This window comes from Emys orbicularis, chromosome 2 (assembly GCF_028017835.1).
Source record: "Emys orbicularis isolate rEmyOrb1 chromosome 2, rEmyOrb1.hap1, whole genome shotgun sequence".
Lineage (NCBI taxonomy): Eukaryota > Metazoa > Chordata > Testudines > Emydidae > Emys > Emys orbicularis.
In genome coordinates, this window is record NC_088684.1 from 181,017,509 (window position 1) to 181,088,444 (window position 70,936).

General features: G+C 53.1%; 1 protein-coding gene across 1 annotated transcript; it reads right to left on the reverse strand.

The window, feature by feature from the left end:
* Positions 1 to 20,449: 20,449 nt before the first annotated feature.
* Positions 20,450 to 39,148, reverse strand: LOC135873756 (zinc finger protein 154-like). The gene is made up of 6 exons (XM_065398386.1): positions 38,939 to 39,148; positions 38,084 to 38,151; positions 24,899 to 24,974; positions 23,868 to 23,994; positions 21,295 to 21,410; positions 20,450 to 21,262 (listed from the first exon to the last, which is right to left on the reverse strand). Exons 1-6 carry the CDS (start codon positions 39,146 to 39,148, stop codon positions 20,450 to 20,452), a joined length of 1,410 nt encoding a protein of 469 aa, XP_065254458.1.
* Between the last annotated feature and the right edge of the window lie 31,788 nt (positions 39,149 to 70,936).

Consider the following 70,936-nt stretch of genomic DNA (forward strand, 5'->3'; position numbering starts at 1 on the left):
GCTCCAACCCTCCCACCCCGGGGCTGGGGGCGTGGCCAGGAGCCCAGGACTCTCCCCCACATGGGGCAGCCTAGCACAGGATGGGAAGCCCCGGCTGTGGCCTCCAATCACAGCCCCAGTTGCTCTCTGCACGGTCCAATCAGCGGCCAAGGAACGCACATTTAAACACCCTCCCTGGGCGGGAAACGGCTCAACTACAAAGGGGGAGACGGGGTGTTTTTTCACCAGTCAGAAGCTGGGGAGGTGTGATAGGCATGTGGGAGCGCCAATCAGACACCAGCGAGGAGCTGAGTGTGTCTGTGGGCGGACTGGCTGCACGGGAGGGGAATCTCCAGCCGGGCCCTTCCCGCTGCTCCCCGTGAGCCTCCCCCAGGGCAGAGCCCCCGGCCAGGCCCCGCCCTTCCGGCCCCACACCTGCCCCAGGGCGGCCCCGCTTGGGGGGAAGGGGAGAGACCCCCCCCAGGGAGCGGTGCCCCGGGCTGCGGGGGGCGGGGCTAGACACGGCATGTGGGGGCGGGGCCAGCGCCCGGGGGCGGGGCTAGAAAGGGCCTGGGGGAGGGGTGGAACAGGTCGCCTGCAAGAGCCCGGCCCCGCCCCTCCCTAATGTGAAGCTTCCACTTCCGCCCCAATCGGGCGTCATTTCCGCCCCGCTTCCGGGGCTAGGGGCTCGGTGGGTCTCGCCCCGTCACACCCCGAGCCTGGGGCTGGAATAGCAGGTGGGGAACAGCCTGTGGGGCAGGACTGGGGGCCAGAGCTGGGGGGGGGTGAAGGTCCCAGGGCTGGAATAGCAGGTGGGGAGCAGCCTGTGGGGCAGGACTTAGTAGACATCAGGAAACTCACACAGGCGAGAGGCCATATAAATGTTTGGATGGTGGGAAAAGCTTGAGTCGAAGATCACAGCTTATTACAGATCAGAGACTGCACACCGGAGAGAGGCCAGAGAAATGCCTTGAGTGTGGGAAAGGTTCCCCTGAGCGATCAGCCCTTACTGCCCAGGAGAGACCCACACGGGAAAGAAACCCTGTACAGGCCTCGACTGTGGGAAAAGCTTCAGTGACCACTCAACACTTACTAGACATCGGAGAATCCACAGCGGTCAACATCAGCCAATCCCACAGGGAAGAAACCTCTTAGATTTCATTAGCTCGTGTGTAAAACGCTAATATTAGAGCTTGGACATCAGAGACTCCCCCACACCAGAGGGAAATTCTCTCAATGCCCTGATGAGGGCGGCCATAGTAAGAACTCCGTTTCCTCATTCCCACGCTCAGGTGAGTGGCATTTGGCTCCCAGGGATCCAGCTGTCCAGCGCTGGGGGGAGGACACAGCAGCACCCGAGCATCAGCTGGTCAGTGACTCTCTCACTCTGCCTGGTCTAAGCAAACCCCAGAGAGAGGAGAGGACCCCCAATCAGCACCTCCTGCTGGCTGCAGCCCTGGCTGCTGAGCTGATGGGCCAAAGTGGGGAGAAGGAAGAGACAGAAACTCTCCAGACACTCCCTGTCCCTGGCCGAAGTCCTCACCCGCCCTTCCCAGACCGGATCCCCCTTCCATGGAGATTAAGAGAGGGAAACTTGGGCCAGGCCCCACCTTCCCTCTAGACACCTGTCCCCACCCCCCATTTTCCATCAGCCCCTGGGCTGGGCTCCCCCACTGACCTGGAGCTGTTCCCTGGATGGGGAGTGTCCAGGAAAGCTGGTAACTTCACCCCTCCGCAAATCCCTCAGGGCTGGGATCTGCTAGATCCGATATTGAGGGAGCAGGAGGGGGGTTTGTGGAGGAAACGGGGGATGGAATGGTTGGGGCTGGTGGAGTTGGGACGCAGAGCGAGCTGGGGGCTGGGGCTATCGAGTGTTTGGGGATCATGCGATAAGAGGCGAGGGAGAGCACGGGGAGGCGGGGGGGGGGGGGAGAGGTGCTGCCGCTGATCATTCATTCCCTCTCTACCTTCTCCCTGCCCCCTCTGCATTCAGAAAGCACCAAGGAGAGGGGCTGATTTCCCCAGGGCCTTTTATGGGAGGCCCAGAGATCCCACCTCTGCCTCCACAGCATCATCCTCGGAGGTTCCCTCTGTGGTAGGAAATGTGGTCGGGATGAGCCAGCACATCCCTGTGACGCTCCACCAGATTTCCTAGTGTAAACTGACCCTGAGCATCTCATGTGTTCTCATTCCCCCGTTAGCAGAGTGAATGCTAGTCCCTGAATTCCCCCTTTGGGGCCGGATTGTCTCATTCCCAGAGATTGTCACGTTGCTCCAGGCTGTGAGGAAAAGCATTTATTGTTTGTACACTTTCTACCTTATGGACCAGAATTAACTAAATGATAAAACAGTGGGACAGTAAAATGTGGTGCTTTCCCTCCAGTGCTATTGGAGGGTGATGGGGTGAGTCCGAGGGATTCCCTCCTTCCCCCTTCACCATCACCCTCCATCCCTGACACAGCAACCTCTGTCCAGCAATGGAGAGTTTTATCCTCTCCTCATCCTGCCCCTCCACCTCCCAAAGGGTCACTTGCCACAGGGGTTTTTCTCTCTTTGGGACGGCCGCTTAGTCGCACACTCCCATATTAGTCTAGTTTGACAGGAGGTAGCTCAGATTTGTTGAGGACTTCATGAGACCAATGATCATTTGCCGGAAGAGTCTTTTCTTTAATTTTTTTTTAAAAATTGTCTAACCCTTTGTCATGAGATTTGTGGTTTTTGAACAATGACTGTGATCGATCTCTCAGCACAGACACCGCGGGTGCGAGCTGGAGTCACGCTCCAAGGGGCAGAGACTGAGACAGGGAATGAAGTTACTGCCTGATACAGTCAGGAGTGGGGAAGTGGGGGACAGAGCTGGGAAACTGCTGGGTTTGCTCTGCAGAGCCAGAACGAGCCGAGGCTCAGAGCTGTGAACTCCCTGCGTCAGAGCCGGAGAGACTAGAAGCCGACGCTGAACTCTAAAGGGCCATGAATGACACCCCAAGAAGAATGACGCAGGGAGGGGGCAGCGTCTCCCGATTGCTGAGATGACAAGGAGGGGCACAGGCAGGAGGGTGCTGGGATGTCAGCAGTCGGAGCCAGCCTTGAAGCCAGGCCCTCCCACATCACTGAGGCCAGAGGAAAAGGAGGAGCTTAAAGCCCCGCTGGTCGCCCCCTCCTCATCTACCCCCAGTGTCCTCCTGTGTCAGGACAAGAGAGACTCCCTCTGCCCACTCCCCCCACATTCACCCTTCTCAGCTGCGCTCCTTGGATTCCCTGCCGTCAGCGTGTGGCTTTTGTGCCTGGGTCCCAGCGTCGCTCATGGCTTCTCTGCACTTTTCTACCCATTTATAAATGCTGCTGTCGCTGGGGCCTGCAGGAGTGGGGGCAGCAGTGGGCTGGGATGGGGATGGGGAAAGGAGTCTGTCTTTGTTTGGCCATTGAAATAATAAAGTAGAATTGAGTTTCTCCCACTCCCAGTGTCCTTTGATTTGCATTAACTGGCTACCAGCTCCTGAGTTTCACAACACAAACATGGTCTGCAGTGGATGGAAATGCACAGTGAGGTCATAGAATATCAGGGTTGGAAGGGACCTGAGGAGGTATCTAGTCCAACCCCCTGCTCAGAGCAGGACCAACACCAACTAAATCATCCCAGCCAGGGCTTTGTCAAGCCTGACCTTAAAAACCTCTAAGGAAGGAGATTCCACCACCTCCCTAGGGAACCCATTCCAGTGCTTCACCACCCTCCTAGTGAAAAAGTTTTTCCTAATATCCAACCTAAATCTCCCCCACTACAATTTGAGACCATTACATCCTCAACACCCCCTTCTCTTTCTCTCCAGACTATTATTTTAACCATTTGGTGTCCCTTTTAATCTATAGGCTCCCAGCAGTGACAAAACAGCTGTGATGGTACTGCCTGGGGCCTGGAAGTGAGCCATTGTTTTGGACTTGTTCCCCAAATGATTTGTTGGGAGGCTGCTTATGTATAGCTACCACTGAGAACAGTCTAGATCCATCCTCTTTGCAACCCCCTTTCAGGTAGTTGAAAGCAGCTATCAAATCCCCCCTAATTCTTCTCTTCTGCAGACTAAACAATCCCAGTTCCCTCAGCCTCTCCTCATAAGTCATGTGCTCCAGCCCCCTATTCATTTTTGTTGCCCTCCACTGGACTCTTTCCAATTTTTCCACATCCTTCTTGTAGTGTGAGGCCCAAAACTGGACACAGTACTCCAGATGAGGCCTCACCAATGTCGAATAGAGGGGAACGATCACGTCCCTCGATCTGCTGGCAATGCTCCTACTTCTACAGCCCAAAATGCCGTTAGCCTTCCTGGCAACAAGGGCACACTGTCGACTCATATCCAGCTTCTTGTCCACTGTAACCCCTAGGTCCTTTTCTGCAGAACTGCTGCCTAGCCACTCGGTCCTTAGTCTGTAGCAGTGCATGGGATTCTTCTGTCCTAAGTGCAGGACTCTGCACTTGTCCTTGTTGAACCTCATCAGATTACTTTTGGCCCAATCCTCTAACTTGTCTAGGTCCCTCTGTATCCTATCCCTACCCTCCAGCGTATCTACCACTCCTCCCAGTTTAGTGTCATCGGGAAACTTGCTGAGGGTGCAGCCCACGCCATCCTCCAGATCATTAATGAAGATATTGAACAAAACCGGCCCCAGGACCAACCCTTGGGGCACTCTGCTTGATATTGGCTGCCAACTAGACATGGAGCCATTGATCTCTACCCGTTGAGCCCGACGATCTAGACAGCTTTCTATCCACCTTATAGTCCATTCATCCAGCCCATAGTTCTTTAACTTGCTGGCAAGAATACTATGGGAGACCATATCAAAAGCTTTGCTAAAGTCAAGGAATAACACGTCCACTGCTTTCCCCTCATCCACAGAGCCAGTTATCTCGTCATAGAAGGCAATTCAGTTAGTCAGGCAAGCCCTTGGTGAATCCATGCTGACTGTTCTTGATCACTTTTCTTTCCTGTACATGCTTCAGAATTGATTCCTTGAGGACCTGCTCCATGATTTTTCCAGGGACTGAGGTGAGGCTCACTGGCCTGTAGTTCCCCAGATCCTCCTCCTTCCCTTTTTTAAAGATGGGCACTACGTTAGCCTTTTTCCGGTCATCCGGGACCTCCCCTGATCGCCTTGAGTTTTCAAAGATAATGGCCAACGGCTCTGCAATCAAATCAGCCACCAACTCCTTTAGCACCCTCGGATGCAGTGTATCCGGCCCCATGGACTTGTGCTCGTCCAGCTTTTCTAAATACACCTCTACCCCGATATAACACTGTCCTCGGGAGCCAAAAAAAATCTTACTGCGTTATAGGTGAAACCGCGTTATATCGAACTTGCTTTGATCCGCCGGAGCGCGCAGCCCCCACCCCCAGAGCGCTGCTTTACCGCATTACATCCGAATTCCTGTTATATCGGGTTGCGTTATATCGGGGTAGAGGTGTAGTCCTGAACCACCTTTCTCCACAGGGGGCTGGTCATCTCCTCCCCATACCGTGCTGCCCAGTGCAGTAGTCTGGGAGCTGACCTTCTTTGTGAAGAGGTAAAAAAAGCATTGAGTACATTAGCTTTCGCCACATCTTCTGTCGCTTGGTTGCCTTCCCCATTCAGTAAGGGGCCCACACTTTCCCTGACCTTCTTCTTGTTGCTAACATGCCTGTAGAAACCCTTCTTGTTACTCTTAACATCCCTTGCTAGCTGTGACTCCAAGTGTGATTTGGCCTTCCTGATTTCACTCCTGCATGCCTGAGCAATATTTTTATATTCCTCCCTGGTCATTTGTCCAATCTTCCACTTCTTGTAAGCTTCTTTTTTGTGTTTAAGATCAGCAAGGATTTCACTGTTAAGCCAAGCTGGTCGCCTGCCATATTTACTATTTTCTCCACATCGGGATGGTTTGTTCCTGCAACCTCAATAAGGATTCTTTAAAATACAGCCAGCTCTCCTGGACTCCTTTCCCCCTCATGTTATTCTCGCAGGGGATCCTGCCCATCAGTTCCCTGAGGGAGTCAAAAGTCTACTTTTCTGAAGTCCAGGGTCTGTATTCTGCTGCTCTCCTTACTTCCTTGTGTCAGGATCCTGAACTCGACCATCTCATGGTCACTGCCTCCCAGGTTCCCATCCACTTTTGCTTCCCCTACTAATTCTTCCCAGTTTGTGAGCAGCAGGTCAAGAAGAGCTCTGCCCCTATTTGGTTCCTCCAGCACTTGCACCAGGAAATTGTCCCCTACACTTTCCAAAAACTTCCTGGATTGTCTGTGCACTGCTCTATTGCTCTCCCAGCAGATATCGGGGTGATTATAAAACCTAAACCTAATTTCCCCAATATTAATTTCCCCCTGCTGTTACTCACACCTTCTTGTCAACTGTCTGAAATGGGCCACTCCCATTACGACTTCAAAAGTTATTTTTCCTTGCGCCTCAAACTCCTTTATCCTTCTTCCCAGAGCCACGTAGTCTGCAGTGATCCGCTCAAGGTCATTCTTGGCAGTATCATTCTGCTTCTCCACATGGGCACCAAAGGGGTAGCGATCCGAGGGCTTGAGGAGTCTCGGCAGTCTCTCCGTCACATCGTGAATCCTAGCTCCTGGCAAGCAACACACCTCTCGGTTTTCTCGGTCGGGACGGCAGATAGATGACTCAGTCCCCCTTAGGAGGGAGACCCTGGCCACCACCACCCGCCTCCTTCTCTTGGGAGCGGTGGTCGTGGAACCCCCATCCCTAGGACAATGCATCTCATGCCTTCCAATCAGTGGAGTCTCCTTCTGCTCCCTTCCCTCAGATGTATCATCTAGTCCATTATCCGCATTAGTACCTGTGGAGAGAACATGAAAACGGTTGCTCACCTGTATCTGCATTGCTGGTACATGGATGCTCCTCTCTTCTTCTGGAGGTCACATGCTGCCAATTTTCTTCACCGTCCTGTCCCCGCTGTGCAGCCTGCTCTGATTCTTCAGGATGTTGTGCCCGTAGAAGCACATCCTGATGTCTGTCCAGGAAATCTTCATTTGCTCTTATGCAATGCAGGGTTGATACTTGTTTCTCCAGACCTCGAACCTTCTCTTCCAATATGGAGACCAGCTTGCACTTTGTACAGACAAAGGCGCTTCTGTCCTGTGGAAGAAAGACAAACATGACACAACCTGAGCGCTCACCATCCATATCACCTTCCTTCTAAGAGCTTCCTCAGCTGTTGCAGGAACTACTCAGAGAAGCCTGCAAGATGAAAGCCTCAGTGGGCTCTCTTCCTATATCTCTTCCTACACCTGGCAGTTAGTGCTTGGCTTATGCCCTGAAGCAGGAGGGTTGGAACCCTGACCCCCAGGTTATTTATCCTGGCTCTGGGAGAAGAGTGGGGGTTGTTACCTGCTCCTGCAAACCCAGCAGCTTTTCAGTTTGAAACTTTTGTTTCTCCGCTCTCTTAGGACCAAGTCCCAGGACCTGTCTCTTAAGGAGGCCTCTTAACTGCTTCTGCCTCCAAACCCTGTTGTACCCAGTTATCTTTAACTGCCCCCGACTCCAAGCCACAATCCTTCAGCAGCCCTTAAGCTGCTGTAGCAGCACCAAACCTAAAAGCCCACGGACAGTCTCCCACAATGCTCCATTTACATTAAACAAGTGGACTGAAGTGCCTCCTTTCCCTGGAAGGCATCCTGTCCCCACAGGCATCTTCTTCTGCTCCCTGTGTACCAAGGAGGGTGGGCTCCTCAGCCACCCCCCATCCCTCCGGGTCCCCTAATGCTGCCCCCATTTCCTTCTTAATCTCATCCCAGATTGACCCCAGTAACTGCAATGGGCCCTGATTCTTCCATATCCCTTAATCCAAAAAATCCCTTACCCTGGCTTGCCAGAACCCACAACTACCATCACGAGAGTCCGCCATAATAACCCCCTCCAAGCAGCTGTGTGCACTGTTGGGGAGAGGGACTTACAGGCTGCCACCCACCTGTCTGACGCAATGCACGTGAGTCATGACACCAAGATGTTTGAGGATTTATCCCTTCACCCTCCCACTCCCTGGTTCTTCTCACGTAAACAGAGAGCTGCAAAACTAGAAGTCCAAAGATTCAGACAATTTGATGTTTATTGGGCTTAGATTCCAGCAAGCAATGATTCCAGTTTCCTTTTGTCTTTTTCCCCTCAACCTACTTCCTGTTTGCCCCCAATTTATATAGTAATAGTCTCAGCTATACCTTAACCAATCATGTTACGGAAATTTAACTAACCAATCCTAACATATTGTAACATGATTATCTAACCAATTATATCCCACCACCTTCATTGGTTTACACCCAGCAAAATTAATTCTACAGCAGACAGAAACAATCAAAGAACCAGACAGATTCCATACAGATTAACAATGGAGAAGTGGGGACATAAAGACAAAATAACAATTTAACAGGGGGAGGGATAGCTCAGTGGTTTGAGCATTGGCCTGCTAAACCCAGGATTGTGAGTTCAATCCTTGAGGGGGCCACGTAGGGACCTGGGGCAAAATCAGTACTTGGTCCTGCTAGTGAAGGCAGGGGGCTGGACTTGATGACCTTTCAAGGTCCCTTCCAGTTCTAGGAGATGGGATATCTCCATTAATTTAAAACAAGAAGTGGGGGTTTCACAATCACAACTATTGATAGGTGAGTTCTTGCCAGACAGGATGCTGTGAAATTAAATTTTCTTTAACCATCTTAAGATTTGTCTCTTTACCTGGCGGTGATGGGCACTATCGGGACAGAATCGCCTTTCTAACAGCCCAATACCCCCTTATTTCAATGGGAGCAGCTGCGCGGCGCTAAATAGGGTGCGGCCGCGCAGCTTACAGGGAACTGAGATGTGCAGTGGCGCAGAATTCCCTCAGGAGTAAAGTTCGTACTGCTGGCTTTGCTGGCGCCACCACAGTTTCTGTTGGGCAAATGGTGGAACTGCAGCACTTCTTGGTCAGAATGTATTTTCTGTGGGGAAAAAATTGGGTGCCAGACACGAATTCTGCATGAATTCCCCCAGGAGTAGATGGAGGGGTGTCCAGGGGTCAAGACTCACAGGATGGGCCGTGCTCTAGGCTCTGCTGGAGCCATCGTGACACAGAGGGTTGGTGGACAGCAGAGTATCACAGAGCTGTAGATTCTGCCCTGCACTCTGTGGTTCTCAACCTGGAGCTCAGAGGCCGCTTGTGGCCCAATCAGCACAGGTGCGGCCCACGTGACATCCTCAGAGACATACAAGTCGTAGATATATTGTGTGGGTGCGGCCCACGTAACACACAGAGAGCTGTATATGCACCCACAATGGCAAATAGGTTGAGAACCACTGTTATAGCCAAAGTAACAAGTGAAGGGGGCTGACCTGGAGGTCTCCCTTTCTCAGTGTCTTCTGAGCTGGAATTGTATTTTCCACAGGGCAAGATGAATGGCTGAAGCCATTTGCTTAAAGAAAAGAGATGCTGCTCCAGGTAAGACTTGAACTCACAACTTCAGCATCACTCTACTCAACACTGCTTTATAAGTACTGCGTGTTAATCCCAGCTATAGCTGATAGACGTGCTGGCCTTGTTGTCTCATAGATGGATTTTGGGGAAGGAGAAATCCATCTTAATGCCCCTAGGAAGGCAGAAAGAGGTGGCCAGCCTTCAGTGATCAAGCTGGTTCCTGCCACCAGCTGTTAATGGGAAGGTGGGTGATTTAAGCTCACCCAGCACTGGAACTTCTCAAGGGTGAGCTTAAGGTGTCTCTTAAGAAGAGGAGGAGGAGGAGGAAGTGTCTCTTCCATTCCTGTCTAGCCCCACCTGTCTCTTGTCCTCCTTCAGCCTCTCTCCTTCTCTGCTGGGGCGATGCAGAGACAAGCCCCCATCTGGGGGAGTGACAGAGAGGCTGTAGCCAATGGAGTGTGTGGGGGACACGGAGAGGGTTGTGACTCTGTGTGTCTGCGGAGGGGCTGTCAGGGAATGAGTGATGGAAAACAAAGGGGAAGTGAAAGTGAGGCCCCTGTCTGAGTATTATGACCCTGTGTGGCGCTGCCATTCCCCTTCCAGAACCTCCCCGACCTCATCTGTCATTGAACCCAGCGTTTGTAACCTGTCCTCATCACAGATGTGCTGCGTAGCTATGCCTCAGATAGCGAGTGTCCCCCTCAGACAGCAGAAGCAGATCACAGACTCACATAGGAGCGATGGGCAGATCCCCTGTCAGAGCCGCATTCATCTGGAAGGTGCTTCACAAAACACAACACTTCCCCTGTGTAAGAGAAACACCCTCCGCACACACACCCCTCACTGCCTCCACCTTACTTTGCGCTCCGTGGGGCTGTTTGTCCTGTGGGATCTGGCTCTTTCTGGGAGGCCCAGGGTCAGTCTTAAAAGAACATTTGGGGAACAGGAGTCATCCCCATGGAAATCGCTTCACTTCTTTCTCAGGGTCACATTCTTAGCCTTGGCTTTGTGTTTGGTTTTAGCCTTGCTCCCTCCTGTCTTGCTTTCCGGGGGGCTCTTGACCACCTTCTGGGGTTTGGCAGCTTTGACCTTTGCGGGGGTTTTTTCTTCCTTTTTTTGTCCCTACTGCAGCCACCACTTTCTTAGGACTATTCCTGGACATGGGCATGGTGGCCTTTCTGGGGATCCTGGCAGCTCTAGCCAGCTTCTTGGTGGCTATTTTCCTGCTCAGAGCCACTGGCTGGTTCTTGTGGCTTGTCCTGGGGCCCAGCTACTGCTGGCTGACTGTGAAGGAGCCAAGGTGCTGGTGATCTCTGCTAACTCCTAAGCCCCAACTGGATGTGATTCTTGTTCTTCTGCACAGCATCGCTCATGGAGAACAAGGACCTGCAAATATGCATTCATATTCTATCGTTGTTTGAACAAGGAGGAGTCCTGTGCCACCTTAAAGACTAACACATTGATTTGGGCATTAGCTTTCATGGGCTGGAACCCACTTCATCAGATTTGGGAGTCTTTAAGGTGCCACAGGACTCCTCGTTGTTTTTGCTGAAACAGACTAACACAGCTCCGCCTCTGAAACTTATCTTTGTTTAATCAAGGAAAGCAAACTAGAGCCTCAGAGGACCAGAACTGATTTTAGACGATGGACAGGTTTGCTCGGCGTTTGTACATTTCAACAGGGAAAATGTTGAATGATTAAATTCATTTCACATCCCCATTCAGTGGATCTCCTGAACATACAGGAGATGGATATGAAAATATATTTCAATTAAAAAAAACATTTAAGAGAGCACTGGGATTTGAACCAGCAACCACTTTATCTGTTGTCAAATGCGCTACCACGGGGCTCTATGAGGCGGTAGAGTATTAGGGCCAGTGATCTTGAAGAGTGTGAAGGAGACACTTCAAAGAGCTTCTCTTAGATTCCCAGACATGGGTGGTTTTAAAAATGGGGTTTCATTACATTTTCTATCTGCATGTAAACACCACAGCTTGCACAATCCCCACAACTGCTCAGTCTCACCAGAGCACAAGTTTGGAGGGCCCACACCCAGCTACCCAGCTCTGCTTCCTTTAACCTCTTCAGCATTTCTCCAATGCCTTAAAGCCACAGGGCACATCATGTAACTCAAACCCCTTAATCTCTATATCATTCATGACTGAATTCCCTAAGAATTCCCTTCTGGCCAGAAGCAGAGAGCTCCTGGGAGTGTCGGCCACACCCCTGTGCCCTGGAGCAGAGAGTGCACAATGACTTTGTTCTAGTTTGCACACTTGCTAGGTCTGCGGGAGAATTCTTGTCTCCCATACAGCAGGCCTGGGCTTAATTCATGGCCAGTGCAGACCTGAGCTTTATGCTTAGATGTAGAAATTGCAGAATTTAAGCTTGAAAGAGGTCTCCATGCGCTCCTGTCCCCTTTGCCCCTGCAGCATCCCATTGGCCATAGGGATGTTCGGGGCAGGGGCAGCGTGCGGAGACACAGCCCCCCCCAGCCACAGGGATGTGCCGGCAGACACGTGGAGCGAGCACGCAGGAAGCCGCTCAGGCCTGTCGTACTGCCGGTTGTGGCAGTGGGGCCATTTTCAATCGCCCGGGGGCAGCAGGTGGGGCCGGGGGATGCGCAGGGGCGGCAAGCGGGGCCAGGGGAGAGACCCGGCTCCAAACTTTGCTGGAGCCAGGCCCCTGGGCCAGGGATATTCCTGGTGCCCAGCACCACGGGCCCATATAACTCGCCCCCTATGGCTTAGGGCCTGGGGCGTTTGGAGCTGACAGACCAAAGGTCTCTTCCCCTCCCCTGAGGGATGTCTGGCGGCTGCAGCCCGTGGATTTGTTCCAAGGGGAAGTCAGACTGAAGCATGACAAGGACAATGTGGCCTCACCCAATAGGCCCCTGGAAGAGGACGGGGCGTCTGCTCCCCAACTTGTGATGGCACTGGGCAAACCCCATGCCCTTTCTGGGACTCCAACAAGGATCTGCTCAGGCAAGCGCTGGGTGTGTCCTGCCCGGCTCCCCTCTCAGACACTCCTGGGCCAGCCAGGGACAGGAGCGAGGTCTCCAGAGACAAAACCCTGCAGTAACTCATCCCCCCGGGGAGTCTTTTCATGCCATGGAGCAGTGGATGGCCCATTAGCAAGGCTCCAAGCCAGGCCCTTGAAAGCCGTCCTCTCCCACTGGATGGACGAGGAAGTCTAGAAGCTGAAAATAAGGAGCAGGATTTTGACCAGTCTCCAGGATGCAGCTTTCCATATTAACCAAGCAGCCGGTGCACAGGGGTCCAGAAGCTGGCGATTTCTCCTGTGGCTGCTAGATGGCGCTAGATGGCCCAGTTTGGGGCACCCACGACAGAAAGGATGGCCTGCCCTGCTCAAAGGCCATCAGGACTCAGTGGCCAGGAGGGGCGCTTGGGGACAGGAGCTCTCTGTTGCTGCAGGAGAAGGAGACCCACACAGCCTGTTAAACTCCCTAAGCTGTCAGGGAAGCTGAAGGTGTCGAAAGGGGAGAGCTTTAGCCACAAGCTCAGCCAATCAGCACTGACACTCTGAGGGGTGGGAAACTGATATTTCCCCCAGATGGCCCAGAGATGGCTCAGGTCACCTGTGGGGATCACTCTCCGAGCAGCCTTCCTGCCCCATCTCTTTGGGAGGGCTTCCCACAACGCAACAAGGGCTAGAGAGCAGTGGAGGGAGGGAAGCAGAGAAAAGGGAAACCAAAAATGACGAACCCCAATGTCCCCAGTAATTCTAAGGGACAATGGCCTAAGGTGTGCGGGGGAAATTCTCGCACCTTAACCTAGTGTTTTCCATGCCTTGAATTTGGCCAGCACCAGGTGGGTCAGGCTGCCTAGGTACCAAACCTCTCTGGGGCTCTTCCCTGCTCCACAGGGACGTCTGTCTTCTCGCTATATTAGTAGTGGGAAAGGGGAAAACCTCCAGAGAGGCTCCTCCTCGCGCTCACAGACATGACCCAGAATTCTCTCTCAGTCCTCAAGGGGAGACCTTGAGGAGGAGACTCCCTGCAGCAAAGCCATTGCCCCCACCCTGCAGCCTCTTTTACCTGCCCGTTGTCATAGACTCTCTGTGAGGTCACCGCCTCCCAACCTCCTGTGACCAATCAGCTGAGGTCCTGCAAAAGGCTATTGTGATGTCACTGCCCTGGCCAGCCCCTTTGCATGTTTGAGCTGCTCTGGCTGTGTCACACCCCCACCCCCAATCATTCAGTGTTAGTGCTGGGATCAAGCAGGCGACACATGGAAACATCAGCAGCTGCTCAATGTGCCACACTCAGCTTTGCAGAGATTTGAAGACGTTAAGGCAAGACGAGACCTTTGGATCATCCAATCATAGAATCATAGGACTGGAAGGGACCTCAAGAGATCATCGAGTCCAGTCGCCTGCACTCAAGGCAAGACTAAGTACTATATAGATCATCCCTGACAGGTGTTTGTCTAACCTGCTCTTAAACATCTCCAATGATGGAGATTCCACAACCTCCCTAGGCAATTTATTCCAGTGCTTAACCACCCTGACAGTTAGGAAGTTTTTCCTAATGTCCAACCTAAACCACCCTTGCTGCAATTTAAGCCCATTGCTTCTTGTGCTACCTCAGAGGTTAAGGAGAAATTTTTTTCTCCCTCCTCCTTGTAACAACCTTTTAGGTACTGTGGCAGAGTTCTGACTTTGTCCCCGTGGGTCCTGCACTTCTAGGTGGTATATGCTAGCCTCAGTGGCTCTCTGTGACCCTCCACGTAGCCCTTCTCTCTCTAGGGCTAGGGTTACAGTCTACTCAGCCCTTTTCATCATAAGCCAGCAAGGAGGTTGGTAAGAGAATTCCCACAGTCTCTGTTGTCCCTAGGGCTTGTTTTAGAACAGTTTAGCCTCCTGTCCTGACAGGGGCCTGACTTCCCCTCCCAGGAGGTGTTCCTGTAGTGGTGGGTTGGAGGGAACCCGGGCCCGCCCTCTACTCCGGGTTCCGGCCCAGGGACCCTAATGGTAGCAGCTGTTGGCAGCCAACCTTTCACTGCCAGAGTTGCTACATTGCCCTTGGCCACTTCCCCACAGCTCTCCTGCTTCTCCCTTCTTCACCCTTACCTTAGGGCTCCCTTATCAATAACTTGAGGGTGTCTTCGTTAACCAGTCCTTCAGCCGCACTTGCTCTCCTCTGCCTGACTGGAGTGAGCCCTTTTTATAGTATCAGCAGGGCCTTAATTAGAGTCAGGTGGTCACATTAGCTTAATGGCCTCACCTGACTCTTTGCAGGTTAATTGGAGTCAGGTGTTCTCATTAGCCTGGAGCAGCCCCTGCTCTGGTCAGTCAGGGAACAGAAAACTGTTAATCCAGTGGCCAGTATATCTGCCTTCTGCTATTCTGCTGTACCCAACTGGCCTGGGTCTATCACAGTACTTGAAAACTGTTCTCATGTCCCCTCTCAGTCTTCTCTTCTCCAGACTAAACAAACCCAATTCTTTCAATCTTCCCTCATAGGTCATGTTTTCTAGACTTTTCCGCAGTACTCCTTCCTAGGCAGTCATTTCCCATTCTGTATGTGCAACTGATTGTTCCTTCTGAAGTGGAGTACTTTGCATTTGTCCTTATTGAATTTCATCCTATTTACCTCAGACCATTTCTCCAGTTTGTCCAGATCATTTTGAATGTTCATCCTATCCTCCAAAGCACTTGCAACCCCTTCCAGCTTGGTATCATCTGCAAACTTTGTAACGGTACTCTCTATGCCACAATCTAAATCACTGATGAAGATATTGAACAGAACCGGACCCAGAACTGAGCCCTGTGGGACCCCACTCGTTATGCCCTTCCGGCCTGACTGTGAACCACTGATAACTATTCTCTGGGAACAGTTTTCCAACCAGTTATGCACCCACCTTATAGTAGCTCCATCTAGGTTTTATTTCCCTAGTTTGTTAATGAGAAGGTCACGTGAGACTGTATCAAAAGCCTTCCTAAAGTCTACATATAGCATATCTACCGCTTCCCCCCATCCACAAGGTTTGTTACCCAGTCAAAGAAAGCTACCAGGGGTTGGTTTGACACGATTTGTCCTTGATAAATCCATGCTGGCTATTGCTTATCTCCTTATTATCTTCGAGATGTTTTCAGATGGATTCCTTAATTACTTGCTCCATTCTCTTTCCTGGTACAGAAGTTAAGCTGACTGGTCTGTAATTGCCTGGCTTGTCCTTATTTCCCTTTTTATAGATGGGAACTACATTTGCCCTTTTCCAGTCTTCTGGAATCTCTCCCATCTTCCATGACTTTTCAAAGATAATAACTAAAGTAAAACTAGCCCATTGGGTCTGTGAGCAGGTGAATCACCTCCCTCGCCCAGCAGCGCCCCCAGGGCAATGACCCAATGCCTCCCCCCAACCACAGGGACAGAGGCTGAATGTCCATCTGATGGCAGGTCAGGGGCTGGCGTGGAATGTGCTGGGATCTCAGCCTGGGCCCTAGTGAGGTAGGTGACCCCGTCACACACAACCACACCCAGCAAGGCCTGCTCCGATTTTCTCCCTGTTTGTCAGTCCCAGCAGAGAGACCAGGGACTCATTGGTCCATGGAGAATGGGCTCTTCTACCCCAGCTGGGGGCTGCAAGCCAATGGCCAAGGGCAGCGGGTGAGGGGAGCTTGCACTAGCGCTCCTGCAGGGTCCATGGTGTGGGATAAACAGAGAACTCCAGTGTCCAGGGCTCTCCGGCCACGTGTCCATTCCACTGCAGGAGGGGATCTGGGACCAGAGCGAGGGGGCCTGGGGCAGGAGTCTGGAAAGCAGACGTCTGGGAGAAGGAGGGAATTCAGCTGTGGTGGGGAAGCTGTGCTGAGCAGAGATGCTGCTGCAGATGCAGCTAGTTCCCTGGGTGCGATGTTGCAGCACTTTAACTACATGGTTAATACAGAGGTTCCAGCTCAGCTGAGTAAAGTGCTGCACCCATTTTAAGCAGATGTGGCTTTAAGCTGGTGTCCAAGCCCCTTCCCACTCTCAAGAAGGACTGGGCCAAAAGAGCTGATTTTCAGTGGCACTCACACTGCCCGGGTCCTGGCCACCGGTCCGGGGAGCTCTGCGATTTATTTTAAATGAAGCATCTTAAACATTTTAAAAACCTTATTTACTTTACATACAACAATAGTTTAGTTATATATTATAAACTTATAGAAAGAGACCTTCTAAAAACGTTAAAATGTATGACTGACACGCGAAACCTTAAATTAGAGTGAATAAATGAAGACTCGGCACACCACTCCTGAAAGGTTGCCGACCCCTGACCTAGGGGTTACAGTGGATGAGAAGCTGGATATGAGTCAGCAGTGTGCCCTTGTTGCCATGAAGGCTAATGGCATATTGGGCTGCGTTAGTAGGCGCACTGCCAGCAGATTCAGGGAGTTATTATTCCCCTCTATTCGGCACTGGTGAGGCCACACCTGGAGTATTGCATCCAGTTTTGGGCCCCACACTACAGAATGGATATGGACAAATTGGAGAGTCCAGGGGAAGGAAACAAAAATGTTTGGGGGGGGGGCTGGAGCACATGACTTATGAGGAGAGGCTGAGGGAACTGGGCTTATTTAGTCTGCAGAAGAGAAGAGTGAGGGGGGATTGGATAGCAGCCTTCAACTACCTGAAGGGGGGTTGCAAAGAGGATGGAGCTCGGCTGTTCTCAGTGGTGGCAGATGACAGAACAAGGAGCAATGGTCTCAAGTTGCAGTGAGGGAGGTCTAGGTTGGATATTAGGAAACACTATTTCACTGGGAGGGTGGTGAAGCACTGGAATGGGTTCTCTAGGGAGGTGGTGGCATCTCCTTCCTTAGAGGTTTTTAAGGTCAGGCTTGACAAAGCCCTGGCTGGGATGATTTCGTTGGGGTTGGTCCTGCTTTGAGCAGGGGGTTGGACTAGATACCTCCTGAGGTCCCTTCCAACCCTGATCTTCTATGATCCTAAGTCAGTCTGCTGAGGGTTGGAAAAGAAAAGTGTCAGACGTGGGAGTGGGCAGGAAATTCCCACTGAGCCTCAAAGCACAGAGTGACCTGTCCAATCTTATAGCCCTGGTTCCAGCTATTGAGAAAATTGCTTCTGGGCTTTTTCTAGGCTAGTTCAGATCATTTGTAGATGTGTCGTTTGGGTTATTTTTTTTCCCTCTCTCTCTCTCTCTTTTAGTATAGTGATGCTAAAACTTTTGTAACTAATACAGCCAAATAATGAGATGAATAGTGAAGGAGGTTTAGCTACTTCATAAGAAAATGGGTAAATTTATTTCCCTGATTTTGAGTCTTAAAAGATTTTCTGAGATTTCAATTTTTGAATGTGCAAGTGTTTTATTGCCCATCCTGAATTGGGGGGTTTCTCTCCTGGTGAAGGCTGTTTGGTCACATACTTTGATATTAGCTTCGTTTGACAGGATGTAGCTCAGATTTATTGAGGGCTTCACGAGACAAACGATCATTTGCCTGAAGAGCCTTTTTAAAATTGTATTTCACTTCAACCTTTGTCTAACCCTGTGTCATGAGATTGTTTGAACAATGGCAATTCTCGATCTCTCTCAGCAGAAACACTGAGCGTGCGAGCTAGATTCTCACGCCGAGAGGCAGAGGCTGAGACAGGGAATGAAGTTGCTGCCTGAGGCCTGCAGAGCTGTGAGATCCGGTCAGGAGTGGGGGAAGGGCTGGGAGACGGCCGGGTTTGTTCTTCAGAGCCAGACAGCTGAGGCTGAGCACTGTGAGCTCCCTGCATCAGAGCCAGAGACGAGACCTGGCCTAGGAGTGTCATGTGATCACTCCCCGAGCTCGAAAGGGGCAGGAATGACCCCCAAGAAGAATGATGGGGGGAGGGGCAGCGTCTCCTGATTGCTGTGATGACAAGGTTGGGCACAGGCAAGTGAGCCAGGAATGTCAGAGGCCACAGAGAGATAAGGAGCCCTAAAGCCTGGCTCATCACCTCTCCCCCCCCCACATCCACCTCACTGTCCTGTGTGGGGACGAGAGAGGCTCTCTCTGCCCCACTCAACCCACACTGTTTCCCTTCAGCCTGAGCACTTTGGGTTTCCTGCTCGTGGAGTGTCTGCTCTGACGGAACAGTCATTGTTCCTCTTGCTAGCAGGATTCTTGTTAACACAGTAGCAGCCAGAGGCTGTAGGGCCGTCCCGAGCTATTTTGGTGCCCTACAGGGGGGCTGTGTGGGGCCCCACCCCAGGCCTCCATGGGGAACAGGGGCTGGCCACTTTCTGTGGGAAGTGGAGTGACCCGGCCCCAGCCTGCTCCGCTCCCCTGGCTCCCAAGCTTGGGGGACGGGGGGGAACCGCCCCCCCCCAGCACTCGCCGGCGGTGCGGCTGGGAGTCGGGGAGCGGAGCAGGCTGGGGCCGGGTCACTGTACTTATGGGTGAGGGCAGGCCCGACCACTTCTGGAGTCCTCACGGGAGTGGGGGCGGAGCAGGGGCTGGTGCCCCACACAGCTGCACACTTTGCGTATGGGTAAGGACGGCCCTGAGAGGCTGCACCCAAGACTGAGGCTCTATTGCGCTCAGTGTTGTATTAGACACACACATCGTGAGAGGCAGCTCCTAGGGGAAGGAGCTTCAAGTCTAACTGTACAAAGGAGACGCAAGGAGGAGTGTGTGGGTGTCGGGAGCGTCTCCATGCTTAAGGCCGTGCTTGTAAACCAAGTTTTCAACTTCCAATATATGTGAAAAAACAACAACAGATTTTTCTTCCTCCAAATAACAGCACTTACACTTACAGTACAGGACAAGTAGCCCGAGTTCCCTGTAAGGTGCACAGCCGCGCAGCCACCCAGCAGCCTCCTTAGCGCCGCATGGGCCCTCAGACAACCCACCCGGGGGCCTGCCATGGCCAGGGGAGGGGCACCCTTCCCTGAGCCCCAATCTCTCCCGGCCTCCAACCTGCGCCAACCCAGCTGAGCCTGAGCTGCCCTTGCCCAGGCCTGAACCCAGCCCTGGCCTTGCCGGGGAGAGGTGCCTTATCCTGTGGGCCTGGCCCTGCAGCTGATACGGGGCGGAAGGGGGGTGCCCCCCCCCCCAAGCCTAGGTGCTGCTGCGGGGAGAGACAGCTGGGAAGAGGCCTCTCTCCCGGCCGGAGCACCCGCCTGCACCATTGGAATTCTCCACCCAGGCCTGGGACACTTTCATTTCCAGCTCTAATGAGTTGGATACAGGATCAAATTGATCCTAAGTGCAGAGACTCTCTGCGGGGGGGGGGGGGGGGGGGCAATATACAGGTGGATAAACTCCACTGTGCCTCAGACACAGGCCAGCGCTGCTGGAGTCAGCAGATATAGTGACGGTGATGGGGAAGGAGGGAATCCCTCCGACTCGCCCCATTGCCTTCCGGCCTCGCAGAGGCTGAAATGATCCATCTGTCCCACTCCTGCTCCTCCTTGTTACATGGAAATGTATTTTAAATAAGGAAAATGGTAAAAAACTAAATACCTGCTGCCCAGCACCACCTGGACCAGCGTGAGCACAACTGGGAAGGAGACATTTTGTCAGCAAAGGGGGGACTTAGTGACTAACAATCGCTCTGCTACTGGGGTGACAGTATAAACGTGATGCTCAGGGATTGTCCAGACCAGGAAAATGGGTGTCCATTAGGACAGGCCAAAGGGGAAGATGCCAGTTAACCCCAACCCCTGTGCCTGGGCTATGTCAGCACTGCAAACAGAGCGGTGTGTTTACATCAGGATGGCTACCTCCAGCACGCCGACGCCCAGGGAAATCCTAGAGCAGAAGACAAACCCCATGTCCATTTTCACTCAGTGAGGCGACTTGTGGTCACCCCAACTTCCCCCACCTGGGGCTGATGGAAACTCCTTGCTGGAAGGACACACACTCCAATGACTCACAGGAGAAAGGAGCACGGGACTCACCACAGAGAAGGGCGACCTGTAAAAGGCACAAGTGGGCAACACACGAGGGGTCTGAGAGAACAGAGGGACACAAATGGTGCAAACAAACCACAAGGTCACTCTGTGGGAATTAGCAAATGTGTTTTAAAAAAAAGTCTTTTCTCTGCCCTACACAACGTTGCTACGCTGCGTCGCTGTCCTGTGAACACCCTGATGTCTTGTAAGGGGTGGGCCCCGGGTGAAACTTTTCCCGCACTCACAGCATCTATAAGGTCTCTCTCCCATGTGAATTCTCTGATGTACAATGAGGTCCGAGCTCACACTGAAGCCCTTCCCGCTCTCACAGCACTGATAGGGTCTCTCTCCTGTATGCCTTGCCTGATGTGTAATTAGGGTTGATTTCTGACAGAACAGTTTCCCACACTCACAGCACTCATAGGGGTGCTCTCCCATGTGGATCCTCTGATGTGTATTGAGGGCTGTCTTGACATTGAATTTTTCCCCGCATTCATGGCACTCATAGGGTCTCACTCCAGTGTGGATCCTCTGATGTGTAATAAGAGCTGAACTCTGTGTGAACGTTTTTCCACACTCAGAGCACTGATGAGGTATCTTTCCCTTGTGGATATTCTGATGTCCAATAAGGTCTGAGTTGACAGTGAAGCTTTTCCCGCACTCACAGCATTTGTAGGGTTTCTCTCCTGTGTGGATCCTCTGATGGTTACTAAGGGTAGAGCTCAGAGTGAAGGTTTTCTCGCACTCACTGCATTCATGGGGTCTCTCTCCTGTGTGGATTCTCTGATGTTTTAAAAGGGCTGAGTGGTTAGTGAAATGTTTTCCACACTCAGTGCATGTGTTTTTTCTCTCTCCTGTGGGTATTCTCGGCTGGGCTGTGGTTTCCAGGAGGTCCTGGTGAGTTCCCTGACAATTAATGGAGTTACCCACTTTCTCCGCTGGCTGGTTTCTCTGCTCCCTCTCGGCCTGTGCTGACTCTCACAGGCTTTGCCCTGCACATGATGCCGGGACACATTCCCTCTGGAGCCGTGCGATAATCCCCCATGTGGTGCCACTTGCTCAGAATCTTCCTGCTGAGGATTCTGCTTCTTCTCCTCACTCACCATCCCAGCACCTGCTGGGACAGAGAGAGAAACCTCAGACACAGGGATGGAAAGGGGAAAACAAACCAAAATTAGAGCTGGAGAGACAGAAAAGAAACCTAGTAGCTGGATTCTCCACAACTCTTCCCCATAGGGGAGAGAGGAGGGGAACAATTCTGCCTCCACATCCCCTCAGGGAGGGAGCTCTGCCAGGTGTCAGTCAGGATGCGCAGGAAGCTATGAGCGACAGCTGCCCTGAGGATACACGGCCTCCTGGGGATACTCCTGCACCCCGAGAGCTCACAAGGCTTTTAGGGACTCCCAGCTGTTTCCTTCGGGCACTGAGAGCTTTGAGTTGGTTTAATGATCCCTCACCTGCGCAGGCACCTCTGGGGATCTCTCCTTCCTCACAGCCCTGGAGATCCGGGCTCCTCCCCTCGTTCCAGCTGGGAGATCACATCAGGTTTGGAAGCTGGACACCCTGCTCAGGGGAAAGAAAACAAGGGAGATCAGGGAATTCATGGGACGTTTCGATTACTTTAACCCCAGCCCATTTTACAGCAGGGAAAGGCTGGGGGCAGCTCCCCAGGTGCAGGAGACTCTGCGTATGAGGGATTTAACTCTCCCCATCTCTGCTGGGAACACACACAGCCAGACACTGCTCAGCAAAGGAGCTCCTAAAACACAGAGACAGAAACTCCACGTTCCAGGAAGTTAAGGCCCCAGCCAGAGGGGAAGTTACCCTGGACCTGCTTCTTCATCCCAGAGAGAAACCCTGAGAGAATGGGGGAGTTGTAGGAGAGCTGGGACCGTTGAGCACGGGCTGGTGGGATTCAGCGCAGTGAGGAATAGGAGGGACGGGGGGTGTCACCGAATGTCGTATCTCAGGGCTTGTCTACACTTGAGACACCATGACTGGACTGCTGTAGTGGATCAGTGTAGATACTCAGCAACGGGAAGGTTCTGCTGTCGGGGTAGGTCATCCACCTCCCCCAGAGGCAACAGTTAGTCCACAGAAGCATCATTTTCTGCATAAAAACCAACTATTCTAACTACCCTAAATTCCACAGGTGCATTCAGATGGTCTTGAAATGTGCTGGTTTCTATGGTTATTCATGGACGGGTTACTGGTCCCAGTATGGGGTGACTGGTTAAAGATGTTCCTGAGATTCAACCCCACCACCCTAGGCAGCTTTTGACAAAATCATCTTGGTCTTGAAATGTTTTTTGCACACAGCTGGGGCTGAAACTGTGGTTCTAATTGTCCCTGGACTGATCAAAGTCACTTGGCGTTGAGCTCTGTTAATACAGGACACCCCTGTCTTCTGCAGGAAACCAGCTCTGAAAGCCAATAGCTGCGGAATCTGGAATCTCAGAGCAGCACAAGCCAAACTGAGCAGTCGCTGACATGGAAATGCACACGTGCTGCCAGAGTACGTCCCTATGAACTGCGCGAGGGTTGCCAGCAATCTGCTGGCCCAGGGAAAGGTTTGCTCAAGGGGATGGGCTGTGGCCACTGAACCTGAACGACACCCCTGAACTGGAGCCTGAGCCCGAGCTCCGATAGCTTTCACACTACGTGTGTTGTGCATTTTTCTTGCATCCGGCAGAAGTTCCTCTTGGAAGCTTTGCCCTTTTATACCAAAATGTTTGTGTTAAGATTAATAGTTTAAAGTTCTCTGAACTAAAAAAACCACTTTCTTGCCCAGTCTTGCCCAGGCTTTTTGCTAGCCTAGCTCTGTGTGATGGGGGTGTGAAAAATCACACCGCTGACCAACACAGCTATGCTGGGAAAAGCTCTAGGGTAGACATACAGCTATGAAGAACGACTAAGAAGAACATGCCACCGTTTGTGTTGTGTTCCACGGATCGGAATACCAGCATTTTCCTGCATGTGTGTCAGCTGTGGATGATTGGGAGCAGCTTGGCAGAGATGTGACTGTGATATGAAGAGAGGTGCATGTAAAACTTGGGGGCCTAGTCTGCCTCATGCCCGTGCTAAGGGCTGGAGGCTGGGTCTGTGAAGGTGCACAAGGGTGAGGTCTTGTCACCGAGATTGTCAGCATCCTGGTGACATATGTGCTAGTGATCCTCAGGGCTCAGTGAGAGCTAAGCGAAGTCTGTGACTCAGGAGGAATCCTCGGGGCGAGGGAAAGGGGTGATCTCACTTTGCAGGTCCAATCTGGTTTGTGTGGAGTGGGATCAGTGGGTGAGTGCCGGCCAGGGGTCGGAAGTTTCTGTTTGTCACATTGAACCTAAATCCAAGTTTTGCTCTAGCAAAGAGAAGATGTCAGACTTCGTGCTGTGCTGCCCCTGTGCGCTGTTCCCAGAGCGTCCTGTAGCAGGGGAGGGCAGAGCGCTAGGGTGTGTGTCACTGGCTTGTTGGGGTGTTGCTAAAACAGGGCAGAGTAGAGGTTGCATTGTGGGGATGCCATAAGCCTTAACTCTGCATTTCCCCTCCTAAGAACCGAGGGGACAGGAACCCTTACCCAGCGAGGTCACGTTCTCATAGTTCTCCTGCATGACGTCTCTGTAGAGGGCTCTCTGAGCGGGGTCCAGCAGAGCCCCCTGCCCCGCGGTGAAATACACAGCCACCTCCTCGAAGCTCACCGGCCCCTGAAACAACAGGTGCCCCCCACTCAGTGGCTGCTGCCCCAGCCACAACTCCACTATTCATGGGGGAAAGGAGCCAATCAAATGGAAGCTCTGAGGGGCTCGCAGTCAGAGGCCAACCCCCAAACCACTCATAAGAATGGCCAGCCTGAGTCAGACCAAAGGTCCATCTAGCCCAGTATCCTGTCTGCCGACAGTGGCCAGTGCCAGACGCCTCAGAGGGAATGAACAGAACAGGGAATCATCAAGTGATTCACCCGTCGCCTATTCCCAGTTTCTGGCAAACAGAGACTAGGGACACCATCCCTGCCCATCCCGGCTAATAGCCATCGATGGACCTGCCCTCCATGAATCTATCTAGTACCAGAGCATCCAGGAAACACCCAGGTGAGGGGACGAAGAGAGAGCCCCTGGTCTCTCCCAGCAGATCCATCACACACCTACTAGCCAGGGGCTGATACAGGAGATGGAGCCCTGGCAGGGTCCAGGGACAATTCCCTGGTAGATACCAACACCCTCCTCATTGCGAGGAGCTGGATATTAAGGGAGGGGCAGGGCCCCTAAGCTGCCCCTTTCATATTTCGCAGCTACCGTTGGTCAGTCGGGTCAGGCTCCAGCACTGGGAGCCTGGTCAGTGTTTCCTAACCTCACCTGGGTGGGTTGTTTCCTTTCCCACAAATTAGGGCATTTCCCCTCCGAACCGCATGGCTCTGATCCTAGAATCCAGAGCACTTATTAAACAAGTCCCAGCAGGTTTGCCACCCCCTGGCCTCCTCCCTTTCTCCACCCTGGGAATTTCCTGCCCCGCTCCCACCTCCAAACCAGACCCAAACCTTCCCACCCCCCTGTGTATTGCTGCCCCCTCCCTCCTGCAGCAACCCACCAGCCAGCCCCCAATAACCCCTACCTGAACTGGCTCCGCTGCAGCCATTTCTCTGCCCTGTGCCAAGGGCTGGAGCGAAACGTGGGCGTCGTTCTGCAGCCTGGCAGGGCGAGAAGGGCAGTTGTGGAGGTGGGAGAACAGGCTTTAAGTACGTCCACATCACGATTCCCCAGGTTCTTTCCCTGCAGACAGACCCCGAGATTCTGCCACGCTGGGCAATACGTGACAAGGAGAGAAAAGGGGACGAACTGGAGGGAATTTCTACAGACAGGGAAAGCACGGGCGGGGGATGAAGCTTCCCTGGGTGGGGGGAAGCGGGGACTAGCTCCCTGCCCCGCCTCTGCAGCCGGAGACTCCGCCCACACTCCGCCCCCCGCTCGTCCCCTCCTGCTGCTCCCCAGGGTCTCTCCTCCACCCCCTTCCCCATAGGACAGTGGGGTGAGGGGGGAGCGGAGAGGCAGGGAGATGACTGGCAGGGAGGGGGTGGCGAGGAGGGATCCGGCAGGTGGGGGGGGAAATGAGGAGGCACGGGCGGCGAGTTGTAGGGGCTCGTGGTGCCTGGGCACCAGGAATATTCCTGGCCTGGGGCCTGGCTCCACCAATGTTCGGGGCCGGGTCTCTCCCGCGACCCCGCCTGCCGCCCCCACGCGTCCCCCAGTCCCTCCTGCCACCCCCACACCCTCCTTCCCCTCCCCCACACCTGCCGCCCCTGCGCACTTCCCCCCGCCACGGCCCCCGGTCCTACCTGCCTCCCCCGTGCGATTTAAAAAGGCCCGTCCCTGCGCTGCGGCCCCTGGGGGGGGGGGGGCGCAGCGCGCGGAGACCCCCTGGCCTACGCTGCCTAGTAGCTGCTGCCCGAGGAGGGTGCCCCAGGTAAATGCTGCATCCTCCACCCGCTCCAAGAGCCTGCACCCCACCGCCTCCCCCCACACCCCTTCCCGCCCCCAAACTCCCTCCCCGCCAACCCAAACTCCCTCCCAGGGCCTGCACCCTCTCACCCCTCCTGCACCCCACCCCTGCCCGAGCCCAGAGCCTGCATCCAGCACCCACACTCCATCCCAGAGCTGGCACCCCACACCCCCATTTCCTCCAAGAGCCTGCACGCCCACCCCCTCACCCCCTGCACCCAAACTCCCCCCCAGAGCCTGCACCCTGCACCCCTCCCGCATCCAAACTCCCTCCCGGGGCCTGCGCCCCTCCCACATCCCGCACCCAAACTCCCTCCCCCCTCCTGCACCCCCACCCCTGCCCCAGCCCAGAGCGGGGAAGGGCAGAGCAGGGGCTGGCAGAGACACGTGTTCACAGTTCCGGTCAGTGGCTCTCAGCCCCCCCGCATCTCCCCCCCCCCCATCTCCCGGCTGCACAGACAGTTCAACCCCCCCCCCCCCCCCGACCTCCCCCGCAACTCCGGCTCCCCCCTCCGCGACACCGCCCCACAGGGGACCCCCCGGCCCCCAGCTGTGCCGGGGCCGCTCCCAGGCGCCCTTGTGCGGAGTCACTTTCCCCGGGGTCTCCCCCCGGCCCCAGGGGTTACCCCGTGTCCGATCTCTGGGGCTGTCCGCCCCACTTCCCCCCCACCGCTCCCGAGCCTGGCCCCTTCCTGTGCGTCCGGCCGGGCTGCAGCCAGCGCCTGCCCCGGGATCGCCGGGAGACGGAGCGTCCCGGGCAGCGGGGCCGGGCCCAGATCTCCGGACAGGGGGGAGTGGGGGAAGGGGCGTGACCCACAGCCCCCTGCACCCCCGCCCCCCATTGCCAGCCTCTGGCTGCCCCTCTTACCCCCCCCCCATTGCCAGGCTCTCCCTGCCCCCCCCCCGGCCTCCCCATTGCCAGCCTCTCCCTGCCCCACTTACCCCCCCATTGCCACCCTCTCCCTGCCCCCCCATTGCCAGCCTCTGGCTGCACCCCTTACCCCCCCCCGTTGCTAGGCACTCCCTGCACCCCCCCGCCTCCCCATTGCCAGCCTCTCCCTGCCCCCCTGCCCCCCCATTGCCACCCTCTGGCTGCAATCCCTGCCCCCCACTGCCAGCCTCTCCCTGCCCCCCTGCCCCCCATTGCCATCCTCTGGCTGCACCCCCCGCCCCCCATTGCCAGCCTCTCCCTGCCTCCCCTTACCCCCCCATTGCCATCTTCTCCCTGCCCCCCTTACCCCCCATTGCCAGCCTCTCCCTGCCCCCCATTGCCATCCTCTCCCTGCATCCCCCACCCCCCATTGCCATCCTCTCCCTGCCCCCCATTGCCAGCCTCTGGCTGCCCCCTTACCCCCCCCCCCATTGCCAGGCTCTCCCTGCACCCCCCTGCCTCCCCATTGCCAGCCTCTCCCTGCCCCCCTGCCCCTCCATTGCCACCCTCTGGCTGCAACCCCTGCCCCCCACTGCCAGCCTCTCCCTGCCCCCCTGCCCCCCATTGCCATCCTCTGGCTGCACCCCCCGCCCCCCATTGCCAGCCTCTCCTTGCATCCCCCGGCCCCCCATTGCCAGCCTCTCCCTGCCCCCCTTACCCCCCCATTGCCATCTTCTCCCTGCCCCCCTTACCCCCCCATTGCCAGCCTCTCCCTGCACTCCACCCGCCCCCCATTGCCATCCTCTCCCTGCCCCCCATTGCCATCCTCTCCCTGCATCCCCCACCCCCCATCGCCATCCTCTCCCCACCCCCCATTGCCAGCCTCTCCCTGCCCCCCATTGCCAGCCTCTGGCTGCACCCCCCGCCCCCCATTGCCAGCCTCTCCCTGCCCCCCTGCCTCCCCATTGCCACCCTCTGGCTGCCCCCCTTTCCCCCCATTGCCAGCCTCTGGCTGCCCCCCCTGCCCCCCATTGCCATCCTATCCCTGCACCCCCCTGCCCCCATTGCCAGCCTCTCCCTGCATCCCCCGGCCCCCCATTGCCAGCCTCTCCCTGCCCCCCCTGCCCCCATTGCCATCCTATCCTTGCACCCCCCTGCCCCCATTGCCAGCCTCTCCCTGCATCCCCCGGCCCCCCATTGCCAGCCTCTCCCTGCCCCTCCACCCCCCATTGCCACCTCTGGCTGCACCCCCCACCCCCATTGCCATCTTCTCCCTGCCCCCCCGTCCCCCATTGCCAGCCTCTCCCTGCCCCCCATTGCCACCCTCTGGCTGCACCCCCCTGCCCCCCATTGCCAGCCTCTCCCTGCACCCCCCGCCCCCCATTGCCATCCTCTGGCTGCACCCCCTGCCCCCATTGCCAGCCTCTCCCTGCACCCCCCGCCCCCCATTGCCATCCTCTGGCTGCACCCCCTGCCCCCATTGCCAGCCTCTCCCTGCATCCCCCCGCCCCCCCGCCCCCCATTGCCATCGTCTCCCTGCCCCCCCCCGCCCCCATTGCCAGCCTCTCCCTGCCCCCCATTGCCAGCCTCCGGCTGCGAACACGCCCGGTGAGGGGCGTTTGAACGCTAACAACCGCTTGGTTCCTAATGTCCTGGGGAGCGTGTGGAGCAGCATCGCCCAGACAGTTCGGGAAGCCCCTTGTGTGATGTTACGTGTTCAAAACCAGGGACCCTCCATAGGCCACAGTTGTGACCCAGCTCTGCCGGGCTGTCCTCTGAGAGAGGAGCCGCTCCAGATCCAGCTGGGGTCACGGGGCACTGGGGCGACGGGACAGCCCGTGTCTCTGGGACAGGCTCGTCTGGGGCTGGCTGGACCAGGGAGGAGCAGTGCAGAGGGATTGCTGCACAAGTGAGCCTGTGTCAGGCGTGTTTGTGCCCATTGCACATCCAGCACCGACCCCTGGTGCTGCTGGGTCTTGCTCAGAGACAGCGGCCTTGTCCTCCTGCCCCCAGGATCACGCACAGACAAGGCAGCTGCGCATTTTTTGTGTCATTTCCTATATTTGTACAGCTCCCAACCTCAACATCCTGGGGAGCCAAACCGACCCCCCCCCCCACTCATCATCAGACCAAGGCCCTTTGATCCACCAGGCGCAGACCTCTGCCCCTTGAGCTGCAGCGTAACCGAGAGCAGTAGCTGTTCCCCTGCACATGGCCCAGGCACCAGAGGGGGTGAGCTAGTGCCTCTGGGCAGTCAATATCGCCTAGACGAAAGAAAGTTTAGCCCGAACAGGGACGTTAGCTGGTTCAATGGGACATGAGGGTGATAGGGATGTTGTCGCGGGGCAATCAGATTGGTCAGGCATGACTTGCCCTTGGTGAATCCATGTTGACTGTTCCCGATCAGCCTTCCTCTCCTCCAAGTGCTTCAAAATGGATTCCTTGAGGACCTGCTCCATCATTTTGCCAGGGACTGAGGTGAGGCGGACCGGTCTGTAGTTCCCCAGGTTCTCTTTCTTCCCTTTTTTAAAGATGGGCATTATATTTGCCTTTTTTCCAATCGTCCGGGACCTCCCCCAATCATAGAATCTCAGGGTTGGAAGGGACCTCAGGAGGTATCTAGTCTAACCCCCTGCTCAAAGCAGGACCAACCCCAACTAAATCATCCCAGCCAGGGCTTTGTCAAGCCTGACCTTAAAAACCTCTAATGATGGAGATTCCACCACTTCCCTAGGGAACCCATTCCAGTGCTTCACCCCCCGCCTAGTGAAAAAGTTTTTCCTAATATCCAGCCTAAACCTCCCCCACTGTAACTTGAGACCATTGCTCTTTGTTCTGTCATCTGGTACCACTGAGAACAGTCTAGATCAGGGGTAGGCAACCTATGGCACGGGTTCCGAAGGCGGCATGCGAGCTGATTTTCAGTGTCACTCACACTGCCCGGGTCCTGGCCACCGGTCTGGGGGACTCTGCATTTTAATTTAATTTTAAATGAAGCGTCTTAAACATTTTAAAAAACTTACTTACTTTACATACAACAATAGTTTAGTTATATATTATAGACTTGTAGAAAGAGACCTTCTAAAAATGTTAAAAGGTATTACTGGCACGCGAAACCTTAAATTAGAGTGAATAAACAAAGCTTCGGCACATCACTTCTGAAAGGTTGTCGACCCCTGGTCTAGATCCATCCTCTTTGGAACCCCCTTTCACGTAGTTGAAAGCAGCTATCAAATCCCCCCTCATTCTTCTCTTCTGCAGACTAAACAATCCCAGTTCCCTCAGCCTCTCCTCATAAGTCATGTGCTCCAGCCCCCTAATCATTTTTCTTGCCCTCCGCTGGACTCATTCTTTTGGCCCAATCCTCCAATTTGTCTAGATCCCTCTGTATCCTATCCCTACCCTCCAGCGTATCTACCACTCCTCCCAGTTTAGTGTCGTCTGCAAACTTGCTGAGGGTGCAATCCATGCCATCCTCCAGAAGATATTGAACAAAACCGGCCCCAGGACTGATCCTTGGGGCACTCCACTTGATACCGGCTGCCAACTAGACATGGAGCCATGGATCACTACCCATTGAGCCCAACGATCTAGCCAGCTTTCTATCCATCTTACAGTCCATTCATCCAGCCCATACTTCTTTAACTTGCTGGCAAGAATACTGTGGGAGACCGTATCAAAAGCTTTGCTAAAGTCAAGGAATAACACGTCCATTGCTTTCCCCTCATCCACAGAGCCAGTTATCTCATCATAGAAGGCAATTAGGTTAGTCAGGCATGACTTACCCTTGGTGAATCCATGCGGACTGTTCCTGATAACTTTTCTTTCCTGTACGTGCTTCAGAATTGATTCCTTGAGGACCTGCTCCATGATTTTTCCAGGGACTGAGATGAGGCTGACTGGATCCTCCTTCTTCCCTTTTGTAAAGATGGGCACTACATTAGCTCTCTCTCTCCGCAGCAGCCCCTGGCTGGGGGAGAGAGAGGTGCCTCTCCCTGCCGTGGCAGGTCTGGGGCTGATTTGGGGTCTGGGGAGGGTCACCCCAATAGGCACCTACTCCGTGGATGCTGCAGAGCTGGAGCACCCAGAGAAAAATTACTCGGTGCTACTCAGAGACACCGAGACAGCCAAGCTCCCCCTGGCCCCCAGAGCTTCTCACTTGCTGGTGGCCCCGCTGACCAACTCCTGCCCCTCCCTCCCAGTGCCTCCCCCCCCCCACCGCGAACAGCTCCAGGAAGAAGGAGGAGGAGTGGGACAGGGAGCGTTTGGGGGAGGAGGTGGGATGGGGTGGAGCAGGGGCAGGAAGAGGCGGGGAGGGGACTTGAGGGAAAGGGAGGAATGTGAGCAGGGCCTGGGGTGGAGGGGGTCAGGGGAGCGGCTGCAGCAGGTCCAGGGCTAGGTTGGGGTTGGGGTCGGGCCTCCCTCCCCCGGCCGCAGCAGGTCCTGGCTGGGCGGGTTCCCTGAGCGGCTGCATGGCGCTAAATACACTGCGGCCGTGCAGCTTACGGGGAACTGAGGTGCACAGTGGGGCAGAATTCCCCCAGACGTAGATTGAGGCGGGGTCAGGGGGTCAGGACTCACAGGATGGGCCGTGCTCTAGGCTCTGCTGGAGCCATCGTGACACAGAGGGTTGGTGGACAGCAGACATACAAGTCGTAGATATATTGTGTGGATGTGGCCCACGTAACACACAGAGAGCTGCATATGCACCCACAATGGCAAATAGGTTGAGAACCACTGCTGTAGCCAAAGTAACAAGTGAAGGGGGCTGACCTGGATGTCTTCCTTTCTCAGTGTCTTCTGAGCTGGAATTGTATTTTCCACAGGGCAAGATGAATGGCTGAAGCCATTTGCTTAAAGAAAACAGACAGTGCTTCAGATAAAGCTTAAACTCACAACCTCAGCATCCCTCCACACAGCACTGCTCTACAAGTACTGCGCGCTAACCCCTGGAGCACACATTGAAGCGCTGGCCTCCTTGTCTCAAGGGTGGATTTGGAAGGAGGGAGGGGTTGAGTGAACCACACAAAATCCATGTTCTAGTCCCTCAGGAAGGCAGGAACAGGTAGCCAGCCTTCAGTGATCAAGCTGGTTCCTGCCACCAGCTGTTAATGCGAAGGTGACTGGTTTAAACCACCTAGGGCTAGAACTTCTCAAGGGTGAGCTTAAGGTGTCTCTTAAGAAGAGGAGGAGGAAGTGTCTCTTCCATTCCTGTCTAGCCCCACCTGTCTCTTGTCCTCCTTCAGCCTCTCTCCTTCCCTGCTGAGGTGATGCAGAGACAAGCCCCCATCTGGGGGAGTGTGACGTTATTCATATAATCTGGGACCATATAGAACATGGTTGCAACCAAAGTCCTATAGTGGCACCAAATCTTGTATAAAGGGGGTCAAATGAGGTGTCTAAGACAAGGTTATGGATTGCTGGTTATGATTATGCTGTCTATATGTGTGTATCAATTTTGTAGTTGAAGTTATGAATATTGGCTCTGTACTATCTGTATTTCAAACTTATGCTATGCTTCTGGGTGACACCCCAGACAAGTTTGTGTTAGCTCTGCCTAGCCTGCTGGATGGCCCATTAAGGACCATCAGCTATACAATTGACCCACTGACTAATATGCCTTGCACCTCAGCAAAGTATGCAGGGACTGGCCCATGTGACTCCAGACTCCATTTTGCTGTAATTTTCCACAGTAAGAACAAAGAGGTGTTCTTACACCTGGAAAAGACTATAAAAGGCAGGTGCCTCGTCTCCATCTTGTCTTCAATCCTGCTTCTTACCTCTGGAGGAACTTTGCTGCAAACTGAAGCTCTGAACAAAGGACTGATGACCCATCCCAGCTGGGGATGTATTCCAGAGACTTGATTTTGAACCTGCAGTTTACTTCATCACTGCTACAAGCCTGAACCAAGAACTTTGCCTTTACTGTATGTAATTGATTCCATTTAACCAATTCTAGCTCTCATCTATATCTTTTTCCTTTTATGAATAAACCTTTAGATTTTAGATTCTAAAGGATTGGCAACAGCGTGATTTGTGGGTAAGATCTGATTTGTCTATTGACCTGGGTCTGGGGCTTGGTCCTTTGCGATCGAGAGAACCTTTTTTCTTTTACTGGGGTATTGGTTTTCATAACCATTTGTCCCCATAACGAGTGGCACTGGTGGTGATACTGGGAAACTGAAGTGTCTAAGGGAATTGCTGGTGTGACTTGTGGTTAGCCAGTGGGGTGAGACCAAAGTCCTCTTAGTCTGGCTGGTTTGGTTTGCCTTAGAGGTGGAAAAACCCCAGCCTTGGGCTGTAAGTGCCCTGTTTTACGCGATTTGTCCTGAACTGGCACTCTCCGTTGGGTCCCGCCAGAACCGCATCATTACAGGGAGTCACATAGAGGCTGTAGCCAATGGAGTGTGTGTGGGACATGGAGAGGGTTGTGACTGTGAGTGTGTGGGGAGGGGCTGTCAGGGAATGAGTGATGGAAAACAAAGGGGAAGTGAAAGTGAGGCCCCTGTCTGAGTATTATGACCCTGTGTGGCGCTGCCATTCCCCTTCCAGAACCTCCCCGACCTCATCTGTCATTGAACCCAGCGTTTGTAACCTGTCCTCATCACAGATGTGCTGCGTAGCTATGCCTCAGATAGCGAGTGTCCCCCTCAGACAGCAGAAGCAGATCACAGACTCACATAGGAGCGATGGGCAGATCCCCTGTCAGAGCCGCATTCATCTGGAAGGTGCTTCACAAAACACAACACTTCCCCTGTGTAAGAGAAACACCCTCCGCACACACACCCCTCACTGCCTCCACCTTACTTTGCGCTCCGTGGGGCTGTTTGTCCTGTGGGATCTGGCTCTTTCTGGGAGGTCCACGGTCAGTCTTAAAAGAACATTTGGGGAACAGGAGTCATCCCCATGGAAATCGCTTCACTTCTTTCTCAGGGTCACATTCTTAGCCCTGGCTTTCGGTTTGGTTTTAGCCTTGCTCTCGCCTGTCTTGCTTTCCGGGGAGCTCTTGACCACCTTCTGGGGTTTGGCAGCAGTGACCTTTGCAGGGCTTTACTCTGCCTTTTTTTGTCCCTGCTGCAGCCACCACTTTCTTAGGACTATTCCTGGACATGGGCATGGTGGCCTTTCTGGGGATCCTGGCAGCTCTAGCCAGCTTCTTGGTGGCTATTTTCCTGCTCAGAGCCACTGGCTGGTTCTTGTGGCTTGTCCTGGGGCCCAGCTACTGCTGGCTGACTGTGAAGGAGCCAAGGTGCTGGTGATCTCTGCTAACTCCTGAGCCCCAACTGGATGTGGTTCTTGTTCTTCTGCACAGCATCGCTCGTGGAGAACAAGGACCTGCAAATGTACATTCATATTCTATCATTGTTTGAACAAGGAGGAGTCCTGTGGCACCTTAAAGACTAACACATTGATTTGGGCATAAGCTTTCATGGGCTGGAACCCACCTTGTCAGATTTGTTAGTCTTTAAGGTGCCACAGGACTCCTCGTTGTTTTTGCTGAAACAGACTAACACGGCTCCCCCTCTGAAACTTATCTTTGTTTAATCGAGGAAAGCAAACTAGAGCCTCAGAGGACCGGAACTGATTTTAGACGATGGACAGGTTTGCTCGGCGTTTGTACATTTCAACAGGAAAAATGTTGATGTTTAAATTCATTTCACATCCCCATTCAGTGGAACTCCTGAACATACAGGTGATGCTGCTATCAAAAGCTGCTATCAAATCCCCCCTCACTTTTCTCTTCTGCAGACTAAATAAGCCCAGTTCCCTCAGCCTCTCCTCATACGTCATGTGCCCCAGACCCCTGATCATTTTCCTTGCCCTCCGCTGGAATCTCTCCAATTGTCCACATCCTTTCTGTACTGGAGGGACCAAAACTGGACACAATACTCTGGATCAAGTATCAGAGGGGTAGCCGTATCAGTCTGGATCTGTAAAAAGCAACAAAGAGTCCTGCACCTTATAGACTAACAGATGTATTGGAGCATAAGCTTTCGTGGGTGAATACCCACTTAGACGCACACTCCGGATATGGCCTCACCGGTGCCGAATACAGGGGAATAATCACTTCCCTCGATCTGCTGGCAATGCTCCTACTAATGCAGCCCAATATGCCGTTAGCCTTCTTGGCAACAAGGGCACACTGCTGACTCGCATCCATCTTTTCATCCACTGTAATCCCCAGGTCCTTTTCTGCAGAACTGCCGCTTAGCCAGTCGGTCCCCAGCCTGTAGCAGTGCATGGGATTCTTCCGTCCGAAGTGCAGGACTCTGCACTTGTCCTTGTTGAACATCTGGCTGGGCCTGAGCCCCCTTCCGAGGGACGATGGGGTTCGGCAGGTCTGTGCTGTGTCCATTCCTGAGGGTGAGGGAGGAGGGTGAGCGAGATCCCCGTGTGCAGACGATCTCCTCACACGGTGACTGCCAGCACTCTAGCCCAGCACTGAGTGTCCCAGAGAGGAGCGGGGAGAGGCCAGGCCGGGTTGGGATTTTGGAGGAGTGAGGTGGTTGGTGTAGAGGGCAGTTTAGGTCTCCGGATGGCGGGGGTGCTCTGCACCTCTGACCTCGCAGGTGCCTTATCACTAGTGTGTGTGTGTCCCCAGATTGTGCCCCTCTCCCGTCTGCACTAGCCCCTGGAGGGCCGTGAGCACAGGAGTCAGAGCGGGTCCCTGAGGGTTGGTAGCCTCCTGCCCTGAGCCTCAGAGACCCTTTCCACCACAGAGACGGCTGGACATTTCATCTCCGTGCTCCCCTCTGGTTGCTAGCTGATGCCCCTGCACTAGCATGATCCGCTCTCTGTCCTGTGGGACCCCTCTCGCGGGCGGGGTCTCCAGAGCCCTGTGCTAAGGGGCTGATCTGCTGTCCTAGGCAGAGGGACACACCATCCAGGTGAGCCGATGGGCGTTGAGCTCGGTGACCAGGAATATGCCCTGCACTGAGCTGCCGGCATGGCATGGGCTGGCCTGTGGGGGCAGGTGGGCTGCTCTGTCTCACACTCCGGCCCCTCTGCAGCTTCCTGACTGGGAAAGTGACTTTAAAAGAGCATCTCGATGGCCGTGGGGCTGATTGCTGAGGGGAAGCTGCCCGGCCCACCCCTCCTCGCACCGTCCCTGCAGCGCGGCCTGGTGTAGTTCACCGGTGCAGGGATAGAGCCCTGCTGCACTGGGGAGTGTCACGGACGAACGGCTAGACGACGCCGTCACCGCCAAGGAAAACAAGTGTCCTCTTAACCGCACAGTGCCCTGAGCTGAGCGAAGGAGACCCTGTGCCCCCCCTGCTGCCACTGACCTACCCCTGCCGGCCCCTCCCAGAGAGTAATGGGGCCATGTGCTTTCATCTGAGGTTATCCAACCCCGTGACATATGTGGGTCAATGTTGCTCCTGCCCCTGGCCCCGCACCTGCTGCTGTTGCAAACAGGCCCCGTTGCGGGGGGCAGGCGAGGGAGGGGAAAGGGAACAGGCCGTGTGGGGGAGGGGAGCAAAGGGGGGGCAGTACATTGAATCAGCGCAGGCTGTGAGTTCACTTTCTGCACTGTGCCCCGAGCTGCCGAGGGGCCAGATGATGCCCAGCGCCTCTGTGAATACTGGCTGAATGCTGGTAACGGTCCCCCTCACACAGATCAGAGAGTCCTTTTATCCCCCTTTTGTGACAATCGAGCACAAACCCCTGCTGGCTGACAGGGCACATGCAGTGGAGCCGGGCGGTGTTGGCGAGGAGCGGTACCGCAGCACCAGCCCTTGGAGACGTTCTCTGCTTAGGACAGTGCACGGTGTGAGCTCTCACCGTGCAGCCTCCACACTGGAGGCTCTCAGGAATCGCAGCCCTGATGGAATTACATGGCACAGCCCTGGAGGGGGAACTGCCAAAGAAACCCACCGCAGGAGCATTCAACTCAGAAAGGGGAACTGCACAGACGTGAGGGGGCTCGTTAAATGGAAATTAAAAGCAACACGCCAGGGTGAAATGCCAGCAAAGCGCACGGAGACTGTTTAAAAACACCATGCTAGAGGCTCACACTACATGTATCCCGCAAATAAAAAACAAACCAGTGCGAGGATAAAAAAAATGCCCCCACGGCTAAACAGCCGAGTGAAAGAGGCACTTTGGAAGTCAAATCCTAGTGAGGAAAATACAAAGAAGCATAAACTCTGGCAAGTCAAATGAAAAGTATAATAAGGCCAAAAAAGAATGTGAAGAGCAACTAGCTAAGGCACAACAACTAACAGCAAAGTATTGGTTAAGTCCATGGGATGCAGGAAGTCTGCCAAACAGTCAGCAAAGCCACTAGGCGATGGAGGTGCTAAAGGAGCACTCCAGGAAGACCAGGCCATTGCGGAGAAACTTCTGTCTTCAGTGCAGAGGATGCGGAGGAAATCCATACGCGTCAGCCCTTCTTTTTAGGTGACAGATGCTAGAATCAAAGAATTATAGACCCATCGGGTTAGAAGGGACTGCAAGGTTCAGGGAGGGCGTTTGGGTGCAGGAGGGGGTTTGGGGTGCGGGCTTTGGGACGGAGTTTGGGTGCTGGGTGCAGGCTCTGGACTGGGACAGGGGGTTGGGGTGCAGAAGGGGGTTCAGGCTCTGGGATGGAGTTTGGGTGCTGGGTGCAGGCTCTGGACTGGTACAGGGGGTTGGGTTTGGGGTGCAGAAGGGGGTTCATCTAGTCTAACCCCTACCAAGATGCAGGACTTTGTGTGTCTAACCCACCCATCTTCTCTCTTCCGGCTGGGATCCCTTGACTGCAGCAGCTTCCCAGATGTCCTAGCTCTTCTCTTTCCCTTACATCCTTCACTTCTCTGGCCATTGGTTTGCTGCATCTCTGTGTCCTCTCTCTATATGCCCTGGCCCAGCAGCTTGTTACCCAGGCTACACTCCCATTGCCATCAGTTGGGGGTATCCTGGGCTGTCAGGGCTGCAGGTTTTGGCCCATGGTCAATGCAGGCGCTACGGCTGCTGCACACCTACGTGGTGACTCCTGCAGCCCATCGCCAAACTGCGGGGCCATATTCTGCAGAGTGGCCTCCCTGGCTGAGATTCTGGGAGCAGACACACCCTGGGTTCGAGAAGGAAAATGACCCCACCAGAACACTCTGGAAATGGCTCCCAGAGACGTCTCAGTGACACCTGACTGTGCAACCCGGGGGTTCTCTGGCAGGAGTTCTCCTGCTTCTTCATTGTCACCGCGGGCAAGAGTCTGGCAGTGGGAATGGAGAGCCTGACAGGGCTTGTGCCCGTGGTGGTGAAGGGCCCAGATTCAATCCCCACCCGTGCCCATGGGGTCTCTGTGTGGCCATGGGTTCCCTTACCCATCACTGCAGGCTGTGCAGGAGGTGGAGGAGAACTTGGCCATGGAGGAGGCAGTGTCTCTGGGTCTGAGCAGCACCGGAGCTGGGGGAGCCGGGCGGGAGCTTCTGGTACGGGAGGTTTCACGTGCGGTCCATGGAGCTGGAGAGGACAGAGCTGGGCCCAGAGTCCTGGGGCAGCTCCTCAGTTAGTTCCTGTAAGACCCAAAGGAGAAGGTCAGATTCAGGCCCCACTGACCCCTGGGCACTTCCCAGACACAGCCAGCAGGATCCTCTGGCAACACAGCTGGGCCCTGTCCTCCCGATTCCTTCCTTCCCTTCCAACTTGGCCCTTGCCCAGCCTCTCGCAGCTGCCCCTTACCTTTCTACCCCCAGCCTCAGCTTACCCTCCAGTCCCACGATTCCCCACCTGCCCCCAGCGCTTACGGCCAGAATTTCCTCTTGGCGGTGCCCAGACCTCAGCCCCAGGAATCCCTGCTCTCTGCTGTCCCCTCCAGTGCCCTGCCCAGGGGAGCCCCCTCCTTGTCCGAGGTCTCCTGCCCTCCCGCCAGGTCCCCACAGCCGTCTCTCACTCACCGCTGTCTTCTCCACCAGGGCCGCTTTGGAGCAGGGCCATTCCAGGCTGTCCAGCCACCCTTCAGTGCGGTGAAGCACATCGGAGCGGGGGGTGGAGAGGGTGATGCTTCATAGAGTTTCATAGAGCTTAAGGCCAGAAGGCACCATTGGATCATCTCATCTGACCTCCTGAATGTTCCAGGCCATTAAATTTCACCCACCTACAGTCTGAGTCTCTCACTGTAGGTCATTTTCTCCAGCTCTCAGATCATTTGTGTGACTCTTTTCTGCACCCTCTCCAATTTAACACCATCCTTTAAAACACGGACACCAGAACTGGCTGTCACTATTCCATTATCTCTCTCTCCAATGCTATAGAGAGAGGTAAGATCCCCTCCCTGCTCCTACTCATTACTGCCCTATTTACGCATCTGGGCAAGGGGGACCTGGCCATGGAGGTGGAGGAGGACTTGGCCTTGCCCTCCTCCTCCTCCTCCTCCTCCTCCTCCTCCTCCTCCTCATCCAAGTCATCCTCTTCCGCTTTCTTGTCCATGACCACGTGCTCCATTCCTATGGCCTGGTCCTCCCCCTCCTCTTCTTCTTCCCCCTGCATCAGCACATCCTCCTCCTCCTCCATTCCTGGGTCCTCCTAGTCTATAGCCAGGTCCTCTACCTCCTCTTCTGCCTCTTCTTCTTCCCCCTTCATGGCCACATATTCCTCCTTCTCCTCTGTGGCCAGGTCCTCTTCCTCCTGCTCCTTCTCCATGGCCAGGTTCTCCTCGTCCTTTTCCTCCTTCTTGTCCTCTACAGCCAGGTCCTCTCTCTCCTTCTCCGTGGCCAGGTTCTCCTCCTCCTTTTCCTCCTTCTCGTTTTCCTCTCTGGCCAGGTCCTCTTGCTCCTCCTCCTCCATGGCCAGGTCCACCTCCTTCTCTTCTTCCCCCTGCATCGCCACATCCTCGTCCTGCTCCATTCCTGGGTCCTCCTAGTCTATAGCCAGGTCCTCTACCTCCTCTTCTGCCTCTTCTTCTTCCCCCTGTATGGCCACATCCTCCTCCTTCTCCTCTGTGGCCAAGTCCTCTTCCTCCTGCTCCTTCTCTGTGGTCAAGTCCTCTTCCTCTTCTATGGAGAGCTCCTCCTCCTCCTCTTCTGCTGACAAATTCTCCTCCTCCTCTGCAGACAGGTTCTCCTCCTCCTCCTCTTCTTTCTCTTCTGCAGACACGTTCTCCTCCCCCTCCTCCTCCTCTTCTTCCTCTTCTGCAGACAGGTTCTCCTTCTCCTCCTTTTCCACTGTGTCCAGGTCTTCCTCCTCCTCTGTGGTCATGTCCTCCTCCTCTTTTATGGCTAGGTCCTCCACCTCCTCCTCTTTTTCTGTGGTCAGGACTTCCTCTTCCTGCTTCTCCTCCTCCTCTGTCTCTAGGTCTTCCTCCTCTTCCTCTCCTTCTGTGGCCAGATCTTCATCCTCCTCTGCCTTTTCCTCAGGGGCAAGGTCCTTCTTCTCTGACTGGTCCGTGGGGGTCTCTGCATCAGAGGGACAAGGGCAGAGGGTGACTCTTGCTGGGGAGGGGGGAAGAGGAAGGACAGGGGTGTGAAGGGATGGGGAGAGAAGATTTAATGTTTCCCCCTCCCATGTAAGCACCCAAAGGCAGAGAGACCCCATACTGCCCCTCCCACAGACCTCTCAGCCCCAGGGCCTCATGGCAGAGAGATCCCCACACTGCCCCTCCCAGAGACCCTCAGCTCTATGGCTCCATGACAGATGGGGCCCTTCACTGTCCCATCCTTCCTGGGAGTTGCCCCAAAGCATCAGGGACCCACTTCCCAGCAGCTCCCCCCATGCCCCACTGCAGGGGCTGGCTCTGTGACTCCCGCTGACGTCATTGGGCTCACGTGGCTCAGGCCAGACCCCTGGGCTGGGATCCCCTCAATGACTCTGACAGAGTGACTGGCTGTTAATGGCCCCTTGCTCCTCCCCATGCCCAGGGGGTCTCCTCACCTGCAGTGGAGGAGCACTCGGCCTCCGTGTTGCAGGGAGCCTCCAGGGAGCGGCTGCTCTCCCCTCCGGCACCAGTTGAGCTGCTGGGGCAGCGATCCCCCAGCTTCTGCCCTGGGGATGCCTCCTGCTGGCCCACACAGCTGGGCTGAGGGCTGGCCTTCCAGCAGAAGCAAACCCAGAGCTGCCTTGCCTGGCTCCTCCTGTGGGCTGTGTCCTGCCTGCCCAGACTGAACTTGGGCCACCTCCATCTCGGCCTGGATGTCGTCTCTCTCTGCTCTGCACCAGCCCTGGGAGCTGGTTTCCTCCTGGTGAGCAAGGCCGAGCAGGTCCATCTCCTGGGGTGGCCGGGAGCTACTTCCCATGCCATGGGGATGGAGGGGCAGCTCTCTGTTTGGGGACGCTGGCAGCTGCCCCCCTCTGGCTCCAGGGCCACCTGCGGAGCCTTTCTCCTGAGAATCCTCCTCAGCACGTCCATCCTGGAACTGAGCAGGGAGCAGCCGTGAGTCTGGGGCAATGCAGCCTCTCGCCAATAGGCCTGTCTGCCCCCCAGCTGGGGCGACTCCCTCTCCTACCCCTGCCCTCTGGGGGCACCTGGACTGGGCTCTGCACACACTGGCAGGGCTCACCCTGCAGGCTGCTCCCGAAGCTCCCCCGATGTTGGGACCCCCAGGGAATCTCATCCCTTAGAGCAATGGGGTCAGTGACAGAGACCTGCAGTCAGTCTGGACAGGCATCGTCCTCCTGTAGCCCCAGGCCACACCCCCTCCCCGGCCTGAGAAGGCAGAGAAGCCAGGTGTCCAGGCTTCACTCCTGAGCCAAGGGCAACAGCAGACAGGTGCCCCCGTTCCTCAATCCCAGCTCAGCAGCTACCAGATCAGGGACACCCCGACATCAGCCCCCCACTCTGCGCAGCAGACAGTGGGCAGGCAGCTTGGTGGGGGCGGCTCCATGGGGGCGGGGGCCAGGAGGAGGGAGCAGCAGTGGAGCAGCGTGGTGGGGGGAGGGGCACCTGTATTATTATTATTTGCACTGTAAAAAAACCGATAGTGCAATCTAGAAATTGAAGCATGAAGGGGCATACAAATGTTTAGCATAACTGGCACATAAATTCCTTGCAACGCCGGCTACACTAGTGCCACTGTCAGGTGATATTGTCAATAACAAGTGGGCAGCATTATCTCCTGGAAATGTAAACAAACTTGTTGGTCCTGAACAAGAAGTAGGACTGAGTGGACTCGTGGGCTCTAAAGTTTTACATTGGTTTGTTTACGAGTGCAGTTATGTTTAAAAAAATGTCTACATTTGTAAGTTGCACTTTCACTATAAAGAGATTGCACTGAGGTACTTGTATGAGGTGAACTGAAAAATACAATTTCTTTTATCTTTTTTACGGTGTAAATATTTGTAATCAAAAATAATAATATCTAGTGAGCACTGTACACTTTGTATTCTGTTTCAGAGGGGTAGCCGTGTTAGTCTGTATCAGCAAAAACAACAAGGAGTCCTTGTGGCACCTTAGAGACTAACACATTTATTTGGGTTTTAGCCCACAGAAGCTTATTCCAAATAAATGTGTTAGTCTCTAAGGTGCCACAAGGACTCCTCGTTGTTTTTGTATTCTCTGTTGTAACTGAAATCAATATATTTTAAACTATAAAAAAATCCATAAAAATATGGATAATACATTTAAATTACAACTGACAGCCCTAGTTATTGGCTTTGGATGGAGCCCAACAGGAAATCAGTAGGAGTTCTTTCCCAAACACCCACCCACTGTCCTTCTGAGCTCAGAGCGTTTAATGTTCATTGTCTGATCCGGACTCACTACTGCCAGGAATTTGAGAAGTGTCTATCTGTTCACTGGACAGACGGGGAAACTGAGGTACAGAGACGGGAAGTGACCTGCCCAGGGCCCCACAGCAGGGCAGTGGCAGAGCCAGAAAGAGAAGCCAAAGCCCCGCAACCCCTGCCCTGAGGCCTGGCTCAAGCCTTCGCCCTGTTGCCTGCTGCTCAGTGGAGCTTCTTCCCTCAGGGGGATGGAACCTGGGTCCTTAGAATCATAGAATATTAGGGTTGGAAGGGACCTAAATCATCCCAGCCAGGGCTTTGTCAAGCCGGGCCTTAAAAACCTCTAAGGAAGGAGATTCCACCACCTCCCTAGGTAGCCCATTCCAGTGCTTCACCACCCTCCTAGTGAAACAGTGTTTCCTAATATCCAACTGAGACCTCTCACACTGCAACTTGAGACCATTGCTTCTTGCTCTGTCATCTACCACCACTGAGAACAGCCGAGCTCCATCCTCTTTGGAACCCCCCTTCAGGTAGTTGAAGGCTGCTATCAAATCCCCCCTCACTTTTCTCTTCTGCAGACTAAATAAGCCCAGTTCCCTCAGCCTCTCCTCATACGTCATGAACCCACCTAGCTACGCTACTGCGTGGGCTCTGGGGGTTAAGAAACTCCTCCCTCTGTCCAGGTGTCCCTGACACCAGCAGCGTTCTTTCCACTGCTTCCTTTGTGCTGCCAGGCAAGGGGAAGACACCCCCGCCCCCAGCCAGCCGGGTCATTTCCATCTGCACACACAGGCATGTTCAGCCTGAAGGCTCCTTGGATTCAAACCCTTGGCCCTTACAGAGGTAGGGGCTGAATTTTGCCTTAAAGAGACACCGTCCTTTTCCACAAGTATGTCTAGAGTTACCATCCCAGGGAGGAGTATAAAAATATTGCTCAGGCATGCAGGAGTGAAATCAGGAAGGCCAAATCACACTTGGAGTTGCAGCTAGCAAGAGATGTTAAGAGTAACAAGAAGGGTATCTTCAGGTATGTTAGCAACAAGAAGAAAGTCAAGGAAAGTGTGGGCCCCTTACTGAATGAGGGAGGCAACCTAGTGACTGAGGATGTGGAAAAAGCTAATGTACTCAATGATTTTTTTGCCTCTGTCTTCACGAACAAGGTCAGCTCCCAGACTGCTGCACTGGGCAGCACATTATGGGGAGAAGGTGACCAGCCCTCTGTGGAGAAAGAAGTGGTTCGGGACTATTTAGAAAAACTGGATGTGCACAAGTCCATGGGGCCGGATGCGCTGCATCCGAGGGTGCTAAAAGAGTTGGCGAATGAGATTGCAGAGCCATTAGCCATTATTTTTGAAAACTCATGGCGATCGGGGGAGGTCCCGGATGACTGGAAAAAGGCTAATGTAGTGCCCATCTTTAAAAAAGGGAAGAAGGAGGATCCGGGGAACTACAGGCCAGTCAGCCTCACCTCAGTCCCTGGAAAAATCATGGAGCAGGTCCTCGAGGAATCAATTATGAAACACTTAGAGGAGAGGAAAGTGATCAGGAACAGTCAGCATGGATTCACCAAGGGGAAGTCGTGCCTGACTAACCTAATTGCCTTCTATGATGAGATAACTGGCTCTGTGGATGAGGGGAAAGCAGTGGATGTATTATTCCTTGACTTTAGCAAAGCTTTTGATACAGTCTCCCACAGTATACTTGCTGCAAAGTTAAAGAAGTATGGGATGGATGAATGGACTGTAAGGTGGATAGAAAGCTGGCTAGATCGTCGGGCTCAACGGGTAGTGATCAATGGCTCCATGTCTAGTTGGCAGCCGGTTTCGAGCGGAGTACCCCAGGGGTCGGTCCTGGGGCCGGTTTTGTTTAATGTCTTTATTAACGATCTGGAGGATGGTGTGGACTGCATCCTCAGCAAGTTTGCGGATGACACTAAACTGGGAGGAGTGGTAGATATGCTGGAGGGTAGGGATAGGATACAGAGGGACCTAGACAAGTTAGAGGATTGGGCCAAAAGAAATCTGATGAGGTTTAACAAGGACAAGTGCAGAGTCCTGCACTTAGGACAGAAGAATCCCATGCGCTGCTACAGACTAAGGACCGAGTGGCTAGGCAGCAGTTCTGCAGAAAAGAACCTAGGGATTACAGTGGACGAGAAGCTGGATATGAATCAACAGTGTGCCCTTGTTGCCAAGAAGGCTAACGGCATTTTGGGCTGTATAAGTAGGGGCATTGCCAGCAGATCGAGGGACGTGATCATTCCCCTCTATTCGGCATTGGTGAGGCCTCATCTGGAGTACTGTGTCCAGTTTTGGGCCCCACACTACAAGAAGGATGTGGAAAAATTGGAAAGAGTCCAGTGGAGGGCAACAAAAATGAATAGGGGGCTGGAGCACATGACTTATGAGGAGAGGCTGAGGGAACTGGGATTGTTTAGTCTGCAGAAGAGAAGAATGAGGGGGGATTTGATAGCTGCTTTCAACTACCTGAAAGGGGGTTGCAAAGAGGATGGATCTAGACTGTTCTCAGTGGTACCAGATGACAGAACAAGGAGCAATGGTCTCAAGTTGCAGTGGGGAAGGTTTAGGTTGGATATTAGAAAAAACTTTTTCACTAGGAGGGTGGTGAAGCACTGGAATGGGTTTCCTAGGGAGGTGGTGCAATCTCCTTCCTTAGAGGTTTTTAAGGTCAGGGTTGACAAAGCCCTGGCTGGGATGATTTAGTTGGGGATTGGTCCTGATTTAGGCAGGGGGTTGGACTAGATACCTCCTGAGGGCTCTTCCAACCCTGATATTCTCTGATTCTAAGATAGGCAGATAGACCCAGACTAGCCCATAGGAGACTGGGGGGGGGGATTGGGGGGGGGAAGCACAGAGGAAGAGGATGCAGGCAGCTGAACATGACAGGTGTTCATGAAAGGAGAGAGAGAAAGTTTGAGTTGAGTTGGCCAACACAGAGAAGAGAGAGAAACCTAGGAGGAAGGAACAAAACTCAGAACAAGGAGTCACCCTCATGGACCCAACCATGGGGAGGTGCTCCTGCTAGGGAGCAAACACCACTGCTGGCCAGAGAGATGAACAGCCCCCGCAAATGGCAACATCATCTCCCTTGAATCCACAGCTAGTCAGGAAACCCTTTTTCTTGTTTTTTTTTGTTTTTTGTTTTAAACAAACCCACACCCAGCTAACGGGAAGTCCCTGCCTGGAGTCAGGGGGGCTGTGACCAGAGTCCTCACCAAACCAGACACTGATCTCACAGACAGTGACAGCTGCTCCGCTCCCAGCTGGACAGGTCTTGCCTGGCATCAACAACGCTTGCGCTCTCGCTCGCTTTCCATCTCACCACCGAGACGGACTCTGTCCCCCACCCCCACCACACACTTCTTTTCCCTTGGTGCCAAACACAACACAAGAAGGAAAAACAAAAGTTATCATCACAATCTGCCGTGATGGCCAGGCTCTCCTTCTTGCATCTCCCACACCCCAGGGCTCTACCCTGAACCCCCTTCCCATGATGTTGTCAGAGCTACAATTAGAAAGCACCCCACTGCACCTGCACCCAACATAGTCACTCTGCACAGGAGACTCTTGTCCCTTCCACTGGTCTTAACCCCACAGAGCCCCAGGCCCAGCTAGGATGCACCTTATTTTTCTTTAGTACTGGGGCTCTCGTCCTCTCCTTCCTATCCCTCTTGGATTCCATCTGTGAGAGAGGACTGGGAAGTGTTACAGACACAGAGACCCTCCCCCAGCTCTCTCTGCACCCTGGGCTCACACCTGGTTGTCTCCCCAGTCCTTGGCGCTGTCCAGCATGTCTCCCTCCACAGAAGTCACCCAGTGTCATCTTAGACTCCATCTTCATATTGCTCTTCTCCTTCCCAGAACTGCTGCTCTGCTCCTCAGACCTGTCTGTCCTCAGCTCTGCAGGCAAAGGGGAAGGGGCATCATGGGAACACACACGCCCCATTCCAGACAGCACATGGCATCCACAGGGCTACCAAACCATGTCACCTTGTGCCAAAAAACACACCCCAGCCCAAGGGAGCAAAACGCCTTTGTGAGCCCAGCACACACACACACACACCAAGCCCAGCCAAATTGGGAGCTTGCCCCCCCTTCCCGGGCCTCATGGATGGAGAAGTTTGGTGGGCAGTGGGGGCCCCGAGGGACTGGCTCAGCGTGTGAATGTGGGACTGGGATATATGTGGGGGGGTGGGACTGTGGGGTTGAGGTGTCCAGGAGGACCCAAGGTAAGGGACTGGGGGATTAGGGGTAGAGGAGAGTAGGGTTACCAAGGTGCACTGTGGGACTGGGTGATTTAGAGACCCCAGAGAGGACAGGTGGAGCAGGTTGGAGGACCCCATGGGGGCTGAAAAGGGGAATCCGGCAGGTTGGGGGGTAGCAGAGAGTGGAGATGAGGGACTCGCACACTAGGGATGAAGGAGGCAGTAGGGTGACAGGGACGTGGGGCCCAGCACTGGAGAAATGGGCTGGAGTCGATTGGGGCGGGGTGGGAGGAGGACGCTGGGGGAGGCAGCACATTGGCAGTGTCACCGAAATATCGGGTCCACCTAGCTGAGAGCTAATAACAGCCAGACAGGGATAAGGAAGAGTTGCTTTATTCTGCAGAAGAAAGGAGAGCTTTGCACCTTAGTACAAAAACTCTGTCTTACATACATTTTACAGATTCTTTATACATATTTAGATAAAGGCCCTTGCCGTGTTAACACTTGATTGGTGGTTGTCAGACCCGTGCTTTTGCTATTTGGTTAGTGAAAACCGGCTTGGGACCAGCTCCAACTACCTTAAGGCCTTGAAAGGGAAGACAGTTGAAAAGTTCAGGCTACTGTGTACTTGAAAAAATAACAGGAGTACTTGTGGCACCTTAGAGACTAACAAATTTATTAGAGCATAAGCTTTCGTGGGCTACAACCCACTTCTTCGGATGCAATATGCATCCGAAGAAGTGGGTTGTAGCCCACGAAAGCTTATGCTCTAATAAATTTGTTAGTCTCTAAGGTGCCACAAGTACTCCTGTTATTTTTGCGGATACAGACTAACACGGCTGCTACTCTGAAACCTGTGTACTTGAAGTGTTTGCTTCCCCCTAATGGCCGTTGGCTGACATAACGGCTACTAGCTGTTAAGGGGGGGCGGGGGGGGTCACTAGTAACTTTTACAGTCCCCCCTTCGGGCCTGACAAACCCAAAAATTGTCAGGCCCGTTACGCAATTTGCGATCAACCTGGAGGGACAGATACTGGGTTTTCTTATGGACAGCAGAGCTTTTGATTATAGCATTACACAGGCATTTGGCACATTGTATTAGTATTTAGATAACATATAGAAAGAAAAGAAAGAAAAGAATTCATTTAACAATTGTTTGAAAGAGCCCCTTAAACCATGACCCAAGGTCTGGAAGGAGGTCCTTAAAACTAAAGGTGTGATTAAGAGATACAGCACGGAAAACAACAGCAGCATTTTTAATGGCTTGTAAGTTCTGCTTAATTAAGCCGGAATGATTAGCATAGAAACAACATTTTTCCCCGATGCGAGCACAAGTTCCCCCCTAATTGGTTCATATGCTTGGAAGGAGCATTGAGAATGTTTGCACTTTCACCCAGAAAGTTTCCAAGTATGTTTTTATGGCCACAGATCAGATGGTACTCCTGATGTGTCTGTAAGGGCAGTGGGCCAAGCCTGATGCTTTAGATCATTCCGAATGGCCATTAGCTGGTCATTCAGGAAATCCTGAATTTCTGAACATGCTAGATTTCACTGCAATGCTTTCCCAGCCTCAGTGATATTTAATACCATTTTTGTTAGCAACTTTTGGGTCATAGAACTAAGGGCGGAGATAACATGTAACTCACCAATTCCAGCCTGTACCTGGGTTAGCTGTGCCCCACTTTTTTATTATGTTTTGGTTTTTAAAAATATTTTAAACTTTTGCTGCACTATTGGCCCCATCCCAAAGGGATCCGGTCAAGTCTCTCTTCTTTCTAGAGGAAATAACCCAAGCCCTTTGTTGTGCTAATTTAATGGCAGCCCCCTGTGAGCAATTTGGGTATGTAGAGGTGATCTGGAAACTGGATAAGGGTAATGAAAATTTAACAGTCCCTAGTGTAGTGTTAATTACAGTTTATTGATATTCTAATACATTTCTTTGGTGTAGTACTATACCACATTCCCAAGCATGGGTCCCACAAGTTTCTTTCTGCCAGTGTATAATTTTTTGTTTTTTTACCAGGGTCAGTTTTTAATGTTTTTTGTAGGCAGGAATTTTTGGACTTTGGTGGTTCCAATGGAGCAAGTGTTCCTTCTTCTCTTTTTCTGAAACAGTTATGGTTCAGCATTATACAGGGGAGAGGTTACTAGCACATTACCCTGTAATGGTTTTGCTTTTTTTAGAAAAATTTAAAGGCACAGTAGGTCTGTCAGTGGACAAGGGAGAGGTTACTAGCACTTTACCTTGGTTTGTTTTTTTTTCTTTTTCTGCTGTCCAGAAGGCACAGCAGAGCTAGAAGGAGAAATAGGCTTATCAGTCGGAGAGCCCTCCCGAGGTGAAGGGGTCTTTTTACAGTGAGAAGCATGGGTCCAGGTAGGCAGTCCTTGGCACTTCACAGCGGTGTTGGTGGTTAACAGCACTTAGAAAGGGCCTTTCCAGTGTGGAGCCAAAGCAGTCTTTTGTTGATGGACTTTACATAGACTCAGTTTCCTTGTTTCAATGAACGGCAGGGCTGCTAGGGTCTTTGGGTAGCACTTTTTTTATCTGTGAGAAAAATTTCATTAATGCCTGGCAGTGTTTTGCAGATCTCATAGTTCCTTGGGCACATTCAGGCCCCCCTTTTCTTGGCTGTCAGCCAAGTGTTAGCTGTGGGCAGTCCCCTTGGATGGGCCCAGCATCTTATCTTTGGACTGAGCTTGCTAGCTATTTTTTTTCTAGTTAACTCGTTCTGTTCTTTTTTTTTTTTTTTTTGGCTTCTTTTAACCTACAAAGGAAACTTTTACTTTTTATTTATACATTTTTTTTTTAACAATGAACACATACATATTGCCATTATACAGTACATTAGTCTTATTACTTAATGTATGCCATGTACACCCTTCCAGTAAAATAACTTTTATACAGAGCTTTGGAGCAACAAACCAGGACAAGCACACCCACTTTTGAGGAGTCCACTCGGTACAACCTCTGGTGTCCAATAGCTTTCCTCCCTCCCCAGCCCTCTGGCTAAAAATCTGAGGTAGCCAGAAGGATCCCATGGGCAATATGGGGAGTGGGTTAACCTTCCATGTCTTTGCTTTCAAAGACTGTTGGTAGGCAAATTTTAACAACAATTTTGGCCATAGAACACAAAAATAATTCCTATTGTGCCAGTAAATGCATGGTACATTGAATGCTATTCAGCTGGCATCTGTTTTCTCTGATGATCTGAAAGACAAAAGAACAGAGGTCTACCCCTTCTGGGCAGTCAGTCATTGCTTAAAATATTTCCTTTATATACACATACTCTTGTTGATTTTAGACAAAACAGAGGAATTACCCCATATTTCCTTTATTTGTTTTATAGGCAGCCCAGGTTTCAGTGGCTTCTACCTTATTAGTTAGAAAATTGCATTAATACAGATGCTTTCTGGCTTGCTTCCAGATCCAAAGCTATCCACAGCTTAAAGATTCTTACTTAAAAAGGGACACAATTAACTTTCCCAGACTTTTGATTGCCTTTTACTTCTAACTCCTGCTTTCAAACACCCAGTGATCTGAAAAAGACAACACAACCTATATTGGTAGGTTTGCATTTCTTTTACCTCTGCTACAAGATACACTGCACATGTTCTGGGGAAAATGCATATCCTCTCCACAATTCAATTTCTACAACACTAGCCACATCAATTTTTACATAAGGTGTAACTATTTCTTTTTGAACACCGGGTAAAGACCATTTACTTAACATATAATCTAAAGGGCTATTCTCAGAGGGTTTTACCAGAGACCCACCCATCTGCCTGCTGACACTCTAACAGAGAATTACACAGAGAACAGAGGGAATTATGGCCTAATAGGATCCTATTACAGGAATTTCTACTAATACTGACCGCTACAGGGGACGGGACAGAAGGATCCCAATTCGACCTCAGAGCTTCATCGCACGCGACGGCTTCCACTCTGAGGAATTACGAATGAGAGGCTCAGTTCCGTTCACACACCTAACGCCCAATGTATAAGACAGAAATTCATTAACCGGTTAACCAGAACAGAACCAGACCAGAACCAGAACCAGATAGTGTCTCCTTATCCTATTAGGACTCAGCTTATCGGAGCACGAACCCCAGAGGCTGCGGTGAAGCAGAGAAAAGGGGCGAAACACCCCGTTGGCGCCGTTCCCAGTTCGCCGCAGCCGTCCGGAGTCCAATGTCCGAGCTAGGAGAGTCCCGGCGGAGTCGCCAGAAACTGTCACCGAAATATCGGGTCCACCTAGCTGAGAGCCAATAACAGCCAGACAGGGATAAGGAAGAGTTGCTTTATTCTGCAGAAGAAAGGAGAGGTTTGCACCTTAGTACAAAAACTCTGTCTTACACACATTTTACAGATCCTTTATACAAATTCAGACAAAGGCCCTTGCCATGTTAACACTTGATTGGTGGTTGTCAGACCCGTGCTTTTGCTATCTGGTCAATGAAAACCGGCTTGGGACCAGCTCCAACTACCTTAAGGCCTTGAAAGGGAAGACAGTTGAAAAGTTCAGGCTACTGTGTACTTGAAGTGTCTGCTTCCCCCTAATGGCCGCTGGCTGACATAATGGCTACTAGCTGTTAAGGGGTGGGGGTCACTAGTAACTTTCACAGCAGGGCAAAGGGAAAGGCCACGGAGAGAGGACAGGGTGGGGGAGGGGAGCGCTGGGGGATGACGGGGAGCTGGGGGGTGAACTAGGGGGAGTTTGGGGAGCAGGACTGAGGGGTCCCCATGGGGGCAGGGCAGGGCTGGGGGTGGATGGGGGGCTGGGGAGGCGCAGGGACGGGGCAGGTTGGGGGGCTGAAGGGAATGTCAGGGCCCTACAGAGCAGGGAGCGGGTGGGGGAGGGGATGGGGGGCTGAGGGGGATGTCGGGGCTCTAGGGAGCGGGTGGGGGAGGGGATAGGGGGGCTGAGGAGGCCCCACGGACGCAGATTCGGGCGGGGGGGGCGGGGGCAGGCTGCTTGTGGCGCGCGGAGGCACGAGGGCGACACGTGACTGAGAACAGCAGAGACTCGCTGGGAAGAAGGAGGAATCCCACAATGCACCGGGACTGGCAGGAGCCGCGCGCAACGGCCCCGCCCCACCTTCTGACGCCTCTGACCTTCTCCTAATGGCGTCCTGAGCGCCGCACTCACTTCCGCTTCCGGCCTCGGCCTGGGTAGAGGTGTTTCAGGGGCGGGGGCACTGGGGAGGCGAAAGGAGGTCGCAGTGGGCGGGGCATGTGGGGGCGGGGGGGCGGGGCAGAGCGATGAGGGCTGAGGCCAGGCACCCGGGGGAGGTGGGGCTGGAGGCGGGGGCGGGGCAGGGGCAGGGACGGGACTGGAGGCGGGGGCGGGGCTGGGGCTGGGGCAGAGCGGGGAGTGGCTGGGGGCGGGGCTGAGGTGCGGGCGGGGCCGGAGCAGAGCGGGGCAGGGCTGGGGGCGGGGCCGGAGCAGGAGGCGGGGCTGGGGGCTGGCCGGGGCAGAGCGGGGCGGGGCTGGGGGCGGGGCCGGAGCAGGAGGCGGGGCTGGGGGCGGGGCCGGGGCAGAGCGGGTGCCCGTCCCCCGTGGAGGTTGGCCCGGCCCCGCGCACCCCAGGGCGCACCGCACTGCCCCGCCCGGCTCGGGGACCCCGGGGCGCTCAGCCGCGGTGCCCGGTCAGGTCTAAGTGGCACTTTTAGCCCCAGGACATCGCCGCCCGGCCCCGGGGCGTCGCTGTGCTCGGGCCCGGTCCCCCCGCTGCACCCGGGGCTGGTGCGCTCACGGGGGGGCGGAGCATCCGCTTCTCCCCGAGATGCTCCCCACGGCCACGGGAGACAGAGCTCGGCCCGCCCCCGCACGGGGATTGTGGCTGGGTCAGTCTGGGCCCCCGAGAGCGAGATGTCAACACTGGGCTTCAGCGCCAAAGGGTTTGATCCGAGCCCCGCTCCAGCCGCAGCTCCAGAGCCAGGACAAGCGAGGGCACATTGGGGGGGAGGTGTTACAGGTGCTGCCGGCGACCTTTACATCCAAAGCCATCTGTCCTCATGGGACTGGCCTCTCCTTGCACCCCACACAATGCTCCTGAAACCGGATTATTAAATGGAATGAATTTCCATTCAGACAGAACCAAGGGCTTAGACCTCAACTGCCTTCAGTGAAGATAACAACTCTTAATTGCTCACCTCAGGGTGGACTGATTTAAATTAAAGCCTTTATAATCAACACGCAGAAAACCTTCTTGAATCCTCTATTGGAATTGTGTTTGGCATTCGTACTTCAGTCATTTTCCTAAAGACGGGGTAACTTTCCTTGGTGGGGAAACATCACAATATCGATTTATGACTAAATATAATCTGGACATGAAATGTGCTGCTTTGTTTGTTTGCTAACCAGGAGGATACGTCCTTCCTCGGATACTAAATCCTTTCAGCCGGCACCAGCCAGAAAACAAGTAGGCAAACATTTGACAGAACAGACAGAGAAGCCTCACTGACAGACACCCGCATGGATGCTGTCTACATGCATGTGCGAACCAGCAGGGAGCTCTTACTGAAAAGTTCCCTCTTTAGCTGGGCATCTCGGGGGAATGGTGACTATTTTCTGCTTCCGCTCTGCAATTGGAGTCCAAACATGTGCCTAGGTTACAAAGAAGAGAAGAGCATTTCAGTCATTAAAAACTGAACAGAAAACCTGACCCTGCTAGGGAGAGTAACCCACACATTCACCTGGGATCTTGCTGTCAGGGCACTACAGAATGGAAGTGCTGAGGAGAATAATGCACTCCCCAGAGTCTGTCCTGGTCCAACCGTGAAAGGACCTTTTAGTCTTACCTCACCAGAGCCAGACCATAGGAAAGGACCAGTTCATGCGGTCTCATGTTGCCAGAGGTATCCAGGATTTACAGCCAATCAGATCTGCAGTGCAATCCACAGCTAAAGGCATTCTGTGTCCAGGCCTATGTAAGCGGGGGAATGGTCCCGCTATCGTGGCGACCTTTCCTGGCTCATACACTACCCCCGTGGAATTGGCTGGCGAAAGGATCTGAGTCCTCGCTGCCACTCCCTTCACCCAGAGGCCTGCCTGACTCCAGGACACCCCTTCTACTCTCGTGTGGCAGAGTCCTCATAACCCGGACAAGGCTGGGCCCAGGATTCCTGGGGCTCGACCCCCAGTCTGGTTGTTGTACTTAGGACAGGGTTTGGGTGTCTCCACTCCGGGGTACTCTCTCTGCTCCGGACGCTTCCCTGACCCACTGATCATCGCATATAGTTCAAAGCAAACACGAGTTATTAAACAGCAAATCATTAAAAATAAGGAGAAAGTGGGGAAGGTGAAAGGAAAAGCCGTCACCCCGCTCTGTGGCACGGGGGACCCCAAACAGCTGTGGCTGGAATGTCAGGGCAGTTCACAGTCTGTTCCTCACACGTCCCAGGCCCCTGGCCAGGCCCTGTCTGTGCTGCAGGGACGCCGCGGGTCGGACACTCTCTCTGGCGGTGGCCACACGCCCTCAGGGTCTAGGTGGCAGGGCCTCTCCCCCCCCGTGGGGGTTACAATACCCCTCCCAGTGCGGCCTGCAAGGCCTCTTGACTGGTGGGGTCTCCCTGTGCTGGGCCCGCTGCCCAGGGACCCCCTCACTCTGCCCAGCTGCTCCCCGCACCTGGCTCCAGAGGGCTCCAGCCCCAGCCCCACTCTACCCCCACACGGCTGCTGCTGCTCTGCCCCCCGCGCAGTTCCCTGGGCTGCTCCTCTCCCCTCAGCTCAGCCCTGCTCAGGCAGCTCCAGCTCACATGGAGGACGGGACCCCCGGCCTCCTGACGGCCCCAACACACACAGTCACACTCACCTCCACTGCCCCCACAAACTTCCACCCCCACCCACACACTCACCTCCACTGCCCCCACAAACTTCCACCCACCCCCACCCACACACTCACCTCCACTGCCCCCACAAATTTCCATCCACCCCCACCCACACACTCACCTCCACTGCCCCCACAAACTTCCACCCACCCCCACCCACACACTCACCTCCACTGCCCCCACAAATTTCCATCCACCCCCACCCACACACTCACCTCCACTGCCCCCACAAATTTCCATCCACCCCCACCCACACACTCACCTCCACTGCCCCCACAAATTTCCTTCCACCCCCACCCACACACTCACCTCCACTGCCCCCACAAACTTCCACCCACCCACACCCCCACCCACCCACTCACCTCCACTGCCCCCCACAAACTTCCACCCCCACACACACACCCCCACACACTCACCTCCACTGCCCCCACAAATTTCCATCCACCCCCACCCACACACTCACCTCCACTGCCCCCACAAACTTCCACCCACCCACACCCCCACCCACACACTCACCTCCACTGCCCCCCACAAACTTCCACCCCCACCCGCCACCCACACACTCACCTCCACTGCCCCCACAAACTTCCACCCACCCCCACCCACACACTCACCTCCACTGCCCCCACAAACTTCCACCCACCCCCACCCCCACCCACACACTCACCTCCACTGCCCCACAAACTTCCACCCCCCCACCCTCACACACTCACCTCCACTGCGCCCCATAAACTTCCACCCACACACTCACACTCCTCCCCCACTCCCCAACACATCCATACATACTCTCCCCCAACACATACACACACACTCCATTCCCCCCACAACCTCCCTCCCCCATGCACACACACACTGCTGTGGACTGTAGTGTCACTGTTCAGCAATGGCAGTTGGTCGTGTTACTGATGGCTACTTTAAAAGGTGAGTTTAAAATGTCACTTTTATCGTACACTGGGCATCTGCAGGAAGTTTTGTTTAAATTGTAGGATTCTTTTAGTAAACTCAGTTTCTCCCCTTGCAAGCCACTTCTGAACATTTGTGTGCATTTATAGTAAAGCTACTTAACTGTGGTCAGTGTATCAAACAATTGTGATTAACACAAAACCCATAAAGACGGAATTAATTTTTAAGAAATGGAAAAGACAAAACTCAGAAAATACTAAATTGGAAAATCCCCAGTAATAAAAGAGAGTTCATAGGGCCCTACATAGGTGTGTACCATCTTCCGAAACAACTCCCGGGGGTGGGGATGCGCTCAGGACTCCAGGCTTGATCGATGGAGCGGGAGCTCTGGGTTTGGGGCTCTGGTCTCCCACAACTGGGTAGAGACTCCAGGATCCGGGCAATAGCACCCAGGGTGGAGGGGGGGGAGGGACGACTCCAGGGTTGGTAGTCCAGGCTCAAGCCACCAAGAGAGATGAAGGGAAGAGACCTGGTCTTCGGCTGCCATGTGGGGGGATCAGGGCTCCAAGCTTCAGCCACTGGGGAGGTGGAGGGGAGTGGGGGGGTCTGGGCTCTGCGACTCATCCACAGGAGGGCAGGGAGGGAGGTTGGGGCTCTGGACTTCAGCCACAAGAGGGGTGAGGGGGTCAGTGCTCCGGGCTTCAGCCACTGGGGTGACAGCCCCTCCCCCAATGCACTGGCCCCCAGACCCTCTCACCTGCTCCACCAGAGCGAAACCCAGTCCAGTGCGTCCCGCTGCAGCTCGCAGACCCCTCAGTACAGACCCACCATCACCTGGTCCTGCTCGGGGCAGCTGTCAGGCTCCTTGAATTCAAGTTTGTAAACTACTTTGTGACTCCCCAGGTACAATGTGATATATTCTGTACATGCAAAGTATCAGTCCTTTGTGCATCCCCTCCCAGAAATCAAAATTCCTAGAGATTTTGGCTCTCTCTCTCAGGGTGTGTCTACACTACGAAATTAGGTCGAATTAATAGAAGCCGGTTTTATAGAAATCGGTTGTATACAGCCGATTGTGTGTGTCCCCACATAAAATGCTCTAAGTGCTCTAGTCGGCGGACCGCGTCCACAGTACCGAGGCTAGCGTCGACTTCCGGAGCATTGCACTATGGGTAGCTATCCCACAGTTCCCGCAGTCTCCGCCGCCCATTGGAATTCTGGGTTGAGATCCCAATGCCCGAATGATGCAAAACAGTGTCGCGGGGGGTTCTGGGTACATGTCGTCAGGCCCCTCCCCCTCCGTCAGAGCAACGGCAGACAATAGATTCGCGCCTTTTTACCTGGGTTACCTGTGCAGACAACATACCACGGCAAGCATGGAGCCCGCTCAGCTCAGCTCACCGTCACCATATGTCATCTGGGTGCCGGCAGACGTGGTACTGCATTGCTACACAGCAGCAGCTAACTGCCTTTTGGCGGTAGACGGTGCAGCATGACTGGTAGCCTTCATCGGCGATCTGGGTGCTGGCAGCCGTAGGGCTGCATTGCACCAGCCCTTGCCTTTTGCCTTTTGGCAGTAGATGGTTTATTACGACTGGTATCTGTCGTCATCGTACTGCAGTGGCTGTCAATCATGGGCACCTGGGCAGACATGCTCAGTCCTATCGAACTGTCTTGACAATGATGGCTATCAGTCATAGTATGCTATTTTCTGCCAAGCGCCCAGTATTTTCTGCTAAGCACCCAGAAGAGGCCGAGGGCGATCTGGGTGCTGGCAGACGTGGGGCTGGCAGACGTGGGGCTGCATTGCTACACAGCAGCAGCCCCTTGCCTTTTGGCAATAGATAGTATATTACGACTGGTATCCATCGTCGTCATACTGCAGTGGCTATCAGTCTTAGTACACTAACTGCCAAGCGCCCAGTATTTGCTGCCAAGCACCCAGAAGATGCCGAGGGCTATCAGTCATGCTGTACCGTCGTCTTAAGATGTAAAAAATAGATTTGTTCTGTATTCATTTGCTTCCCCCTCCCTCCGTCAAATCAACGGCCTGCTAAACCCAGGCTTTTGAGTTCAATCTTTGGGGGGTGGGCATTCTGTGTGACAGTTGTTTGTGTTTCTCCCTGATGCACAGCCACCTTTGTTGATTTTAATTCCCTGTACCTGTACGCCATGTCGTCACTCGCCCCTCCCTCCCTCCCTCCCTCCTTCCCCTGGTCCATCAGATACTAGTTTCGCGCCTTTTTTCAGACCAGACGCCATAGCTAGCACTGGGATCATGGAGCCCGCTCAGATCACCGCGGCAATTATGAGCACTATGAACACCACGCGCATTGTCCTGGAGTATATGCAGAGCCAGAACATGCCAAAGCTAAACCAGGACCAGCCGAGGAGGCGATTGCAGTGCGGCGACGAGAGTGATGAGGAAATTGACATGGACATAGACCTCTCACAAGGCACAGGCCCCAGCAATGTGGAAATCATGGTGTTACTGGGGCAGGTTCATGCCGTGGAACGCCGATTCTGGGCCCGGGAAACAAGCAGAGACTGGTGGGACCGCATCGTGCTGCAGGTGTGGGACGATTCCCAGTGGCTGCGAAACTTTCGCATGCGTAAGGGCACTTTCATGGAACTTTGTGACTTGCTTTCCCCTGCCCTGAAGCGCCAGAATACCAGGATGAGAGCAGCCCTCACAGTTGAGAAGCGAGTGGCGATAGCCCTGTGGAAGCTTGCAACGCCAGACAGCTACCGGTCAGTCGGGAATCAATTTGGAGTGGGCAAATCTACTGTGGGGGCTGCTGTGATCCAAGTTGCCAGGGCAATGAAAGACCTGGTGATATCAAAGGTAGTGACTCTGGGAAACGTGCAGGCCATAGTGGATGGCTTTGCTGCAATGGGATTCCCAAACTGTGGTGGGGCCATAGACGGAACCCATATCCCTATCTTGGCACCGGAGCACCAAGCCACCGAGTACATAAACCGCAAGGGGTACTTTTCAATGCTGCTGCAAGCCCTGGTGGATCACAAGGAACGTTTCACCAACATCAACGTGGGATGGCCGGGAAAGGTACATGATGCTCGCGTCTTCAGGCACTCTGCTCTGTTTTGAAAGCTGGAGGAAGGGACTTTCTTCCCGGACCAGAAAATAACCGTTGGGGATGTTGAAATGCCTATCGTGATCCTTGGGGACCCAGCCTACCCCTTAATGCCATGGCTCATGAAGCCGTACACAGGCAGCCTGGACAGGAGTCAGGACCAGTTCAACTACAGGCTGAGCAAGTGCCGAATGGTGGTGGAATGTGCATTTGGACGTTTAAAAGCGCGCTGGTGCAGCTTACTGACTCGCTCAGACCTTAGCGAAAAGAATATTCCCATTGTTATTGCTGCTTGCTGTGCGCTCCACAATATCTGTGAGAGTAAGGGGGAGACATTTATGGCGGGGGTGGGAGGTTGAGGCAAATCGCCTGGCCACTGATTACGTGCAGCCAGACACCAGGGCGGTTAGAGGAGCACAGCAGGGCGCGGTGCGCATCAGAGAAGCTTTGAAAACGAGTTTTGTGACTGGCCAGGCTACGGTGTGAAACTTCTGTTTGTTTCTCCTTGATGAACCCTCCGCCCCCCCCACCCGGTTAACTCTACTTCCCTGTAAGCCAACCACCCCACCCTCTCCTCCCCCCTTCGAGCACCGCTTGCAGAGGCAATAAAGTCATTGTTACTTCACATTCATGCATTCTTTATTAATTCATCACACAACTAGGGGGATAATTGCAAAGGTAGCCTGGGATGGGTGGGGGAGGAGGGAAGGAAAAGGACACACTGCAGTTTAAAACTTTAACTCTTATTGAAGGCCAGCCTTCTGATGCTAGGGCAATCATCTGGGGTGGAGTGACTGGGTGTCCGGAGGCCCCCCACCGTGTTCTTGGGCGTCTGGGTGAGGAGGCTTTGGAACTTGGGGAGGAGGGCTGTTGGTTACACAGGGGCTGTAGCGGCGGTCTCTGCTCCTGCTGCCTTTCCTGCAGCTCAACCATACGCTGGAGCATATCAGTTTGATGCTCCAGCAGCATCGACTCTTGCCTTCTATCTGCAAGCTGACACCACCTATCATCTTCAGCCCGCAACTTGCTCTGTTCATCCCGCGATTCAGCACGCCACCTCTCCTCTCGTTCATATTGTGCTTTTCTGTAATCAGTCATTGACTGCCTCCACGCATTCTGCTGTGCTCTGTCAGCGTGGGAGGACATCTGGAGCTCTGTGAACATGTCATCCCGCGTCCTACGTTTTCTCTTTCTAATCTTCACTAGCCTCTGTGAAGGAGAAACATTTGCAGCTGGTGGAGGAGAAGGGAGAGGTGGTTAAAAAAGACACATTTTAGAGAACAATGGGTACACTCTTTCACGTTAAATTTTGCTGTTCACATTACACAGCACATGTGCTTTCGTTACAAGATCGCATTTTTCCTCTTATATTGAGGGCCTGCCGGTTTGGTGTGAGAGATCACTCACGCAGTGCCAGGCCACAGATTTCAGCTTGCAGGCAGCCATGGTAAGACACAGTCTTTTGGCTTTTTTAACCTTCTTAACATGTGGGAATGGTTTCAAACAGTAGTGCTCTCATTCCCCATACCAAGCACCCGTTGGGTTGGCCATTTAAAATGGGCTTGCAATGTAAAAGGAGGGGCTGCGGTTTCAGGGTTAACATGCAGCACAAACCCAACTAACTCCCCTCCCCCACACACCCAATTCTCTGGGATGATCACTTCACCCCTCCCCCCCCACCGCGTGGCTAACAGCGGGGAATATTTCTGTTCAGCAGAGCAGGAACGGGCACCTCTGAATGTCCCCTTAATAAAATTGCCCCATTTCAACCAGGTGACCGTGAATGATATCACTCTCCTGAGGATAACAAAGAGCAATAAGGAATGGATGTTGTCTGCATGCCAGCAAACACCGGGACCATACGCTGCCATGCTTTGTTATGCAATGATTCCAGACTACGTGCTACTGGCCTGGCGTGGTAAAGTGTCCTACCATGGCGGACGGGATAAGGCAGCCCTCCCCAGAAACCTTTTGCAAAGGCTTTGGGAGTACATCCAGGAGAGTTTTCTGGAGATGTCCCTGGAGGACTTCCGCTCCATCCCCATACACGTTAACAGACTTTTCCAGTAGCTGTACTGGCCGCGATTGCCAGGGCAAATTAATCATTAATCATTAAACACGCTTGCTTTTAAACCATGTGTAATATTTACAAAGGTACACTCACCAGAGGTCCCCTGTGTGCCCTCAGGGTCTGGGAGCACGCCTTGGGTGAGTTCGGGGGTTACTGGTTCCAGGTCCAGGGTGATAAACATATCCTGGCTGTTGGGGAAACCGGTTTCTCCGCTTCCTTGCGGCTGTGAGCTATCTACATTATCTCCATCCTCATCTTCCTTGTACCCCGAACCCGCTTCCCTGTGTGTTTCTCCAGTGAGGGAGTCATAGCACACGGTTGGGGTAGTGGTGGCTGCACCCCCTAGAATGGCATGCAGCTCCGCGTAGAAGCGGCATGTTTGCGGCTCTGCCCCGGACCTTCCGTTTGCTTCTCTGGCTTTGTGGTAGGCTTGCCTTAGCTCCTTAATTTTCACGCGGCACTGCTGTGCGTCCCTGTTATGGCCTCTGTCCTTCATGGCCTTGGAGACCTTTTCTAATATTTTGTCATTTCGTTTACTGCTTCGGAGTTCAGCTAGCAGTGATTCGTCTCCCCATATGGCGAGCAGATCCCGTACCTCCCGTTCTGTCCATGCTGGAGCTCTTTTGCGATCCTGGGACTCCATCACGGTTACCTGTGCTGATGAGCTCTGCGTGGTCACCTGTGCTCTCCACGCTGAGCAAACAGGAAATGAAATTCAAACATTCGCGGGGCTTTTCCTGTCTACCTGGCCAGTGCATCTGAGTTGAGAGTGCTGTCCAGAGCGGTCACAATGAAGCACTGTGGGATAGCTCCCGGAGGCCAATAACGTCGAATTCCGTCCACACTACCCCAATTCCGACCCCCTAAGGCCGATTTTATCGCTAATCCCCTCGTCGGAGGTGGAGTAAAGAAACCGGTTTAAAGGGCCCTTTAAGTCGAAAGAAAGGGCTTCGTCGTGTGAACGTGTCCAGGCTTAATTCGACTTAACGCTGCTAAAGTCGACATAAACACGTAGTGTAGACCAGGCCTCAGTGTTGCTAATGGTACCAGCCTCTGTCTGAATGTCTATGTGTGTGTGTGTGTGTGTGTGTATATGCATAAGTTTATTGTGATGTCATGTGTGACAAAAGCAAAGACCGTTCTGGTTCAGCATTCTTGCCCTGCCTTCAGTCTGCCAACTTGCTTGGTTGACAACGGCTGGTGAACCCAGGAGCTGATAGATGTGTACTATCCATCTGTCAACAACTTCTTGAATCAGCTATTTCCACAGGTTTTCGAAAGAAGATGAGATTTTACAAAAGGTAATTCCCAGATTCTTTTCCTGCTCCTTAGATCACACATGACAGCTTGGTGCCTCCTTGATAGATTCATAGATTCTAGGACTGGAAGGGACCTCGAGAGGTCATTGAGTCCAGTCCCCTGCCCTCATGGCAGGACCAAATACTGTCTAGACCATGCCCGATAGATATTTATCTAACCTACTCTTAAATATCTCCAGAGATGGAGATTCCACAACCTCCCTAGGCAGTTTATTCCAGTGTTTACTGAACAAGTTTTCTCCCTCCTCCTTATGACACCCTTTTAGATACCTGAAAACTGCTATCATGTCCCCTCTCAGTCTTCTCTTTTCCAAACTAAACAAACCCAATTCTTTCAGCCTTCCTTCATAGGTCATGTTCTCAAGACCTTTAATCATTCTTGTTGCTCTTCTCTGGACCCTCTCCAATTTCTCCACACCTTCCTTGAAATGTGGTGCCCAGAACTGGACACAATACTCCAGTTGAGGCCAAACCAGCGCAGAGAAGAGCGCGAGAATGACTTCTCACGTCTTGCTCACAACACACCTGTTAATGCATCCCAGAATCATGTTTGCTTTTTTTGCAACAGCATCACACTGTTGACTCATATTTAGCTTGTGGTCCACTATAACGCCTAGATCCCTTTCTGCCATACTCCTTCCTAGACAGTCTCTTCCCCTTCTGTATGTGTGAAACTGATTGTTCCTTCCTAAGTGGAGCACTTTGCATTTGTCTTTGTTAAACTTCATCCTGTTTACCTCAGACCATTTCTCCAATTTGTCCAGATCATTTTGAATTATGACCCTATCCTCCAAAGCAGTTGCAATCCCTCCCAGTTTGGTATCATCTGCAAATTTAATAAGCGTACTTTCTATGCCAATATCTAAGTCATCGATGAAGATATTGAACAGAGCCGGTCCCAAAACAGACCCCTGCGGAACCCCACTTGTTATACCTTTCCAGCAGGATTGGGAACCATTAATAACTACTCTCTGAGTATGGTTATCCAGCCACTTATGCACCCACCTTATAGTAGCCCCATCTAAGTTGTATTTGCCTAGTTTATCGATAAGAATATCATGCGAGACCCTATCAAATGCCTTACTGAAGTCTAGGTATACCACATCCACCGCTTCTCCCTTATCCACAAGACTCGTTATCCTATCAAAGAAAGCTATCAGATTGGTTTGACATGATTTGTTCTTTACAAATCCATGCTGGCTATTCCCTATCACCTTACCACCTTCCAAGTGTTTGCAGATGATTTCCTTGATTACTTGCTCCATTATCTTTCCTGGCACAGAAGTTAAACTAACTGGTCTGTAGTTTCCTGGCTTGTTTTTAGTTCCCTTTTTATAGATGGGCACTATATTTGCCCTTTTCCAGTCCTCTGGAATCTCTCCTGTCTCCCATGATTTTCCAAAGATAATAGCTAGAGGCTCAGATACCTCCTCTATTAGCTCCTTGAGTATTCTAGGATGCATCTCAAGGTTTGAGAGCCTGGGAGGGAGGGGGAGACTCTGAGTGGCCGCGGCGCGGGCGCCGCTCCTCCCCCTCCCTCCCTCCCAGGCTCTCAAGCCTGGGAGGGAGGGGGAGCAGCGGCACGCGAATCAGCTGTTTCGCGTGCCGCGGCCGCTCGGGATCTCCCCCTCCCTCCCAGGTTTGAGAGCCTGGGAGGGAGGGGGATCAGCGGCGCGCGAGCGGCAGCAGCAGCGGAGGTGAGCTAGGGCGCCCAGGGCACATTTTTAGGGGTGGCATTCTGGCGCCGGCCATGCCGCCCCTAAAAATGTGCCACCCCAAGCACCAGCTTGTTTTGCTGGTGCCTAGAGCCGGCCCTGCAAAGGACGGCCCAGGTCACCATCAGAGGGGATCACTCTCAGATCCAGCCCCACCTCTTTGTGAGGACCACAATGAGAGCATCCCCGCCCACACACCCCCCCCCACACACACCCCTCCTTGGTAGAGGGAGGGAAGCCGGGGAAAGGGGGAAAAGAAGCAAGAGAAGAGGAGAAAGGAGGGAGGAAAGAGGAAAAGGGAAACCAAAAAGGATAAACCCCAATGTCCCCAGGGATTCCAAGCGTCAAAGTCCTAGGCAGGAAATCAAATTTGGCCACCTTAAGCCAGTGTTTTCTGGGCCTAGAATGCTGCCTGCACCAGGGGGATCAGACTGAACAGATTCCAAACCTCTCTGGGCCTCTTACCTTGGAAAAGGGAAGTTTGTTTTCTGGCACAATCAGTGGTAGGAAAGGAGAAAACTCCACAGAGGTTCCTCCTCATGCTCACTTCCGTGAATCCTAATTCTCTCTCAGTCCTCGAGGAGAGACCTCGTGACGGAGACTTGCGGCAGCAAAGCCGGGGGGGTCTCGGAGACTGGCCTGGCCCTGCACCTCTGTCCTGCCCGGCTGATGTCAGGGTCTCTCTGTGAGGTCACCCCCTCCCCACCACCTTTGCCCAATAGGCCAAGTTCCTGCAACAGGCCTTTGTGATGTCACTGCCACCCCAACCCCTCCAAGCTGATGTCCTGCCCCTGGCAAGCCTCGTTGGGTGTTTGTTTCCCCTGGATCTAGGGTTGCCAACTTTCTGACCCAACAAAACTGACCACCCTTGTCCCACCCCATCAAGGACGGAATGCAAGGCTGAGTTCACTCACCAACCCCCTGAAACGTGTCAGTGCCCCAGAGAAAACTGGACCCCTGCTATTGGAACGAGATGCTGGAGATCTGAATGGGAAAGGGACTGTCTGAATTGTCAAGATGGGGAACGAACAACAATCTACAGCAATGTCATTAACACAAACACACTCCAATCCTGCTCCAGCCGGAAGGAAAATGGGCAGGAATTCCTGCTGTCCAGCAATGGACACACTTACAGCCCCGCACAGCAGTGAGTGGGCCGGGGAGGCTGGTCTGAGCAAACAATGTGAAGTGATAATTCACTGAGAAGAGAATCATAGTGTAGGGAAGCCAGGGGCCATCAGGTAGTTGTGGCTGAGGGGTTAAGGTGCTGGACTAGAAATCCCTTGCGGCTTTCTCACGTAGGTTTGAATCCTGCCAACTCCGGAAACACTGAACTGTTGTCATTGCTGTAGTCTCAGTCATGGTGCATCCCTAGTACCAACTGGAGGTAGATCTGGTCTCACTCTCCGGCTGTCTACACTTAAAATGCTCCTGTAGTAGTTTGGAGTAGACAGTTGCTACAGTGAGTGGTGAGGTTTTCCTATTGCTCTAGCTGCACTGACAGAACACAGAGACTGAATTCCCACCCCTCCTGCATAGGAGCTCTGAGCAGTTTAATTGTTCTGCAGCCAGCTTCCCATTAGAAATGCTGTTGTGGGACATTCCCAGACCTGGACATTTACCAAGGACAGAATTTGAAGAGCAAACCTGGCTCCTCCCACCGGGAGGGATTGGAGTGTTTTGTCCCTTGTGACGGGTTGGATCACAGAAAGCCCCTTGGGCGCTGCCAACCGATGTGCCAAGACTACTTCTGCCCCTGCTTTCCTGCCCTGGCAGCTCGGGACCCCAGCACCCTGTCTTGTTGAGCCAGACACGCCCGTCTGCTCCAACACAGACCCAGGGTCTGAATTACTTGCCCAAAGCTGCAGGCTTAACCTGAAAGCAGCTCACAGAAGTTCAGGTTCAGCTGTTTGTCCTCTATGACCCTAAATCCTTTTCATAGTCCCTGCTTTCCAGGCTACGGTTCCCTAGGCTCTAGGTATGGCCACCAGCCTCCGTTCCAGCTATAGGGCCTGGCTTTTGGCTGTATTAAACTGCATTTGTTTTACTAATCCCAGTTTACCAAACCATCCAGGCTGCTCTGTACAACTGCCCCGTCATTAGCATTATTTACCACTCCTCCAAGCTGTGCTAGCCACAGACTTTATCAGCAGTGATTTTATATTTACTTCCAGATGGTTAATTACAAAGTTGAATAGTGAGGGGGCTACAGCCAGTCCCTATGGCGCCTCGTTAACAGCTCCCCCATTCAGTGATGATGCCCCATGGACAGGTACAAGGTCAGACTTGGGGTCACCCATCAGGAGAAGGGGAGCAGGGGGATTATTTTACTGTTTTATAATGCACCTAATTTTTTTTATTCACAGGCTAAACCTACAGTGTCTGTCACTCTTGTACCTGGGTCCTTCTGGGACAATTCTCGTCTCATTTACACTGGAGCCAATCCAAAGTGAATCCAGGCCATCCCTCCCAGCCTGCCCATGACTGCTGTCTGTGGAGATCTAGCCCAGGGAACAGCCTCACTCCGCCATGGTTGGGCTGGTTCCCCGATTTTTTGCTTCTGTGGAAACACTCCCAACGGCCTTTCCCCTTCCCCGTCCTGCACATGCTGTCCTGGCTGGGCAGATCCCATCTGTCCAGGGCTTGCCCCGTCACCTGTGCACTCAGGGGATTCAGAGCTCGCCAGTAATCCAACAAATCCCCTTCTTTTATTAGCATTGTGTACAGGCCCCACTCAGGGACCAGCCGCATTGTGCCAGGTGCTGTCCACATACAGAACAAACAGACACTTTCTGTCCCACAGAGCTGCAATCTGCCTGCTTCCCGTCTCCCGGCAGGAACCGCTCTTTGCTACGGCTTGGGCCTGCTTCCACTGCTCCCTGGGGGATTGGCAGTTTCACTGGCTCAGGCTGCGCTGCCCCTTGCTGCCTCATCCGAGCCAGCTCAGACACTGCCTGGGGCTCTTCTGAAAGGTCTTTGTGTAAAATCCCAACGATTAGATGTGTCGCTTTGTTCCCCCCCCCCCATTGTTATTTGTTTGTACTGCCACTGGCTGCACAGCCATCAGTCTGAGCCCGGGGCCCCATTCTGCTAGGCACTGCCCAGCCACACAAAGCTCTCCCTGCCCCAAAGAGCTTCCACTGAGTCATCGTATCGATCCCACAGGCCCAACGCTCTGCTCCTTCCCACAGGGCCTTAGAACATTTTCAACGTGTTTCTGGGCCTCCGAACCTTTTAATAAAATCACGTCTCTGGGTGAGTTACGGCTTTGCTCCTCCCCCACCCACTGGGAGCGTCCTGAATGCAGCCAAACAGCTGTTTGTTGTGGCAGGCAGAAGGCCCTGGGAGGGAGGGGGTGGAGTTGGTTAGCGGGAGATGTGCTGGGGGGAGGGTAGAGCTTGGCTGCCAGTGGGTGCTAAGCACCCGCTAATTTTTCCCCGTGGGTGCTCCAGCCCTGGAGCATCCATGCAGTCAGCACCTCCCCCAAATCAAAAGTCCTAGAGATTTTGGGTGCATCTCTCAATGTTGTAAATATTACTAGCTTCTGTGGGTGCGTGTCTCTCTGGGTGGGTGTCCAGGTGTGTTTATGTATAAGTTTATTGTGATGTCACGTATCCCAACAGCAAAGAATGTTCTGCTTCAGCATTCTTGCCCTGCCTTCAGTCTGCCAACTGGCTTGGTTGACAACGGCTGGTGACCCAAGGAGCTGCTGATAGACGCGTACTATCCATCTGTCAACAACTTCTTGAATCAGCTATTTCCACAGGTTTTCGAAAGAAGATGAGTTTTTACAGAAGGTAATTCCCAGATTCCCAGGCGCTGATTGGTGGGGCTGGCGGTGGGCGGGAGGTGCTGGGGGCTGGAGGGGGGTAGCGGATGGGGGGCTGCTGGCATATTCCTGTGGCTCTTTGGCAATGTTCATTGGTAAATTCTGGCTCCTTCTCAGGCTCAGGTTGGCCACCCCTGTCCTAGGGACTGGTGGGGGCCAGCGTTGCAACAGTCAGTTCTCAACGTTCCGTTTTGATTTGAATGTGGGCATCTTTCAGTTCCCCTTCTGCGTCAGCCTTCCACGTTCTCTGGAGGCAGATTTCCATTATTTGATCTTTCAGCAGACGAGTATGGGTGAATTTCCATGGATAGAACCTAAAGGGAAGATAACAAAACTCATGTAAAATTTAGATTGATATCTCCATAAATAGTATTTCCCTTGGAGTTGCCCCTAAAGTAATGCACATTGGAAAAAATAACCCCATCTATACATACAATATGATGGGGGCTAATTTAGCTACAACAAGTCAGGAAAAAGATCTTGGAGTCATTGTGGATAGTTCTTTGAAGATGTCCACGCAGTGTGCAGAGGCGGTCAAAAAAGCAAACAGGATGTTAGGTATCATTAAAAAGGCGATAGAGAATAAGAGGGAGAATATATTATTGCCCTTATATAAATCGATGGTATGCCCACATGTCGAATACTGCGTACAGATGTGGTCTCCTCATCTCAAAAAAGATATACTGGCGCTGGAAAAGGTTCAGAGAAGGGAAACTAAAATGATTAGGGGTTTGGAACGGGTCCCATATGAGGAAAGATTAAAGACTCTTCAGCTTGGAAAAGAGGACACTAAGGGGGGATATGATCGAGGTATATAAAATCATGAGTGATGTGGAGAAAGTGGATAAGGAAAAGTTATTTACTTATTCCCATAATACAAGAACTAGGGGTCACCAAATGAAATTAAAAGACAGCAGATTTAAAACAAATAAAAGGAAGTTTTTCTTCACACAGCGCACAGTCAACTTGTGGAACTCCTTACCTGAGGAGGTTGTGAAGGCTAGGACTATAACAGCATTTAAAAGAGAACTGGATAAATTCATGGTGGTTAAGTCCATTAATGGCTATTAGCCAGGATGGGTAAGGAATGGTGTCCCTAGCCTCTGTTTGTCAGAGGGTGGAGATGGATGGCAGGAGAGAGATCACTTGATCCTTGCCTGTTAGGTTCACTCCCTCTGGGGCACCTGGCATTGGCCACTGTTGGTAGGCAGGATACTGGATTAGATGGACCTTTGGTCTGACCCGGTACGGCCGTTCTTATGTTCTCATGTTATGTTATGTTCTAATTCACTCATTGCCTTCAAGTTGTGAATCTAAACCTTTTATCTCATGTAATGATTGGCTAATGTATGTGTATTGAGACAATATCTATCTCAGACTTTACATGATTGAAACACACATAAATGAGATCAAATAATGCAGAAGAAATAAATCTTAAGCTATTGAAAGGGATACAGCTCCACTCCCATCCCCTGGCTGTCATCTTGGCAGTTCTCTCAGAAATAATCTCATGGAGATAGACTTCAAAACTCTCTACAAATTCTACTATACCCCCATTGGGCTATATACAATAGATGTGTAAATTCCCCCCCCCCCCCCCGCAATTCCTTTCCAGGAAAGGGGTTTAAATAAACTGTAGCCTACACTGGTCATGGGTCTCCGTGTGATTTCTTTGTTATTGCGTTGCTGGCCCAACTTCTGACTGGATGTTAGAAATAGTGTGGGAAATTCTTCATTTAAAGTTTACTGGTTATTTTCCCCATGCTAATAAATTCCAGATATTGAAATAGTTGAGAATAAGTCAACATATTTGCAGCTGCAAATCCATCCTTCCAGACCCTCAAACCTTCTCGATGACAATCTTTTGTTCCTTTTCCTGGGTTCTCTGGGAACAGAGGTTTATTGGTTTTCAGCTTGGCCCCATCTGTTCCCAGAGTCCCAACATTCTGTGCACAAAGGAGTGGGGTTAATAAATAATGAAGCAGTTTTGCAACTAGACCCAGGCAATGACCAAAGAAAATAGAAACTGACCTTTGCTGTTTCCATGTCTGCCCATTGGCAGAGGAGGCGTGAGATCCATGGGGTGAGAGTCAGGCTAGGAAATGTAGCCAGCGACTGTGCTAGGATGGGAGGAATTACAGATCTGGTGGATGGAGGTTTCCTGTTAGAGAACAAAAGGGGAGAACCTGTGATGTGCTCTGTCCAAGGAAGGTTATGAGAAAGAGGGAGCAGGGATCCTGGTGCCTCTCCCCAAGGAAACCTCAGACAAAGCATCTCCTCTTGGACAGGAGCAGCAACCTTCACACTAGCAGTTACAGCCATCTTTAGGTTCATAAATTCATAGTTTCAAAGGCTCTAAGGTCAGTCCTGATCATCTAGTCTGACCTCCTGTATAACACAGGCCCTAGAACTTCTCCAGAAGAATTCCTGTTTCACCACGGTCCCATGTGTCTTCAGCTGGGTCTAATCATGGGGATAGAGTTCAGGGGTAGAGTGTTTAACTGCAGATCAAGTGGTCCTTGATTCACATCCTAGTGCCCCCTTTGAAGTCTTTGTTAATAAGCAGCAGGTTTCACAAAACAAAAGGAAGTATTTTTCACAAAATGCACAGTTAACCTGTGGAACTCTTTGCCGGAGGATGTTGTGAAGTCCAAGACTTTAACAGATTTCAAAAATGAACTAGATAAATTTATGCAGGAGAGGTCCATTAATGGCTATTAGCCAGGATGCATAGGGATGGTGTCCCTAACCTCTGTTTGCCAGGAGCCGGAAATGAGCGACAGGAATGGATCACTTGATCATTCCCTGTTCATTCCCTCTGGGGCACTGGCTACTGTCGGAAGACAGGATACTGGGCTAGATGGACCTTTGGTTTGACCCAGTCTGGGCAGTCTTGTGTTGCTTATGTTCTTGGTTGTATGAACCAGTGCTGGCTATTAGAGGAGCAGATGGCTTCAAAAGACCAGTGTCTTGGATCTGTGAATCCTGGGCAAACTAATTCCCTTCCTTTAGAGAATGACAGAAAACCCCATTTCCTCCTTCTTTCTACTCCAGGCTTCGTTCCTTTTTCCAAAGACTCGCCTCTAGGGAGCACAGAGAGATCCACGTGCCCAAAGTGTTCATCCAACCTGCAGCAATCGAGGCATGCTCTGTCCTCAGCCAGCAAGAACAGGCCTTGCCAGAGAAGCCCCTGAGAAGCAAATGCTCATGGACCATCCTATCAGGCATGAAAAGACTCTGTGTCTGTAGCCAGTCTGACACCTCGATGGCAGATAATGATAAGAAGAGAACAGTTTCCTCACCAAGAAGGTGGACGCACTTGTCCCTGAAGAGGAAAGCAGCTGAGACCCAGGTGGAGTCAGAGGAGGTGAAGCTGCAGGAGAATACAGAAAAAGTCGAACTGGATCTTACAGGTGAGGATTCAATCCACATGGTTAGCGTGGAGCATGTGAGGAATACTCACACCAGTCACTCTACAAGCCTTATACATCAGGCCTTCTCACGGGACAGTGATGGGAACCTGAGACTCTGGAATCCATTTAGTGCCGGATCCTCTTGGAGAGGGTGGCCGAGGTCCATCGCTGAGGTGGGGAGAGCTGACAGTGTCAGGTCACCCCCCTCTGGGGGTCTGGCACTGTGGGTGGGGAGTACTA

Coding starts and splice junctions, on each gene's coding strand:
- LOC135873756 (XM_065398386.1), bottom strand. CDS start 39,148: ATGGAGGAGGAGGAGGATGTGCTGATGCAGGGGGAAGAAGAAGAGGAG. Junction 21,411..23,867: donor TGAGAACGTGACCTCGCTGG/GTAAGGGTTCCT, acceptor CTGTCCCAGCAG/GTGCTGGGATGGTGAGTGAG. Junction 21,263..21,294: donor GGAATGTGTCCCGGCATCAT/GTGCAGGGCAAA, acceptor GAGTCAGCACAG/GCCGAGAGGGAGCAGAGAAA.